Source organism: Anopheles marshallii, chromosome X, assembly GCF_943734725.1.
Source record: "Anopheles marshallii chromosome X, idAnoMarsDA_429_01, whole genome shotgun sequence".
Taxonomy (NCBI): Eukaryota; Metazoa; Arthropoda; class Insecta; order Diptera; family Culicidae; genus Anopheles; species Anopheles marshallii.
In genome coordinates this window covers 14552371-14608738 of record NC_071325.1, presented here as the reverse complement: position 1 = coordinate 14608738, position 56368 = coordinate 14552371, and the positions used below count along the sequence as shown (strand labels likewise).

General features: G+C 45.0%; 7 protein-coding genes across 7 annotated transcripts; 3 read left to right on the top strand and 4 right to left on the bottom strand.

The window, feature by feature from the left end:
• The first annotated feature begins 2917 nt into the window (after window positions 1–2917).
• Window positions 2918–6432, top strand: LOC128710859 (uncharacterized). The gene is made up of 4 exons (XM_053805751.1): window positions 2918–3462; window positions 3632–3875; window positions 3957–4551; window positions 4952–6432. The coding sequence occupies exons 1-4, from the start codon at window positions 2918–2920 to the stop codon at window positions 6430–6432; spliced, it is 2865 nt and encodes a 954-aa protein (XP_053661726.1).
• Window positions 6433–8043: 1611 nt separating this feature from the next.
• On the bottom strand, window positions 8044–8901 carry LOC128708514 (proteasome activator complex subunit 3). Its single transcript, XM_053803496.1, has 2 exons — window positions 8698–8901; window positions 8044–8619 (listed from the first exon to the last, which is right to left on the bottom strand). Exons 1-2 carry the CDS (start codon window positions 8899–8901, stop codon window positions 8044–8046), a joined length of 780 nt encoding a protein of 259 aa, XP_053659471.1.
• A 1840-nt stretch (window positions 8902–10741) lies between these two features.
• LOC128707951 (integrin alpha-PS1) lies at window positions 10742–18865 on the top strand. The gene is made up of 9 exons (XM_053802912.1): window positions 10742–10938; window positions 11208–11335; window positions 12865–12909; window positions 14105–14244; window positions 14333–14922; window positions 16132–16671; window positions 16739–17423; window positions 17528–17905; window positions 17969–18865. Exons 1-9 carry the CDS (start codon window positions 10742–10744, stop codon window positions 18863–18865), a joined length of 3600 nt encoding a protein of 1199 aa, XP_053658887.1.
• A 5944-nt stretch (window positions 18866–24809) lies between these two features.
• On the top strand, window positions 24810–29069 carry LOC128710137 (uncharacterized). Its single transcript, XM_053805182.1, has 3 exons — window positions 24810–25200; window positions 28146–28417; window positions 28494–29069. The coding sequence occupies exons 1-3, from the start codon at window positions 24810–24812 to the stop codon at window positions 29067–29069; spliced, it is 1239 nt and encodes a 412-aa protein (XP_053661157.1).
• A 1994-nt stretch (window positions 29070–31063) lies between these two features.
• Window positions 31064–38385, bottom strand: LOC128710457 (histone H2A.V). Its single transcript, XM_053805515.1, has 4 exons — window positions 38293–38385; window positions 34186–34263; window positions 33791–33904; window positions 31064–31249 (listed from the first exon to the last, which is right to left on the bottom strand). Exons 1-4 carry the CDS (start codon window positions 38383–38385, stop codon window positions 31064–31066), a joined length of 471 nt encoding a protein of 156 aa, XP_053661490.1.
• Window positions 38386–40242: 1857 nt separating this feature from the next.
• LOC128718958 (SPARC) lies at window positions 40243–41229 on the bottom strand. The gene has a single exon (XM_053812579.1). The coding sequence runs from the start codon at window positions 41227–41229 to the stop codon at window positions 40243–40245; it is 987 nt and encodes a 328-aa protein (XP_053668554.1).
• Window positions 41230–48494: 7265 nt separating this feature from the next.
• On the bottom strand, window positions 48495–49430 carry LOC128710447 (protein twisted gastrulation-like). Its single transcript, XM_053805503.1, has 3 exons — window positions 48983–49430; window positions 48761–48893; window positions 48495–48687 (listed from the first exon to the last, which is right to left on the bottom strand). The coding sequence occupies exons 1-3, from the start codon at window positions 49428–49430 to the stop codon at window positions 48495–48497; spliced, it is 774 nt and encodes a 257-aa protein (XP_053661478.1).
• Window positions 49431–56368: the final 6938 nt, after the last annotated feature.

Below are 56368 nucleotides of genomic sequence, written 5' to 3'. Positions count from 1 at the left end.
CCGTTGGTAATTGCTTCTCCGAGGAAGAAAATTTGATTTTACTATACCTTTACATTTGTTTTACTTTTTAAGTTGATTCAGCTTTACTTTCAAGAATGAATCAAAGCATTTTGATCTTCAGTATTATTCACTGAAGATCAATGCTATTTAATGTGTTATGCAATTGGAACTTATTCAAAACTCAGAAAATGTGATTATAGAGGTTAGTAGAGAAATGTATTAAAAAAATACTTTCACAAACACAAAATGCTTTCAACTCACAAATGCAGCATACATGCAAACCATGCATACTTCAAACTAGCGATGCGAGCGAACGAGCGAGCGAGCGCACCCATTATTCCGGTCCATTCCGGAGTAGTGCGAACCCCGATCCGATTTCAAAAGAATGGAATCGCTGGTACAATCCGAAACTGTTGAAATTGTCTGGTTCAGTAAAATTCGTGGGAACAATTGGCATCGTCCTAACCATTTGGAACCATCGGAACAGTTGGAATCTTCGGGGACCATCGGATTCGTCTAGACTGTGTGGCGTCAGGAACAGTTGGATTCGTAGGAGCCGTGGGATTTCTCTAGAACCGTTGGCAATGTCGGTATCTTATGAAACCGTCGAAATCCTCTGGAACCGTTTGAATCGCCTGGAACCGTTGAAATCATTTAGAACAGTTACTATCATCGAAACCGTTAGATTCGTCTGGAAGCGTCGGACACGTCTGGAACAGAAAGAAAGTGAATGAAAATGTTTGATGCCATACCCAGCGACCAGGAGTCCGATGGTTCCGAAAGATACCAAATGTTTCTGAAAATTCCAAACGGTTCTTACGGTTCCGGACAATTCCAACTGGCTCCGAACGAACCTACCTTCGGAACTGGTTCAAAGTGTACTGAGTTATGAGGTCTCGTAATAGCTAATGTTTACGATAACATCTCGGCTTTAACTCTGAGTGTTAGTTATCATTGTCCCTCTTCCACATAGCTGTAAGTGGTTTAGTTAATATGGATAGTTTATAAGGTATACGGCCTGGTCATTTTTTCTCATCTTGTATTGTGCCCAACTCTACTTCATACGCTTTTGAAGCTTAAACTCACCATTATAAACTTATTATGTGGGGCGGAGGGGGAGTGTGTTTTTTTATTGTATTCTTCACCCTCTGCTGAATGAACTGACTTACTAAAAAAAAGAAAAACAAAATCGAAACACAATTACATGGCTCTTCGTCTTCGGTGCAACAAATCGCAACACCCCGTACTCTCGCCTATGTGTAGTGTGTATCGCGACATAAGTTTAGGCACCCAGCATCCTCCCTGCCACACTGCCAGGACACAGTAGACACAAGGGGGTGTGGTACGGCAGAAACGTTGCATTTGTGGGGAGGGGGGTTTTTCCACAAAAGTTGACCCATATTTTTCTTCGATAGGCCGTACGTGTGAAGCGTACGAAATCGCCGACACCGAATCATATGCTGGATTGCCGGATCGTTTAGCTTCCTAAGAAGCTTGCGTCCCATTTTGGTCAAAGCGGGTTCGTCGCTTTTCTATGCGTTAAAGTCTTTTGTATTTTTGGGTGTTGTATGTGTGTGTGTGTGTCATAAATACAGCAAACAGCCTCCCGTCAACATAACTGGCAGATACGTGCTTTCCCAGCTTTTATGCAACCCTCCTTCCTTTCGATATACCGTGTTCATTGTTGCCTGCTTCTTGTGCTTCTCTTTCTCGCACACACACCTTCGGGCTTGAGCACAGGTGTGTAACCGTACTGTGAATTGTGCATCAGCATCACACGCCTGCCTGAACACCCACCCGGACTGTGCGAAGAACGAGAGCGCACGAGAAAGAGAGGGAGGACGGGATCGAACGGAATATACCGTTCGGTGTGTGTTGTTGCTGTTGTGGGCCACCCTTCCCCGTGTTAGTTTGGTCATGCCACTAACAATCCGGCCCGCTGTGCGTTAAGTGAAAGCTCTCCCGTGCGCCGTTGACTAAACATCTTTCACCTGCAACGGGCAACAGTCGAACAGTGTGAATGTCCTTCGCGGTTGTGAATGGTGTGAATCGCTCTCGATCGCCCATAAAACGGGGGGTTGTTGTTTGTGCCGAATCGGTCGCGTATGAACGGGGTGTGTGAGCACGGTGTGTTTTGGAGTTCGACGTAACGGTATACACGGTAGCAACCGAGCGACCGAGCGACGCATGCATTTTTCGTGGAACGTGCTGTGATTTATTTTCCCCTCGACACTCTAAACGGTAGTTCCCCTGTCGACGTCGACCATCAGCCGTCCATTTGTTTTTTTTTTCATCCCTTGCGAGACCATTGCAACCCAAACGGTAAACGATCGGGCGAGAAAAAATATCGAACGAAACGGAACCGTAAATAATGGATTTCCAGCAGAGAAAAGAAGCTGGAACGGCGCAGTAAGTTTGATTGAGTTTGCAAGTGCACCGCGGGATAATTACGAATCGTGTCACGCTGGTTGAGAACCAAAACAAAGGAAGAAAAAGGGAACCAAAAACTGTGCCGTAGAAGTTGCTCGAAACGGTAGGAAAAATCAAACGGGAGATTCCCATCCAACGTTGAGGTTTGTAGTTGTTTTCGTTGTGTTTGTTGCTGCTTTTCGCGATTAAGTTGATCGTTGTATATGTTAGACACGATTAGTGGATAAACGGTCCACTATTGGGCAGCGAAAATAGTTATCATTAGTCAACCGCATGAAGCATCACAAATTGGTCTTCTGATGCTATCTGGCCCCCCATTAATCTGGCTGTACATTCGCGGACACTCGGCTGGACTTGCCCGGAGTAAAGCGTGATCAGTGCGAATGAAACTGTACGCAAAGCTATCGTCGCTCAGAGTGCACCAATCCAACACAGCTAGGCAAAGGAACGCAATCACACCGGACGGTACAGTGTGTGTTAGTGCAATATGTTGACAGTTCTATCACCCCGGATCGTGCTGCCGTGTGCCATTTTGCTGGCATGGTGTACCGCCAGTGCGCGTGCCACCGATCAACCGCAGCCCGTGAAAACCTCGCTGGATAAGGCCCGCCCGCAACACCAGTGGTCCGTACGGGACGCGCTCGAGCTAGCGCAGGAACGCGAACAGGTACTGGCGGCTCAGCAATCAATCGCCTCCTGGCGGCAAAGTTTGCATCAGCACGCCCGAACAAGGGGTGAGGTGCTGGAGGAGGAACCGAGTCGCGAGGAGGTGGATCTGCAGCATCCTCAGCGGCGGCGTAAGAAGCGTGCCGACCGGAACGATCTGTACGCGAAGGAACTGTCGAAGGAGGGCGCTAAGAACGAAACGGTCCCGATCGATTTGGACCCGGACGATGGTGACGATACGGATGCATCCGTCGTGTGTTACGGACCGCTCGGATGCTTTCACGAGACGGATCATCTGCCGGAGATGCTGCCTTCCTCACCGGCGGAAGTGAACACACGGTTCCTGGTGTACACCACCACGCATCGGTAAGCGACCACGGATTGTGTGGCCAAAAAACTTCACTGTTGACTGCTGCAAAATTAAGTATTGTTTCTCATACATGGTTCAGTGACTCTTAAAGTATCTAGCGAGTGTTGCGTGAATCTGATTCAGAATGAAGAATCTGAAAGAATCTTTCTGTATTTTTTTTTGTAGGAGTGAGAAACCACTGATAGAATTTTCGTACGAGGAGCTAGTGGTAGCCGGTTTCGGGGCGGCGTACTGGGCAAACGGTACGAACGATACCGTATCGATTCCGGTATCGACCGGGATGTCTTCCTCGCTGCTGAAAACATTCGGAGATCTCAGCAACCGTACCGTGCGCGTTATTGTGCACGGTTTTGGCGCTAACTGCGGTCTGGTCTGGATATACGAGATGCGCACCGCCCTCATGGCTGTGGTGGGTATTTTGCACCGTTATTTAGTCCCCGTTTCCTCGTTTGTTTGAACCAACTGTAATGAGCCTTTGCCCTTTTTCCAGGAAAACTGTACGGTAATCTGCGTGGACTGGGAGAATGGTGCGAAGCTACCGAATTACGTGCGTGCCGCAGCCAACACACGCCTGGTCGGTCGGCAATTAGCGCTGCTGTTGCGCTTACTGCGCACGCACAACGATTTGCGACTGTCGCGCGTGCACCTGATCGGTTTCAGCCTTGGCTCACACGTCGCTGGCTTTGCCGGGGCAGAGTTTGCAAGTTCTGGTACACCACCGCCAGTTGAACCACCCCCAGACGGTGCGAACGATCTGCTGGTGCGTAGTGCGATCGACGACACGGGCACGGAGTCGACGACCGCCCAACAGCCGACGGAGCGACCGGCCAATACGGCCGGTTTGTGGCGTATAACGGGCCTGGATCCGGCCGGACCACTGTTCGAAGCACAGCCGCCCGAGGTGCGACTGGACGCTGGAGATGCACGGTACGTCGATGTGATCCACTCGAACGGAGAAAACCTCATTCTCGGCGGGCTCGGTTCCTGGCAGCCAATGGGTACGGTCGACTACTACCCAAACGGGGGCCGGGTCCAGCACGGCTGCACCAATCTGTTCGTTGGCGCCGTCACAGACATCATCTGGGGTAAGGTTAAACGACGAAAGTGTCGATACGATCACTAACACACGTACAGCAACTAATTGCACGCGCAGAGTTGATTACCTTGCTTAACATCAAGGCTATCGACATGCGCGATCAGATCAGAGAATGACGATCTTACCTCTAAGTAATGGTTGTAATGGATAATCCACAAGTAGACTAATTGCCATAATCTTCGATGAAGGTTAAAAACTATTAAACGGGACATTGCCTTCAATTGCCGTAACGCACCTTAATATGAAAATATTCTTCAACTTCCTTTTTGTCCCAATATTCCACACCAATCTAACCTCTCAACGCTGGTGACCCTTGGTTGTTGTAATCAAAAATTAAAGTTGTCATGTTATTTAATGTCCCCAATTTGCTCTTTCTCCCACACCAACAGCACCACCGACCACGGTTGAAGGTCGTTCGCTATGCAATCATCGGCGGGCGTACAAGTTCTTCATCGACTCCGTTGCACCACGCTGCCACTTTCCGGCATTCCCGTGCGAAAGCTACGATCAGTTTGCGGCGGGTGAATGTTTCGATTGCGGCGCCAATGGGACAAGTTCCGCCTGCGGCCATATGGGCTATTATGCGACGAGCCGGGACGTCGGTGGATACGGCCAGCTGTACCTGCGCACACGGGACGAGGAACCGTACTGTGCGAACCAGTTCCGTTTGCGGTTGCGTAATGCACCGGACGAGCTACCGTTGCGCACGGTGGGACGCTTCGAGCTAACGCTCGAGGGCGGCGACACGGGCAACGGGATCGAGGACGGTCCGAGCGGTGGTGCACCGTTGCTCACCTTCAACGAAACATTCCATTTGGATGAGGCCCGCGAGGACCGTGAATTCCATGCAGGTCAGTGGCTGACTACGATTCTCGTACCCCATCCGGCACTCGGCCATCGACCACGTGCGCTCACCATCACCTACCGTCCGTACCGTGGCGGCTGGTGGCAACGTTCGAGCGTCGGTAAACAGTTGTGGCGCATCGGTCCCATTCTGCTGACGGCGGACGATCAGCGTACTTACGGTTCCTGCGCCACTCTCACACTGCAAGCAGATGTCCCGGTGCGCATTGAGCTGCAGCCAATACTGCTGCACGCAAACGACGAACCTGGCGACGAGGATGGAACGGAATGTCGGGCTGCGGAAGAGCTATATCAACCTCCCGGTACGGTGCAACCGTCGCCACCGAAGAGCTCGATCGATGAGCTGCTGGTCAGTGCGAAACATCCCCCCGGCCATGATCACTTTTCCTGGACGCCGGTTGCGATCAGCATCCCGCGTCACTCATCCCAACCTTTGCACGTGAATGAAAAGCGTTCCTTCGCTGATACGGTCCCGGTGGGCGAACCAGCCATGGCAGAACCACCTCATCTACCACCCACTGCCCAAACCGTGCAATTGTTTCCGTCGCGGCTTGTATCTTTCTTCGAACGGGCAGAACGGTACGCACGGCGCACGTGGGACGCACTGTTTAGTGGGAATGTGACGGATACTACCGGATCGAAGATGGCACCGGGACCAGATGGAGATGAGACAACGATCACGACGGTTGTCGATCTGTTACTGGCACCTGCTGGAGGGAACGTATCGCCAGCTGGCCCTACTTCCACGTCCACCACCAACAGCAACAATCCAACCACCACACCGTCCTCTTCCCCAAGTACATCCGCCCCAACCGAGCCCAGCACGACGGAGATACGGATCGCACTACCAACCTTCCGGCCGCTGACGAGACAGGCGGACAGTTCTGTCGGTAGTGGGCGGCAACACTACACTCGCTTCATCCCGCTCGTGTACGAGGAAAGCAAACCGGCTGAAGGGGTCAGCCCGGCGGTTGGCGTCCGTAAGGTAGCCGCCCGTACCAGGTAGGAGACGCCGCCGCCCCCCACCCCCAACTCCCACGATACGCGTGCGGAACTACGATGTGATAGCATTTTCCTTTATATTTGTGCGTTTGTGTATTTTTTTTTTTTTTGTTTTATGTTTTCACTCATACGCTCATCTACGCCACCAAACTTGATACACACACTGCCGCTCACCGCATACTTTTGAATGATATTGTTTTTTTTATTATTACAATCTACAAGTTAGGATTATACCAGGAGAGACAAGCAAGTAGTGGGCTGCACGGTGGGAAGTATTTTTCCCCCTCCGGCTCTTGCGTCTTAGTTGTTATGCATTATGCTTTATTTGAACTGTAAAACGTGCATGAAGCGAATAAAAAAATTTCATATATCAGGATTATGCGAAAGAGTTTTGCTGTTGGTTTTTTTGTACGATCAGTAACTTCGGGCAACAAAATCCGAAGGTGCCTTGTTAGAATCTGGCTTACTATGCTCCCCAAACTCTTACGATCCGGCAGACCCCATCAAAAAAAGAAATGCAGCATATATCTCACTCTGATACTTCTGATAATCCTATATGACCACGAATTGAAGACGATACAAACGGAAGACGTCAGGACTGGAATTTTTTTTTTACATTTTTATTCACACGCTAGCTTACCAGGTTCAGTTTTGCCCATACTGCATACCGGCTAACAGTGCCCTGGTGCTAACCTGCATCTCATACAGAAGGCTCTTTTATATGTTTTATCATCACAACACTCTAACTGGGTGAGATACCGAAAGTCGTGCGTTTCGAATTAAACAAATCTTTTCAAGATTTCGCTTCGTCTTGACTGGCGTATTTATTTGTTAGTTTCCAGGTAATATTAAATACCTTAGATCAGTGCTCCCCAACCATATTAGTACCGCGGACCACTTTGGTTCAACATATGTTCATCGCGCCCCCCTTGCGCAGGCTATGAGCAGAGGCTGCCTATACAAAAAATGGCAGAAGATTGGTGAAAGTATCAGATTTCTTTAAGATCATTTGCTCATCCTTCATCATCCATCACCCAGATCATCCTTTGTACCACAAGTGGTCCGCGGACCATAGGTTGGAGACCACTGCCTTAGGGAGTTTGATAAGAGTACAATATATGTGAGAAAGATAGAACGAAATAATAATCAATTAATAATCTGATACGTAACGTGGACCCGTTTTGGGTTTGTTTTTAAATAATCTATTGCTATTTTGCCGGAATCTATTACACTTGTGCGGAAGTTGTGAATCAGAAACGGGAACGGGGGACGGGATCTTTCGTGTTGTCATAGCATACAAGACTTATTCTCGCTACCAGAGGCCTCATGTTTCGATGCTATGCAACCAGTTGAATGTAATCGATGAAGTTTATGTACTGAGTAGGTTGAAAGTGTTTTTCAGCAGGTTTGGTTGGCAAAATGTGTAATAAAATTAAACGGCAAACAAGAAAGGGCAAATTAAGGGTCACAGCTGCATACCTGTGGGTAACGCAACAGTAAAGAAATGACCCACGCTCTGCATACAGCTAACACAAATAGGATGATATTAGATACTGGGGAGAGGAAATGAGGCAAATGCGGAAGTGTACGCATGTTCCGCACGAACTACATCTTTTTAGTACAAGCTGTCCGCATTCGAGGAGCGCGGCTTTTTCAGTTTCTCCATGTTCTTGATAACGATGTCGTGCAGCGAGCAGTATCGATTTCGTATCTCGCTCAACACCAGCCACAGGCTGAGGAATTCCTTCTCGTCAAGCTCGGCAACAGCACGTCTATAGTCATCGATGTGAGGGTATTTGGCCACCTTCGACACCACCTTGGCACGCGACACAAAGTATCGAGATATTTGGTCGAAGAATGCGGCCGCCTCCGTTTCGACCGATTGGATCTCCGCCAGCGTGTCCTCTTGAATCGATACACCGAAGTTGTTACCGTCTTCGATTTTCGGTATCATGAAGGAAATCCACATCTTCAGCAGATTGGAGTCCTCCACCAAGGAACGGATTATTGGCTTCACGATGCAAACGAGCTCGCTGATCGGTCTGTTACAGTCAACCCGACCGGACGGTAGCGCGTGAACCTTCGTACCGTTTCCATCGGCCGGTGAGGGAGCGTTTGAGTTGAGGCGGGGACGCTTCGCGTGACCCTCTCCGTCCAATACTATTGGTTCCGGGACTGGAATGTTCAGTTCCTGGACATAGAAAAAGAAACGACAGAATATTACATGAGTGTTCCGTCCAAATTAGCAAAACATCGTTTTCTCCCATACCTGATATACATCCGTGAAGCACCGTTCGGAGAACTGCGGTGTTTCGAGCAGGGCATTCAGGCGAACGATGCGCTCGGGGAACTCTTTTACGATTAGTATTTCGGCGCGATTGATGAGGTTATCTTTGTATTGTTGTACCTTACGAGCGTTATCCTCGGCGCTGCTCGAAGCCGATGTCGTTGCGGTCGATGTGCTTTCGCTCATGGTGTTGCGATTCTGGAATATTTGATTGAGATTGGTGGTTGTTGCTGCTGTCCGTTCTGCTGCAGTTCGTTTAGCTGCAATGTATTCTGCTGTTGATAAGAGGGTGAGACAGATATAAACTTACATGAGGTATTAACACTGCTGTATAAGTCATGATTTTACACCCAAAATTTTACTTCAAGTTTTACGACCTTCTAAGGTTATGGTTTGTCTTACATTGGCCGGTATGTTAGTTTAATGATAGTTTTGTACCGGGTTGTAACAATCGGTTCCCAATGCGATCCGAGGACGCAGCATTGGGCTACCGAATGTTTAGCGTCGGCCGCAATGGAACCGCTCCCAGGCACATGGAATCGCTACGCACAATATTGTTGGGGCTTGCTACGATTATCTTCTAATTACCTTTTGCACAGGGCCGGGAAGAAGGAAAGCAAACTGGTTTAACAAAGGGCACGACCGGTGGAAGTTCTTCTGTTGCTCTTTGGCAATGAAACTATACCGGAACTATATCTAGTCAAGGAAAAACGTGCGCGTCGTGAAAATGCGTTTGCACCGCTGGCTGCTATGATCTCTGATGTCGGCGTTCGGAGTACATACACACTTCACACAATTTTGACAGTTGATACGTTCAAAGCGGTACCCTCGTGCGATTGTTGTTTTGGGTGAAGTTGCGATAATTCTCTATTATGTGTTTCCGCATAATACAAAACTACACCACCAGCTTACAACAAACACAAAATAGTATGGAATACAATGTTAGAAAACAATAAAAATGGAACAGTAACAAAAATTTCAAAGTATCGAAAGTTCGATCGCGAAGTAAACTACGTATCGTAAACGAAGCAAACCACATGTTGACAGATGCTAAATGCACGAGGGCTCACAGCGGGAGGGTATCCTCACAATCGTGAATAAAAATTGTAATGCACAAATTTTAAATTTTCTAAAAAGTAGTATTTTTTTGGCCATATTTTCGTTGTTTTCAACTAATTTACGAGTATTGAGAATAACAAGAGATAAACTAAAAGGAGAATATCTTTAATAATAGCTGATAATATCTGAAGACCTTGACCGATAATTGGAAATTTTTTTTTTGATTTTTTATCGTGTTAAAAAAGTACACTTTTTGTGGTTTTATATAGTAAACGTGGAATACCTAATTAAACATATTTCTTTTATTTATTTGAGATGAAGTAAAACATTCACAAAATGAATGCGTTGCTCGCCTACACACTGTGCGAACGAACGAGAAGGCAAAGAGGAACGAACAAACACATATGAAAGAGGGAGAAGAACAAATGCAAAACAAATTTAACTTTCATTGAGAGCCGTCAGGGCGGGCGAGAATCTCCCAATCTTCTTCAGTTACGTTCGTATACGCACACACAGCGCTGGCTGCGCCATACTACAGCGCCACCAACCGTGTGCTTCTTCTGCAGGGCTTTTAGTTGTTGTTTCCCTTATTTTGTTAAAGATTCCCATCACCGTTGCTAGTGTTGCTTATTGTTTCTTCAGTTTCTTGCGACTGGTTGTTTTGTGTTTGTGAATGAAAGTGATGTCTTTTTAGTAGCTGAATTTTGTGTGTTACCTTTTATCCCTTTCCCTGTCCCTCTCCCAGCTCCCGTCCCATCCCATCGTCCACGTCCCGTGTGCCGTCTTCTAGAGTAAGGTGTTGCTTTTTTTTCTACAATTAAGAAAAGGGCACAGGGCGATTGGCCCTAAAAGGTGGGTGGGTCACGCTGGTTACAGCGGCTGAAGTGGCAGAAGCAGCCCGCACAGCCCATCGAGTTGCCATTTTGCTGTCACAATTTCGTTCGAGGCGGAATTTTATCAGCGATAAATGACACACCTGGGCGTACGGTGCGTGGTGGCGTCGGTTGCGTCGATCGTGCTGATGCTGGTCGGTAGCGGAACCACCTTCAACCTCGAAACGCGCCATTTGTTGGACAAACGGGGACTGCCGGGTTCGTACTTTGGTTACTCAGTCGCCGGTCACAGCCAGCGCGGTGGTATAGCGGCCGGAAATGTAACCAACTGGTAAGTAAGTGGTGAAGGTGTCCCGTCTGGTGCATTTTGCCGTTAGCTGTGACTGCAAATAACGCAGCGAGAAACGGTGCGGATGAATAATACGCACACACAAAATGCGTGTGTGTGAAGGAGACGGTGCACACCAGAGTCATGCACCGGAGAATGCATGCATAATGCGAGCAACGGAAGACACACTAACCCGTAACTCGTTTCTTCTCTTCCTTCTTGCAAAAAAAAAAATCCCAAAACTTGTTTCAAACACCACCGTGCCACCGTAGGATGCTGGTGGGCGCACCGCTCGGCCAGAATCTGCAGCCCGGTACGAACCAATCGGGTGCACTGTACCGGTGCCCGATAACGCTTGCCTCGAACGACTGCACGCAGGTCATCACCGATGGTCACCGGAGTAAGTAGAAGCCCCACATCGCAATAGCCAATTTTTCCATTTTCCCAACAGTACCGGTGTCGGAATTATTGCCGGCATTTTTAAAGCGTGGGTCGATCATAGAGGCGTACTGTGGATTCGTTTGGGTACGTTTTTAGTGGCTGGTTAGGGGAAGTTCGTAGTGCTTGTTGGTTGAGTGGTGGATGGAAACACAGTAGCACATTATCGCCCCAAATCGGTTGTGGACGAGAAACACAGAAATATTAGCTCCGCTGGCTTTTCTTAGCTGTCATGTACGTAGTTTTGCTGGAATGACTCAGTGATGCTTCCTGTTTTGCTAAAATGTGTAGCCCTCTCAGCACATAGACGCACAGCTTCGGTTACACGCGACAAGACGGCGCCTCCAGTATCGAGAACTCCGGAAATTAATGTCCGCAAACGCCGGAGGCTTCCGCAACATTCAAAACTCCAATCAAAACATCTCGAATAAGCGAGATAATGGCTCAAAGTCACGAGTGAATGCACGTCTAGATATGTTGGAGGAACAGCACGTACAACACTCCACGAAAACTCTCACTCCCAACGTCGTGCTCACATTTTGGAACAATCAAGTAAAAGAGGATACGCAGCATCTGAGTAACCGTTTTGCTATTATTGGTAGCATATCCACTTGAGCGAAGCCGGGATGAGATCATCGTTAAACTAGTGAAACATCAACAACAGCAGCAGCAGCAGCTCATCTTCATCATGGATATCGGTCCAATTATTTCCAGATGTCTTCGGAAACATTCATCCCTATAATCCCTCCACAGCGCACCGCACAATGAGGGTATGTGTGGTTTCGTCTGGTGTTGATATTGTTTTTGATATAGTTATATTTATATCAAAACTCTTCAAAAACCTCCTGAACATTAAAATTCTGTCTGTGGTTACCGCATCCGGTGCATCCGAGTACATCCCCCCTCCCCCTCCCTCCATCCCCCACCTATTTAGTCACTAGGCATGTGTACTGGCTTGGCGAATTGTTGCCGCGAAAACGCTAGAGAAAGAGAGGTTCCTTTTGTTTATGTTACGTAGATTTCCGTTAAAACCCTCCCCTCCTTTTTTAATGACAAACACTACTGTGCAAGCATCTTTGCTCCCGGGCGCCACATGTTGTGGAGGGGAAGGTAGATGAAGCGCAATGTGCAGGAGGGACGGTTTTATGTTTCGCGCTACATGATGCCAAAGATCATCGCACCTTCTCAGACCGCACCGCCATGCCTATGCTCCCTCTGTCCGCAAAGGAATGCCAGCTTGGGACCGTTCTCCGGTGCTCGTATACGCGAATGAGATCTACACGATACATACAACATACGGCTGTACGGAAGCTTATGCTACGTAAAAGAAGAAAGAAATAGAACCACCCAGAAGTGTTTTTGGTGCAATGTGCTAAAGATGGGGAGGATTTTTGTTTGTGCCTTTCTAATGCTTTCTCACCGCAGCTAATTGGAATTTTATTGCACCACTACATTATCTATCTTGCCCTTTTCCCTATTTTTACACCCAAGCTCCCACCGGAAAGTACGTTCCCTTTCGCGATGCGTACAGTAAGCGTAAGTTTAAGGTTCCTTTTTTTTCATTCTCGTTTGCTACCCCCTTTTTTGTATTATCATCGTTTCTATTAGTTTGGATGATTAATTTTATCTGTTTGTTATTTCTTTTTTTCCTCCATACATACATACAAATCACACATACATACACATACATTAAAGTTTCATAAACTTTACACACTGTTATATGAAACCGGGGGGAAAAAATATTTACACAAAACCCATACATTTCGTTGTTTCGTTGGCGAAACGACGCTTTATTAATGTTTCTCTTTCTCTTTATTTCGCAATCCAAATAGTGCAAATCGGTATATTGTTAACTGTTTTGTTCGCCGCATGGCTGCTGCTCGCTCGTACTTAAATTCGCCTCCCATTTATATAGTGCACACATTGTACACATTTCATGTTATTCTATTATGCAAAAAGCAAAACAAACCATTCCGAAGCAAATTGTTTGCCGATAGTAGTCCGATAGTAGGGTGTATAGGGCCGTATTGCGAGGCACGCCACGTGCGAAACGAGCGTGAGTAGGCGGTAAAGATTAGTTTTACCTTCTAGTGCGTTTTTGCTTCCAAATCTTACTTCATTTGCCATATGCCCTGTGCATGCACCCGCTCCCCCGTTTATGTTAATATAAAAAAAACCTTATCAATCACCAGCTATGGAATGGACTTTTTTTAAGTGGCTTCTTTCTTAAGAGGATTGCTTTTATTACTTACACATTACACAAGAATGCCTCACAAACTAGAGTGTTGTAAAATAGTTTAGTATAGAGTTTGTTTAAATTGCTCGCATTGCTGCATAGATGTTGTGCATTTTACTAGATGTTGTTTTATTTTTTTTAAATTTTCCCTACCTCATTATAGTAATCTAGGTTCTACAGCATTTTGCTTGGTCGCATCCGTTTCTTTTTGTGTGTGTGTGTATTTGACTGTCGACAATGCGAATGTTGGTTGGACAGAACCAAAAAACTTTGTTCGTTGTGCTATGTTACGTATTTTGTGTATTTTACGAATGTTAAATATTTATATTATTAGTTCGTATGTTGGTTTTACCATTTAGTTTTACGTTTGCATTGTGCGTTTTGATTGTATTTTATTTATTTTTCCTGATTTGTTTTGATTGCAACTAACGCACTGAATGCTCTGATCGCCACAAGTGAACTATGCTGGTAGTAATATGTGTGTTCCCTCCGTAGCGGACGATATTGACGATGATGATGGTGCGGGTGACTCAGATAACCTTCACGAGCAGCGCCTAGAACCGCCCGGGAAAGACGAAATCAAGAACAACCAGTGGTTGGGTGTGACGGTCGAAACGGGTGGTCAAGAGAACAAGGTAAGCGCTCAAAGCGAACGCCTCTGATTTACTGCTGCGCGGGTCAAATGCATATGTGTACTAATACGTTACCTTCTTCTGTTTCTAGATCTTCGTCTGTGCGCATCGGTACATTAAGATCAACAATCCGCTCGCGTACGCAGCGTCCGGCCCGAACGCAACTGGCCTCTATCTCGGCCAGGGCGTTTGCTACGTGCTGAATGAGGACTTTTCGTTCGGGTTCGCGGTCGAGGTGTGCCGCGGTCGGTCGATCGAGAGAGAGCATATACAGTATGCATTCTGCCAGTCCGGCACGTCCGGCGCGGTACTACCGGACGGTACCGCCCTGATCGGGACCCCGGGAGCAATGACGTGGAAGGGCACACTGTTTAACGTTGCGATCGAGGGTGGGTTTTTGTCGCGTGACAAGTACCAATACTTTGCACCGCACGACAATTTGCATTCGCCCGTACCTAACTACAGCTATCTTGGCATGTCCGTAACCGGGGGCCGATTTTTCGGCGAGTATATGGCGTACGCGGGCGGTGCACCGCGTGCCGCCCAGGGCAACGGTGAGGTGGTCATCTTTACGAACCGGAACAAGCCGAACCCATTCGAACATGTCGTGTCGTTGCGCGGCGAACAGTTTGGATCCGGGTACGGCAGTACGCTCGCATCGGCGGATATCAACGGCGATGGGTAAGAGGCAAATTCGGGCTCAAACCGCAAGGGATTATAGATTTTTATCTGATTCATGTTATGTTAATTTCCTTCCCTCATTCCCTCTTCCCCCCTCTCCAATGATTGCTTTGCATCTAGCAGATAAGCGGGGCATATGATAACAAAACCTTGGAAAAATTACTAGTTTTACGCTTGAAATTCATGAATCACGTACCATACCGTGTGATCATTCGCGGGATCATGATTTTTTGTTTACTTTTAAACAAATGTGATCTTTTTCAATGTACACTAGGATTACGTCACCTCTAGAAAGATCAGCTCGGTAAAGGCATGTTGTAACTTTTTCGTTAAGATCTTACGAACACATAGCATCGATCCATGTTGTAAACAGAAGTGTTTCCAAACATACCTCGACAGCAATTTCTTTTTTATCAGTTTTACTGATAAGCGAGTACATACAGCATATCGCACCAGTTATAATTACTCTGGCAATATGACGGTGTGTGAGAGCGCTCGGTTCAATATTTGTTCAAAAGACTCAATGTTTGGCAATAATCCCCACTGCAGTGTACTGTTACGATGTAAAGTCGTGGTAAAAAGGGACCATTTCAAGGCGCAAGTTTTATGAAGGTTTTGCACATCGGATTGGCATAATAATGCAGGGTGTGGCAGAAGTAAATGGATAAACTTGAATTTCCGACCAGCGGGATGAAGTTTGGCTTGGTGGTATCGAAATTGTCTAATGTTTCCAGTAAGGCTGATGTTAAAATCAATAGCCTGATGAATTATTCTCAGGGAGAAGGAAAACTTGTCGGATAATCTATATAGAATATCGAATAACCGATATCGGAGGCTTATGTTCGAAATATGCCTCCAGCGTCGCCTTGTGAATGTTGTTGATAAAGATTGGAATGACAACAATTGAATTTGTTTGACATGCCCTAGTGCGTAACATAACTATATGGATAACCTTTTTTCAATTTACACAACATTCTTAAGATATATATAAAAAGAATGTTTGAATAACTTATTAATTTCGAATATTTCCTAATTCATGCTGCTTTTCCAACAATAAATGTAATTGTAAACAATTCTGATACGAAAGGAGTAGGGAGGGAAGTTTATCGAAAAGTAAATATCATTAGTGTGCTGTGTACGCTATAAAATGAAAAGGTTGTTTTCAATAATCATCGTATTAATTCTTCTTTGCTTCGTTTTTTTTTGTAGACGGCTTGACCTACTGGTAGGAGCCCCTAACTATTTCAACCGTACAGATGGTGGCGCCGTATACGTATATCTGAACCGTGGCAGTAGCTTTGTGCAGCAGTACGACCAACGGTTGACCGGCCGGCTCGAGTCACGTTTCGGTACGGCTATCGCCAACTGTGGCGATATGAACCATGACGGGTTGGACGATGTGGCGATCGGTGCACCGTACGAATCATCCGGCACTGGCCGGGTGTACATACACTTTGGCACGAAGGATGGCGCACTGTCGCCCGAACCGGTGCAAACGATCGATCCGGCCGATCTGTTCACGGGCAGGTGGCAAACGTTTGGAAGCTCCCTTGCGGGTGGCCATGATCTGGACGGTAACTCATACCCGGATCTGATCGTGGGTTCATACGCTAGCGATCGTGTCATTGCACTGTTTGCGCGTCCGATCATTAACATTCGCACGTACGAGGAGCAGCAATCGACCGAACCGACCTCCATAGATCCTACGCGAACCGGTTGCACGAGCGATCCGACTGCAAACGTTACATGGTAAACCCCAAGCGGATTTTTAAATAAATTGTGCGATATTTTCTAATACGATTCCTTTGCATTTTAGCTTCACGTTCCGTGCGTGCAGTGCCGTTGATGATGCGTCACTTAACGACGGTGACGTGATGGCCGATTCTACGCTTCAGCTGCGTTGCACCATACAGGCAGAAACGTTCCATAACGAGCGCAAATTTTCGCGCGTATACTTTGGCACGGATGTGGTGCCGTTGGGCAGTAACGACACGGGAACCGGTGCAACCGTTCTGCGCACTAACGTACTTCGACGACGGTTCCGGCTGGCGGTGAACGGGAAACCAGTGTGTCACGAGGTGACCGCCTATCTAAAGGAGGGTACGCGAGACATCCAGAACCCGATACAGTTCCGCATCAGCTACACGCTGGACGAGGAGCGTGAGAATGGTCGGGGTCGGGCCCGCAGTCGAATGGAACGTGACCTGCCACGGTTGGAACCGATACTGAACCAGACTGCCGCCGAACGGACGTACATCATGCCATTCCAGAAGGATTGCGGTGTGGATGGTTACTGTCGATCCGCTCTGGCCATCCAAAGTGCGACACTGGTTGGTTTGGCCCGGGGTCACGGCCATGATGCCGGGGACGACTATCAGCTCGTGGTTGGACTTGATCGTACACTTACGGTTGCTCTCACCATCCAGAACAAGGCCGATTCGGCGTACGAAACACACCTTTATTTGGTGCATGACTCGTCGCTTACGTACGCCGGTTCCAAGGTAGGTTCCTAATCGAGGTTAATGGGAAAAGCACACAAAAAACCCTCAATCTAACCTCTTAACGGTGTGCTCTCTCGCACTCCATGTCGTTTTCAATCCGTAAGGGTTCGTCGGTTTGCGGTGCACACAATGCAACGGTGGTCGACTGCAGTATCGGTAACCCGTTGAAGCGTGACAGTGAGGTGCAGCTGTCGCTTCGCTTCGATGCCCGCTCGTTGGAGGAGTACGGTTACAGCAATGGACCGAACGGTATCTCGCATACCGTCCGGATGGCAGTTTTTGTCAACACAACTTCACGGGATACGGGGTCGAAGACACGCACCGCCCTTAACCTACACATCCAGCGTGTGGCCAAAGTTAGCATCAGTGGCAAAGCGCTGCCGGAACAGGTTTTCTACGGTGGTGGCGATGCGCAAGTGATGGGTGAGAGTGCGATCCATTCGTTAGATGAAATTGGCATGCCAGTGGAGCACAAATATCAGGCAAGTTACCACAACCACCTTCCGGCACACATACTAATGATACACACGCTTTCGTTCAACTAGATATACAACGACGGTCCTTGGCGAGCACCAAACGTACGGTTGGAGATTGATTGGCCGCTGCAGGTAGCGAACAATAAGCCACAGGGCAAATGGTTGCTTTATCTCGATGCGCTACCAATGTTGGAAATGTCCGGCGTTATGGGTGAAGGTGGTAGTCCGTGTGAGGTGCTGCCTAAAACTGAACCGGACGGTGCGGTGGTGCCGGGCAATGCGGTCTCGCTGGTAAACCCACTCGGTCTCCCGGATCGGTCCAGCCCCACTGCCAGGACGTCGAAGCGTGCCAACTACACGCAAATGTCGCGAGCGCCCCGTATGCGTCGTGATCGAGCGATGGTGTTGCGACCCCAGACGAGTGACGGTGCGGTTCAGATGGACTGTGCCAGCCAGACGGCCAAATGTGTACGCATTGTGTGCAAAATTCACGATCTTGGCCCGAAAGCGCACGCACTCGTTACGATCACGGCACGGTTGTGGAATGCCACGCTGGTGGGTGACTATGCGCGCGTCGACATGGTGCGTATCGGTTCGAGTGCTCGGTTTACGGTGGACGGTTTGGATGAACTGATGGATCAATCACTGCACCCGACAAGCCTTACGGTGCGCACCGAAGCCTTCCCCGAGATGGGACCGCCGATCGTGGCGATGAATGTGCCTTGGTGGATCATACTGCTAGCAGCGATTGCCGGCGTGCTCGTACTCATCGCTGTCACGTACATACTGTACCGGTGCGGTTTCTTCCGCCGGAATCGTCATACCGGCGAGGATCCGACGCTCAGTGGTAATCTCGAGCGGCGTCGCGATCCGTCCGGGGGCGGCGCATACGACGAGTTGAACGACACGAACGGCAGCGGTGGTGGTACGGCTGAACGGAAACCGTTCCTCAGCCGTCGCTCTTGAAACAATCGTCGGTTACCGGTATTGGAGCAACCACCAGACTGCAGAGCATTCTATTGTGCCATTTTCTTACCCCTCCCCCAATAGCCCCCATCCCATATACACCCCACAGTGATATCGGGGAGGGAGGAATCGTACATTTGTTACTTAACGCGGTAAGCAAGGTTCGTGTTGCGTTTGCTTCACGCAGCGTTTGCGGGTTTTATCACAGACAGCGATATCCGCAACGATATCTCCAGCGAAACACGTGAGCGCTGAATGGGCTAGAAATGTAACTATAATAATTATTATATTTTTTTATATAAAGATGACTTCTGGTTAAAAAGAAACACAAACCCGTAGACGAGAGATAGATAGCTGAAGACGATTTACCATACGCGTCACTTAACAATATTAGAATAGGTCGGTAAAGGGCGAAAACGTAATGGGGAGGGAATACGGAACAAGGGTATACTACTGTAGGTATTTGAAGGTGTGTCTGTACCTTGCCAAACGATTCGAATATAGTATGCTTAAAATATGAAACGCTTCACCATTGGATCTTGGTGCTGTATAGGGTTAAGAGTATTAGCAGCTATTAAATTTAATATTTTTTTTTGCATTTTGTACAATAACACGCAGTGAATGTAGTCTCCGCGTGTGTTTTCAACTGACAATATGCAACCATTGCCATAGTGTCGTACTTTCGTAAATCGCGATTTAGACGTCGGATTGGTTGTCAGTATTAGAACTAGAAAGCAACAGGGGTAGTACAGAATCCAAGCAAAATGATAAGTGCCTTCTTATAATAATTTGACTATGTATTACTATCGTTTGAAAGTGAGAAGAGTTAGTTTATGTTAAAGTTGTACGCCACCGTCAACGTTACCGGTGGATAGTGAACGCAACTGGCAGGTAGTCTCATTGTGCAAGCATCATAATGTATGAAGGTTTTGAATGTTGAATACGTAATTAGTGGAATTTAGTTGAAATTGTTCAAGATTTTATTCGCTTGTTTCTGCAACGACGCTTCCACTCTGTTCCACACGGATACGGAGGCAATAAGAGATCACTTGCTTAACACACACGGTTAAACAAAAGATGCACAGAAAAGAAAGCTTTCCTAACTTGCATCCTGTCTCAGGCGCGTCCTAATAGACTTACCACTGCTAGATTATACGTGACAGTGGTTTTCGGTCCCTTCTTCAAACTTTCTGTTATAAACAATAAGTGCTCACCACCAATATTTTTTCAATCAAAGTGTCCTTTATTTTACGCCTAATGCGGCTTATTCATGCGGCAGCATTGAATATACAGTGTTCGTTCTTATTCCATCCATTAATAAAAACAAACATATTTACTTTTTAGACAGCTGTACATTAATCGCTTTCAAAATATTCATCTTCCGAAAGAAATAAGTTATTATGTGATATAGGTTGAAGTTAATAATTAGAAAGTTTACCAATAGTGATAAGCAAGCAGTTAAGTTAGGATGTTGAACACGCTATTGGAAACGTTTGAATCTCACCTAAGACAGAGGTTACGCGCTTCTTCTCGCTCGTTTCTTCAATTTCTTGGCTGACCGTGATAGAACTCACCAGAGATGACCACAGTATTAGTTGACGGTCACGATCTCGAAGCGGTTGAAGAAGTCAGCTTTTTGAATGTAATCGTTTTTCTGATAACAACGTAAGTAGCATGATTCGGGACAAAATTTAACTCCACACACTCATACGTTCCAGGAAACTTCAACAAGATACGAACAGTCCAACCTACAAAATATATATGGTTGGGCGATTCATGTTGGACAGTTTTATGAATCTGAATCAATCTTTGAACTGAATCTCTGTTTCAAAGATTCATGTATCACCAAAGATTTATGACCTCCAGCTATAAGCTCACGTGCGTCATGCATCCCCCCAACAACCCTGTCATCGGTTGCCAAAAATAGGGACACAACTACCTTTTCGCTTAAGGACTCATTATTATTATTTAGGGGCATTATCCTACACTGCTGTGAGGATTAATGAGTCTTCAGAGAGTCAATTCCTGATTTAAATGACTGCTCATTAAAGATTCATATGAATGATTTTTTTCAAATGATTTATTAAGCGCAACACTAAAGATATCGGAAGTAGATGTGGGTGGATGAGTCATTGAATATCCTGAAAACGGATTTACTACATGCGTAACCAAGAGCAGACAAAACAGGAGAAAGACTCATTTAAAGTCTTCTGAAACATACACTCTGTTCTAAAACTTCTTGGCTGCGTTTGAAATTAAAACACATTGAAACTTGGACCCCGTATACGTGGAAGAACAATGGAGGAATCACCACAATTCTTCGAACAGATCGTTGCCAAATGCAAATCTTGGAAAAAATGGGGCCATCCCTTCAATGACTTCAAACCTGCATACGCTAGCATAGCCAGGGTAAAACTGTACGACGCAATGAGCTCTTGTAGAATCCCGGTTAAAAACCAAGTTGATGGTGGCACCAGAAGCGTATAAATACAGATACATGACCGCTCCTTTTGTTACGTCCTGGTGGGGGGAATAGTTTCGGATTGTTCGTTCATCCGGACGCACACAAGACATAAACGCTTGAACATCAAAACTTAACACATTACTTTATTAAAACAACAACCTACACGTTTAAAAGCCGAATCCCGTATGGGAGCGTCACCGGTATTATTTCGAGGCGATGACCTCTGCACCTTCGGTAGCATTCGTTGGCAGTGTACGTCGCCGCCAACACGACCACATCCACAGGCTGCCGCATGAAGCGACAGCGATGTGTCGAAGCCGTGCGAAGCAGCCAGCGTTCGGAACACCTTTGAACTCGTTTCAAATGTTATCTTGGGTCAACGGTCAGCACCTACAATAACTGGTAAGTTTAGATACGCACTAGAGCGCTGACTATCTAAAAGTCTTTCTACAGTCTGAGGAAACTTCTCTACTAAAAACACCTGTCGCGACGAACGAAGCTGGGACGTATATAGTTCCAGTACTCACATACGCCACTGAGACATGGACTTTGTCCAAAACTGATGAAATCCTCTTATCTGCGGTGTAGAGGAAAATACTCAGAAAGATTTGTGGCCCTGTATGTGTGAAAGGACAATTTAGGAACCGCTACAATGACGAGCTCTACAAGCTGTACGGTGAGCTAACTGTCGTACAGTGGATTATACTCGCCAGGCTCCGGTGGCGACATGACGTCATGAGAATGACACCGGACGACCCAGCTCGTAAAATCCTTTTAGGCCGTCCACACGGACAGAGGAGGCATGGTAGCCCCAATTTGAGTTGAAGTGATGGCGTTGATGCGTCCGCCAGAAAGGCTTATTGACTGGCCGAAGATGGCGCACCTTTTCGGAGGACTCCTGCAGCAGGCCAAGAACACGAAGTGCGTGACAAGTATGTAATCAGGCTCTCATGGACTGCCTTACGCCAAGTAAATGATACCGTACCACCTGGCACGTAAAGTTTTATTGTGCCATCGACATGCATAGAAGCGGAGAGTTAAGTTGGACCCAGATCGAGATGAAGCGATAGCGTGGCCGGACCAGAATGGTCTGACGGTTTGCCTGATCATCCTCATCATCATCTGATCATTGAATCACCCTGATGCTTTGTCAGACGACGGTACTGGATCCGTGACTAGTTCAGCGGAGTCCTCGGACAAGTAAGTACGTATATCGTTGCAAATTAGAAGCAAATACACTCCTTCCCCAGACAACCTGCTAATGATATCTTTATGGGAGGCAAACAAAAAAAAACATCGCCAGTTATCATGCCAACCGGTCCAAAAATATGTGTTAATGGGCGAAGAAACTACGCCCGCGATTTTGGGTTGGTTTCGCGTGCTATTCGTTTGGTTTGTGTGTTTCCTTCGCACAACGTCATCAAACTAATTGATGGCGCATTTGGCACGTGCGCTAATGACGAATATTAGCTGCAATTGTGCCCTTTAACCCAATTTAGCACGTAACACGCCGTGCAGCCCGGGCATTGATAAGGAATGTGCAATTATTTTTACACTCGACTGATTCCTGTTTTATTATTGTTTCCACCTGGCTCTCCGCAGATATTGGCCATAATTAGTGACTGCTTTGCTGTGTTGCAGTGTGCTGCGAGCGCCCGGTTCGGGTGTCGATGGCAACGGTGGGATGTGTGCTGACTCTACCGGACAAGGATGAGAATGGGAAATGTTTGAGTGTTTGCACTCTTTTTGTCGCTCAATACCATAAGCTTATACTAAATAAAAGATCATTGAAGCAGACAAGAAGAGAAATGTTTATTAATGTCATCTTAACTTGCTGTTTAAAAACGTTGTGACCCAGAATACATTTCAGAAGATTAACATCATATTTAGTGTCAGACCTTGTCAGAATAAAGGAAGAAATTATAGAAAACCTCAACATCTTAGCAGAATCGATCGTTTCTGTTGTTCGGCGAAGCCTAAATAAGAAGGCGGCAATAAGACGTGGGGAGGTTTATCAAACTTCTGATTAGCTGGCTGCAGTGATCCGTGTTTTCCCGCGCCTCTCCGCGTCGTTTTCCTCTTCGCTTGCACCATTTTCACACTAATTAGATCGAGAAGAAGCGTAGGATGTTGGATAGCCACCATGGCTACTGAGTGAAACGCTTCGCCCGCCCCAGCTAGGCCCCACACCGACGGCCAACTCCACTACAGGGAACAATAGCGACACATAAAACAAAGCCAAAAACAGAATCCCCCCCCCTCCCTCCCCTCTCTCCCCTCACATCCACATGCTTGTTGGCAAGCAGCAAAGAGCAAGTACGCGACAAAACATGTGTTAAATAAACGGAATCCGCATAGAATCCAGAGTAAGTCGCTGCGGCACCTCTCTCTATATACGTGTTCGGGTTGTTCGCTTCGCACGTATCTTTCCCACCCAGCCAAGGGGGGAAGGGGGGGGGGGGGGGGGGGGGGGGGTGGTAGAGGGTGCCGCAATGTTTTCGCGCCTTGTTTGTCAGCGTGCCTTGACCATTACCGTGCCTTCCCGTGGGAGGTTTGTGGGTAGGAGTGGCGGAATGAGAGGGGGGGGGGAAGGAAGGGGTTGGAGGGGAGCGAGAAGTGTAGGTGAAGTTCATCCTCACGCACCTGCCGGCGAGGATGCATGTGCTGCAACGGGAGAGATCGTGGTGGAGCAAACTCCAATGTACACGCAGGGAAATGCAGCGGCGGTAGGCGGGTGGGGCGCGGGAGTGCGGCAAGGGGGGAGGTGATTGGAACGGCGGGGTTAAAAGAAATGCCGAAGCACACCGGCCGCCCGGGTGGAGTATTTTATGCGATCGACAGCGGACGAAACTTACTTAGTTATGATTTGTATCTGACACCGATGACATCGCAGCTTCGATATCCGGCCTTGTAAGAGAGCGTGCTTTTCGGGGCCAGTTGCCGTGCGAGTGTGTGTTGATTAGGCGTGTAAAGGGGTAAGTGCCTGCAGGGAGAGTGCCGGGGAAGTTGTGATCGCGTGGAACACGGCCGATAGCCGGCCAGGATAGGAACATTTAGGTGCAAAATGGCGCCAAATTATTGCTTTTCAATATTAGCGCAAGGTCTTTGTGAATATTGCGAGATATCTATATCTTTCTTAGAGAATACCTTTATTGACATTACGAAAAAGGTTAAAAATTACGTTCAAATTAGTAAAATGTCTGAGATTAATTTAAATTCAGTTAAGGTTTTTTTTTCGATTGTTGTAACAAAAATGTTGCGTGTGTGTATGTGTATGTGTGTAGTGCAATTGCCGCGCAAAAGTGGAAATAAATTCGTGCCCGGTGAGGTTCACCATTAATAATTCGCGATCGATCAATCCGTCTGATTAAAGGCATACCAGCGAAAGCCGTAGCGAAGAAAGGATAGAGCACACATCCGCCCAAACAACCTGCTGCCAACCATCCAACACCATCCAACCTGCCGACAGCATGGGTCAGCATGTCGGTCGCACCGAGCACACCGCACGCAGCACGTCGCAGATCTGAGGAAGCGATCGACGGGCCGGAAGGGGTCGGACGTACGGTGCGACCGTCCGCTAGTCCGACCGGAAGTGGATCGAACCAACCCGCACAGCAGCCTCCCAGCCGGCACGGCCCAGCCGACGAAATGCGGCAGTTCGAATTTTGCAACAGGCCCGCGACCGGTGCCACCAACACCAACTCCACCACCGCACCGGATGTTGTTACGAATCCAGTACGATTGGTGGTCGTACGCGTACGTCATCCAGACGACAATATAAATGTACATTTGCATACATACCGGAACGGTGGTGGTAAATGTGTACCGCTGCGTAAGGATTGGTGCAGAATGCTCTGCCCCGGCATGATATGTAAGTACCGATCGAACCACGTGCGCGTGTGGGCGGAGGCGAATGGTAGTGCCCCCCCGGGGGGGGGGGGGGGGGGGGGGGGGGGGGGAAGAACGCGCACACAAAACATGATTGAATACGAGCACGATGCTTTGGTGTTTGCATGGCTGTCCAAGCAACGAGGACGAAGAAGGTTTCGGGAAATAGGTTAGGAGTGCGTGACTCTTACTTGATGACGAGTACCGAGTCTAGTGCTGGGTGAATCTGATTCACCTTTACGAATCAGAATGAATCTTTCAACTGCATTATTGAGTATGAATCTCTATTGCAAAGATTCATGATTCCCTAAAGATTCATGAATCACCAAAGATTCATAATTCATCCAAGATTCATGAATCACCAAAGATTTATAATTCATCCAAGATTCATGAATCACCAAAGATTCATGTCCCCAACCCTTGTCATTGCACTTAAAGTCTGCTCTGAAGATTCATGAATCTTTTGATAGTCGATTCCTAATTTGAAAGACTCCCCACTAAAGTTTCACATGAATGAGTCTTCTCAAAAGATTCATTGGACATAACACTTCTTGCGAGTTGATTATTTTTGGGGATTTATGTTAGCTTTTAGACTGTTGCAATCCGTACTACAAAAAGCGTTACTGAGAGTCTTCGAAAATAGCGTTCAAGTCTCTTCAAACGAAAGTCTCCCCAACTGCTCCAAGCGACCACGTGGTTGACGGTCTGTTTCGCACATGCTTCCCTATCTGTATGGGACGACTGGGACATTGAGAGAAATTACATTCTTTCAATAGCCCCCCCCCCCCCCCCCCTCCCTCTCCACCTCCCATCCCTTGACAAAGAAAAGGTCATCCACCAAGGAGTGCGGTGAGGATTATGCTTACACTCATTATTCCGCCGCGACTACACGAACCTACAGCATACCTGCGATTAATTAGCGCTCGACGCAATCACCGTCAGCAATCTTGTCGCGGCGATTATCGTGCACTTACGACGCCCCAGCAGCATCGTTTGAAGGTGTGCAATTTGCACCATTAGCTATTAACAGCGCATCGCGCGCGGTAAGCGCACATTTCTCGAATAAACGCATGATGATACGCATTCCTTCGCTATCATTATACGGTTCTGGTATCCAAATTGTTTGGATCTGAAGCTGCTTCGTGGCGTCCTTTAGACGCCAACACCTAGTAGCGACCTGGATAGCTAGTTGACGTACGTTCTAGCTCGGTAAAGACAGGTTACTAAGCTGTAAAAAGGAGAACAATGCTTTATACTAGCTTCGAAATAAGTTGGTTCGAAGTATCTGGTACAGAAAACTCCAATTCTTCAATTCTTCTATTTCTCAATTCTAATACAAATATACCAAAAGAGACATAAAGCTATAGTTTTACTGCATGTTTGACAAGATCCAAGCTGATGGAAGATATTTTTATTGTCGGATCTTTTCTTCCCTTGTTGAGGTCGAGGTAATCGGCCAAACAGTGAAGAAGAACCTGCAGAAGCTGATAGGTCTCCCAGAAGGTTCTGGTTTCAAGGTCAAAATTCCTCCCAATGGTGATCGGATGCAAAGGACATTTTTCACAACCGCTTTTCCAATAACACTGAGGGAATAGTCCAGCATCTTTCTCTATCTTCCTTATGAACTGTGTGTAAATTTTCCGAACTTTGTGGGTCAATTCTGTTAGCTATAGCCTTACTAAAAAGATGACTTTTCTTATGAAATCATAAGCAATTCAGCATTATGTGGCAGTCAATTGGCAAAAAGTAGGATATTCAAGATGGTGGGTCAAAAGACTGAAATCATTTGTGTTTTAATGATTTTTAGAAGATCAAACTTATTTACATAGAACGTCAATAAAAGATAACTAACGCACAGTTGCTGTTCAGATACGTGACCACACCTGTGAAGTCGTTCAAAAATTAACCTATCTTGGACCAATGGTCAGCTCCGTCAATAATAAGATGCGTGCTAGCTCCGAACCGGTCTTTCTACAGTCTGAGGAAACTTTTCTACTCAAAGCACCTGAACGAATCTGGGAAACGCCTTTATAGAACTTATATAGGTCTAGTACTCAGATACGCCTATGAGGCATGGACTTTCTCCAGAACTGACGAAACCCTTCTAGCCTTTTGAGAAGAAAATGTTCAGAAGGATTTTTGGCGCTGTATGTGTGGAAGGACAATGAAGGAAGCTCTACAATGACGAACTCTATGAGCTGCCCAGCGAACTCACTGTCACAGGCTGGTCACGTCATAAGAATGACACTGAACGACACAGTCCGTAAAGACCTCCACTTCGTAGGTCTTCCACATAGAAAGATTGCGTCCGTCAGAAAGGCCGGGATAATGGATTGCCTGACGAAAGTGCTCATCTGTGCACTTGCACTTGGTTTAGAGGACTCCTGAAGTAGTCCTAGGCCGTGAAAGGGTTTTATCGTTTGGTTAGTAAATAAGTAATACTTAACATAGTAGTCCCGATCATGAAGGATCCAGGTTTTAGAGATAAAGGTCCTTTAGGAAATAAATCTCCTATTTGATTTGATTAAAGCTTAAGGAAAGGGAAATTCTAGAAAAAACCGTAGAATAGAGTTGATCATTTTTTTTATTTTAAACTTATTTATATATTCTGAACTATACAGACTTTGGCCTCTATAAAAATTTAATTCGGCTCTACCTTTGCTCTACTCTCTCTTTCCGTCGATGATATCTCGGCATCGACATTCACGAAACGGGTTATTGTTGGAAGATTAAACTTCACCCGACAGAGATATCAGTAATTGAAGAGCTTAGAGGAATTATTCCAGGTTCATTCGATGTTCTAATTATTGATTGCTCTCCTGAGCTCGACATGCACAATCTCTTGTATTAACAAACAAAATAGTTTTAAATCGTGGTAGGACTCCTCTTCTAAAAAAGACCTAGCCCATCTTCGATTCTTCCACACAGTGGTGCACGAGGTTCTTTTGGCGGTGTTTCTCAGCATGGCGGTACTCTCGGTGGATTCGAAATCGATAGACACGAAACAGCAACAGCAGCAGCACCATCACCATCATCAACAGCATGGCCAAACACCGGAACAACGCATGTGGTTGAATCCCTGTGGGTATCCCTCGCCGTACGAGATTAAAATCAGCACACCAATCAATGTTGACCTCGCCAAAATGCGCGATCAAGTCAACACATCGCTCGGCACGATGGAGGTGTCGATCAGAAATTACGTAAGTATTACTTCACCACGGGGCTGGTCCCTACCGTCGAGGCTGAACACCTTTCCCTCTCATCCTCTCTAACTAGACAAAAACCATTTTCGGCGTACCGATTGATCGGCACCACACAACATGGGAGGGTCGAGATGAACCGTGGATCTACAACGATGGGTTACGCATACCGAAGAAGTTTCGCAACGACATTGTGGACACGATCTACATGCGCATCTCGTACATGTCGATCCAGGAAGCGACGCGTGACTTTTACCGGCTGCTCAAGGACTCGTACCGCCGCTACATTCGGCTCGCGAAAGGGATCGAGAAGATGAAGGAGGACCTGGAGAACGTGCACAACAAGGCAAAGTACAAGCGGTACGAGATCGAGCTGCTGAACCAGGTGCGGGAGGAGGTGCGCCAGAGCCTGCAGCAGGTGTTGTGCGAGATCTTCGAAGTACTGGTGGTGATCGACAAGAAGTTCCTGTTCCAGACGCTGCGGGAGGATCACGCGATCGACATCAATGATTCGTACCTGGACGAAAGTGAACGGAAGCTGCGCGACTGGACGATCTACCGAGAGCTGATCAATCAGCTCGAGTACATCATCCAGTACATGAAGGCGCTCGAGCAGCGGCGCACACTGAACGGCAACCAAAGCACTGAATAGGCTGGACATGTACGGGGTAGAGAAGCGATGGGGGGTTCAACACTGTGGTACTGATGGAAACGGGAAGCTGAGAGAGTAGTCGGTTGGCGCTTTAACTCTTCATCATCATCATTATCATCATTGTCGAGATTGCGAACTTAACTGTACTGTATTCATAGGCGCACTATTAGAAGACTATCCTTTAATTTATATAACACATATAATACATGCAACAAATATACCTAAGCCATTTGTGTGTTCTCCGTTAAAGAAAAACACAGCACCGAATTATTTGTATTTCAGGAGCTATTGGAGTAGTACTTCACATTCAGCTTCACCACAACATGTCTGAGCTACCTAAACAATTCAAATACCAAGCAGTAGATTCGACTACTTCAAGCTGTCTCGCTACATCACAAACAAGATGCGAATAAGACCCAACAACAACATAAGAGAACAACTATGTACAACGCGGTACAACGCATCTCTAACTACGACCCGGATAACGTAGAGGCAACTTCCCATGATACGATACGTTTATGTATGAATAATTAACGCCCCCTATCGAATATATGGTCACACCAGCAAAACACGAACAACGATTTATTATTACTATTACAGTATTTATTTTCAGTATAAAGAAATGTGTGCTCAATTACGGTGCCAGTTCCATCAATGCACTGACTGCTGCGTTCGAACACGAATATATAATAGTTAGCACACCAAAGTCAACGCTCAGCTGTCCATACGATTATCGATTTCTTTATTTGTACGCTAAAAAGCTTACAAAAGTTAACTGACAATGAATGTGTAAACCATTGAATCTGTACTGTTGTTAAGTGAAGTATTCCGGTGCTTTCCTGTTGCGGGAGACGAGACTTCGTGTTGGGAATCCTGGAATTCTCTGACGAACATACTCCCTTCTATCCTCTCCCTCACTCTCATCTGAAAAATGAGATCTCTCGCAGGCACGACCAACGGACTACTCTCCATTTCGTAAAATTGGCTTATTAACTGATTCTAGATGTACGCACGCACGTACTTCTGCACCGTCGCATTGTTTTCAAAACGTATTTTTTTTTTAGTATTTCGATTGATATATAACTGATACCCTAGGGCTGTCTATTACAAACTTCGAGGACCTCATACATTGGAGTTGTTGGTCGCACGCTTTTGCATCACGGTGGAGATTTATGTTTTGTCCAGCCGTCCGTAGGCTTGTTTATATGTGGTTTGTTCCAAAGTTACACGATAGTAGCGAACAGTATCGTTCATTGATAATATAGTATTATAAGGGATATACTTGTATGACAATCTTTGTTTAATTTACAAGATTAGTTTTCTGTTAGTCCTCCTGTTCAGAGCGTAACGAGTGATTTGTGTCTCAGGAAGTCTAATAATAGCTTATTTTCCCGTTGTTGTTTTTTCTATATTTTGCTTTTCGTCTAATTGTTTTGTACAGTCCAAAATGTGCGACTCGAGAAATCTGTGCCTAGGTGTTCAACCGCAATTGTGTTCTAGTTCTATTTGCATTAATGTATGTTTATATGTTTGCTTTTGTCTTGGAATTGATTGCAAACCTATCGTCTAAGTTAGGATGCTCATGAGAAAGCAAAATCTAGGAGAAAATGCATTTATTTCGACGAAAAGAGGTAGGGTGATGCATAAAAAAAACAAAACGATGGAGGAATCCTACTATACAAAAACTAATTTCTGAAGCACAAAAAATACGTAGAATACAGTGCCAGAACATCTTTAACACGATCGTTTAAACATCACTAGTTATAAATATGTGCTAAGATGATTGAGCGGTCCACCACGTTTTCGCTCGATCGTTACATACATGCAAACTAACAACGGCGTTTTGCGTGATTTCTGTGCCCATGCTTTAGGACAGTAAAAAAAATAATAAAAAAATGCTCTCTTCGCCGCTTATCAGTACTTGGTTAAAAAAAAATACGCTCAGTATACAGTATAATAGTGAGCATCCAGCGCACCACCATACTGGATCCTCCTTATTCGGGTCCACCCTTCTTGCCAATCAGGGATTTGTGGATGTGAGGAATGACACCACCACCGGCAATCGTTGCCTTAATCAAGCTATCCAATTCTTCGTCACCACGAATTGCCAGCTGCAGATGCCGTGGTGTGATTCGCTTCACTTTGAGATCCTTCGAGGCGTTGCCAGCCAATTCCAAAACCTGGAAAATAAAGTATAAACATTACAGGTAAATTACATCAGATGGTATGTATGCGCAAGTAAATTTTCGTTGCTATCTATTTATTTCAGTTTTTTTTTTGCAAGATCTCGAATACCTTGTCGAGATTTGATCTATCTATTGAGGCAAAAAACGGATTAGGCTATTTTTTTATCTTATCGATCTCCTGACACTGCTGATCAACCAGATCATGCCATCGATGCCATCGATTAGTATAGATAGTTGTTTGATAGTGTGTTATCTGGAATGTGTAGCAATTGGACTTACATCTTCTAGCGTTGAAAAGAGTTTGGTTTATAAACCGGTCGTTTGTCGCCTCGTGATTGGCTCAATCTAATTCACCGTACTTTAGGGTATATTAAACTCCGTTTTTCGTTGAAAAACAATCAAATTCAAATAAAGGGGATTATTATACATGGGAAGAACTACCCTACTTGAAGTAGAGTGAAGTGTACTCTGTGATTATTGAAGAAGTGTTTACATATCTAAATTAGCTTTGCGTTGAATATTGCTATGCACTATGTTAACCATAGGGCCAATTATCTATGACAAACAAAATTGTTTGACAAAAAGTTATACAAAACAAACGGAAAACAGTTTGCCAATATGAAAACATTTTTGAATCGGGAGGTTTTTGGCTTCGTTGATTTGAGACAAAACTACAAGAGCTTTATATTTAAAAGCGGAGAAAAGCTTTATTTTCAAATTAAGACCTTTGCACCCTTTGTATACTGCACATAATGTCATTCAATTAATAATATTTGTATGATTTAGAAAGGTTTTTGGTGTTTTTTCAATGCATAACAGCAAGTTTTTAAACCTTGGAACATTCCCAGAGAGAAAATAGAAAAGGCACCGCATAGAATGGGTTCTGTGGTTGCACTGATTCTGGTCGTGGTTTTGTTCCACATATGATTCTTGCGGTATTATTTCAAATACTGCGACCTAAACGAATTAAATCTTAATTTTGAATTTGAAAAAATATATCAAGTAAACGAAAAGGTCCGACAGAGATAGTAAGTTGTATCAGATGAAGGTGGTGCAATGACATTTAGTCAAAGTATCCACCGGTAAGAGCAAAAGCGCTTACATCTAAGGAACTGTTGGAATAAGACTTTGCTAAATGGATTCTGCTGCTGTTGCTGTTGTTCGCATAACGGATGCGCTTGGCAGTGCATCAGCTTATCTTACTATTGCCATTCACAGCGGTCACAGTATCCACCACATTAGATTTGCAACATCGACAAAAGTACCACCCGCTACAGCTGAATCAACTGCAACAGTTCACACCAGCAACTAGCACACTCATGTATATGTATATCTATAAATACACATTCAGATTCGCAAAGTAAAATAACTCAACAACAAGCGAGTTTGGAGATTTTCCATTGCAATTAGCTGACGGAAAACAGTTTGACAAATATGGGTATCCGTTTGTGTTAGAGAATACAAATTCTAGACAGTGTGTTTGAAAGCTTTCCTTTCGTTAAAGCTCATTTTTCAAACAGACAACACAAACAGTAATTATTGGCTTAATTAGCTACCAGATTAACGGAAAGCTGTCAAAACTTGTAAAGCATTGTAAAGCACATAATACGATTTCGGGTAGTAGAACCAGGCGCTAACCATTTTTATAATCTGTATTCTAAAATTTTTGATCAGCAGCAAAAGGCCTGATAGAAAAAATCTGGTGTCTTCGCAAAATGAAAATTACTAGACTTCATTTTACCATGTAGCATGACTGCTAGTGAATGAAATATTCTAAATACATTGTATTGCAACGCATGAATTACATCCGATGACTTTCCTTTTCGATTCTTCGAGGGCTTGGAGGGCTTTGGTGCCAAATTTTTGAAAACAGGTAAACGTTATTTTATTCTGCCCAGAATCTTAAATTAAATTGTATTATTTCTCTATGCTTTTTCAATAATACACTACAACTTAAAGAAGTCTTCCATTGTGGGCTTTCCGTGACTATTGATACGTAACGTTCTCATGATCGACCTGATTCATTATGTTTCTTCTGATAATCGCAACGACCCAATAGGTTAAGTCTTCCATGTATAATAAACTAGACTTAATTGTACAGCGAAAATTGAGTTTATTATTTTTAAATTTATCATAGAATCAATAAGGTATGAATACCAGTTAACATATCAGGGTATACTTCTATAAACTTCAGATATAAAGCTGACTAGAATAAAGTGCTATGGGATCATGCTATTCTTTTTTGTATCATATCAATGTTAACATATGTCTAGCCGAAGCTAGAATGTATTCCTTGCGTAGCAGGAATGAAAAGTATATTGTAACTTTTCTAGATTTTGATCCAGAATTTCACAATCTTTTTTTTTGGTGTTAGTATTTTTGAAGGTTCGACGGTTTTAGTCTCTATAGTAAGTGAGGTACAGTGGAGCGACCGACAAATTTCCTTGAGAACTGTTATTTCCGAGAGGCACACATTATTAGGCACCCCAAAATGGCACCAGGATAATCGGTACTCCACTGCAATTTTGTACTCACCTCAGCAGTGAGGTATTCTAGGATGGCAGCCGAATATACGGCAGCGGTAGCACCAACGCGTCCATGGCTTGTCGTTCGGTTTTTCAAATGGCGATGTATACGCCCAACAGGGAACTGCAATTACATAAAAAAATTAATAAAAATGCAAAAGATTGTTTTCCATTCGTTCTAAAGGAAAAAAAATGGGTCAACATCGTTCGGAAGTACGTGAACATATTATCTTTGTAATGACAGCGCGCGCGTTTCAGACAACACACACTCACACACAAACACACGCACACGCTATACAATACAAGGCAACGTATGCACACAAGAGAACCATTTTGGAATTGGTCCGTCGCGTTTGTCACAGTACGCGTGAAAAAAATGGGGTATCTCCCGCCAAAAATACTAACCTGCAATCCAGCTCGCGCAGAACGCGACACTGCCTTGGCTTTTGCTTTTCCAGAATCCTTGCCTGCTTTGCCGCCAGCCTGTAGAGAAAAAAAAAACAATTAGAATCACAAAAAGACAATAAAATCCTAGCCATTAGAGAAAATGTACAACAAATGGACAGATAAGCAAAATGTACGCGCGCGTCCCGCGCTGCGTAAGTTGAGGTTATGTGGTCGCATAATCGCGGGACACACACAAGCGAACTAGTCAACTCGCTTTAATAAACGCGTATTTCTTTCGAGCGGCCACAAAACAGTTGGGAGCACATCCCAGTATCGATTTTACGTTTTTGCTGCACATCGAATGCTAGGAAGGCTCAACCGGGGGTATAATATTGTGGTTTTCTGCGCCTTTGTCGGGAAACACCGCATACAACACAACTTTCCCGGAGCGCGGGATTTGGATGTTGATATGACGAACAGCACATACGCACTCCATATAGATTTGGCTTGAGGAGGTTGTGGATTGAGACGTTTGATCGACGATATTCCGTACAATGGGTGGCAACTAAAACGTAGCGCGTAGGAAAAAAAAACACTTACCATTGCTTTAGTTTAGCTGTTACAGAAGTTTTTCACCGTAATAATCGAAGGCTACCAAGAACACGCGCTGAATTGCAGAAGCAAAGAAAAAAGAGAGGGGAAAGAAAAAGGAAAGAGATACCATTAGAGTTCGGTATGATGGCGTCGCTTCGGTTGCACGATATGTGCGAAGGAAAATGGTGCGATGAAGCACATAAGTTCGTGTAACATAGCGTTCCTCTTATTTAGAACATTTTTTGCATTTACCACAAGCATTAACTGAACCAGGAAAACACAACGTTTGTTTTCATATAAAACTATTTATTGAATCGCGCCGTTTTGTCAGAATGACATACGATTCTTCCAAGTCGTAAGGTCAGGCCGTGCGACAATACATTGACACCTCTAGAGCGCAGTAAGAAAAAAAAGTTGGAAACAGAAGCAAAGTCGTGTTTTTTTGGCATATAAAAATGCAGTAAAAACACAAATATTATGCTTTTAGCGTGGTTTAATGGAAACACTTTTCTTCACCTTTTTCTTGTTTTAGAGCAGCACTAACACTGAGCAATTTCGCTTTCGTCCTGTTTGGGTACGACTTAATGAAGAAACTGAAGAAACTGAACTGATGCTTCCGAGCAAAATTCGTGGTTTGCTTTCCTGGCTTCCCGGAAGGATGGTTCCACCAATACAGCCACAGGTCTCGCGTATTGCAATGCTCTCTCCCTTTCGCACTAGCATCGCCGCTAGTGATGGGAAAACAGCTCCGAACCTACGGCTCCGAACCCACAGCTCCGAACCCATAGCTCCGAACCCACAGCTCCGAACCCACGGTTCCGGAACCGGTTCTGAATCCCCGAAGATGCGGGTGATGATGATGAAGAGGAGGAGAGAGATGATGGTGATAGGGGATGATTGGAATGGGGATGAGGGAAGGTGGAGAAGCGAAGATGAATGAGGGTGGACGAGAAGAGAGAAGGAGGATGGTGGTGGTAAAGGAAGAAGGGAGGAGGGAAGGTGAATAATTTTCTAAAACACTCAGCGAGGGAAACTGGGGGCCTTATTGTTTGCCAGAGACATTTGAACAGTTGGTTCGGAGCCGTGGGTTCGGAACCGGCTCTGGAGCTGTCTGTTCGGAGCAGTTGGTGCGCTCCGGAGCGCACATCACTAATCGCTGCACCATCGATCGCACATATATTCTGTGTCAGCACTTTATGCTGTGTCAGGCGTAGCAAATGCTCGTTTGTGTGAGTAAGTGAGTTGTGTTACGTGTTACGCGGTGTTCACGCACACCAAACATACCAAGGGTAGCAATCGAGCGTTTGGCAGATATGCAAGGCAGCTGTTCATCAGGCAACCCTGGTTTAAAATTCAACATAAACTCGTAACGGTCGGCAGGCTTGGTGCGCTGCAGGTAAAGCGCAAAGACAGGGTTTTCGAACGGAGAATTTGCCAACAATTTATCCTTACGAAATGTGGATGATGGATAGGGGTTTTTTTTGTACGATGTGAAAAAAGAATGTTATTTATTTATTTATTTCTTACATGATGACGGCGTTTGCCGTATTATCAACAAAGTGTTGAGTTTATATAATTTTTTTCAAATTTTACAAGGCATTTCCTCCTTGCGAAATGCCTTATCCCGGGCATACTCGGTTGGATTGGTTGTAGGTGTATGGTGGATGTTGGTTTTGTGTCGTTTTGGGTTTTGTACTATTGTGGTTGTTCGTTTTGTTTGTCCTATTGTTTTGTGTGATGGTCTAGGTCCGGTGATGTTATTGTAGTTATTGTTGTGGTTGTGGAGCTATTGCTTGTGGTGTGGCTCATGTGCTATGGCGTCGGTCTTTTCGGGAACAACCTCCTGTGTTCGACATTTTTCGACGGGACGGGACATTATTCGACGGGCCATGACGTGACTGAAACAAAACAAACAAATGTACACAGACTGGACGATACAAAACACCCTGTCTAGTCTGCCTCCCTTTTGCTTTGCCTTTTTTGGCTTTGGTGTTGTCCTCAAAGGCGACTGTTTCCTCAACGGTTTAAAAATGGCACTGCAAAAAACATCAATTCACAAGGACAACGACAACGAATAACAAAGGATGGGGAGCGAAAGGATACACGGGGAAATAAGGATGGGATTTATAGGATAAGACCGTTGTCCCTGGCGAAGCGAAAGATCAGCCTCATGTATTTCATGTCCCTGCCAGCCAAAACATCTCGAATCGGTGTATCCGGGATTCTACCGCTGGATTCGACTGCTCCTATCAAGGAGGGTCTGGCGGTTTCGAATTCCACGCAGTACCATAAAAGATGGTCCAAATCATGGAATCCGACCCCACGAATGGAAAAAAGAATGTTATTATGTATCTTTTTGTTAATTCAACTTACTTAAAATAGGGAACAGAGGCAGGGGTGGTGCGACAACACCTCCTTCGGTGATTTGCTCGTACGATCTGATACCTAACACGAGTTGTCACCGGCAAGTCCTGTCTCAAGTCTTCCCGTGGCGCTGCTAAATACGAATACACTGGATCTCACTAACTCAGTGTTTCTTAACTAATTGAGAAGGCTGCAGGACGCGAGATGTCTAGGAACCTGGTGGTGTTCACCCCTACCACCGAAGGTCAAGCCTAAAATCCGTTGTGTCTGCAAAGGGACCGCGAGATGCATAGGAGATGGATGTAGTTCTGGCCAAACCTAAAATCCGTGTGTCCCATACGAGAGGGGCCAAAAACATAAAGGTTCAGTTGGGCAGTTCCTTTATGTCGGCCATATCATGGCTCCAGCCGGGAGCAGGAACATGGATGTCTTGTGTCTTGTTGTTCGAACGCCTGTGACTTAGCACCACCTCCTCAGTCACTAGAGGCCGATGCAACATTGGGGATAAGCGCGGCCTGTTTGTGTGCCAATGCGCCGTATCTCCAGCATACGTGCCAGCGAGTACTCCATATGGACTAGTTATCCGGAGTCTCGCGCAAGCAGCAATGACCTTGATTTCCATGAGGCGAACGCGTGAAAACTACTGCTGTGAAACCTTCGAAAGTTGTCATCGGTGTCAGTGACCAAAGCTAACAACGGTGAGACGAATGGCCTAAACGCTGTAGGGAGTGACGGGTCCAGTGATGGTGAGGCTGGCCCGATCCTCCGGATCCACGTACAGTTGTTGACCGCCTAAAGTCTTCACAGTTAGCCACACGCAGTAGTTGGATGGCAAAGGACGTGGTCACAGATACACCCCCGGCAGTCGAACGCTGACGTGGTCACATCCCGGATGGACACGTCTAGAAGTCAACAAGTGCTAGTTGGCTGCTGTATTCTGTGGCAAACGTACTATCGGTGTCTAAGTTGAATACTTTAGGCTGTTTTCAGCCCCTTGTGGGCAGTTCTCGGCTCATAGGCACCGTAGTATGCGCCCGCTGTAGGGGAACGCCATGTGGGCAATCCCGCCACTGCAGCATAGACTAGTGTTGTAGGTATGATGAAGCGTGACTTTGAGGCATTGGGGGCTTAACAACCTCCAACCTCTAGTCTATACGTGGATCTTACCTTGCCAAACACGAGGGGAGTAGACTGATGCACTGATAGTTGCCATGCGTAGCTGTCCTTGCTGATTTCGTGATCATCTCGAACGCCTGACATCTAACCAATGTCATCGCGCGGCGCCGTGGGGGTTTTGTTAACTTCGTGCAAGTATACAAATGTACCCAAGCAGGCCTATCGCTGACGTATTGTCTTAACGGACCATCCGACATAGGTTCTGAGGCCTGAGGAGTTTTTAGTCCGTAGGCGCTCCGGCGAATCGGGCAGTTCCCTGGGTGTGGTGCCTCCTGCATACGAGCAGGCGTCCTTTAGGACGTGGGTTCTCTATGAAGATTCTCTCCTCCGACAAACCAAAAGAAAGACAATAGGGAACAGAGGAGAAACAATATTTTACTTTGGATTTTTAGGGTTTCCAACCGGAGTTGGAACCTATTTTTATTTAACCTTCCTAATGCTGGGAATTGGGTCCCAGACAACGTTTTACTTCCCTACTACACGATTACTGGCTACTTCATAGCACGCGGAAGAACTTCCTCGTCGGAGATCGAAGCGAAAGAATTGATTTCCATCATCGGTTCTGGAATAGAATCCAGCTCTACTTAGCTCCGCCAAATTTTCTGCGCCGGCCAGAAACCTGACTCTTAGCGAAATAAATGGGGTAGTTATCGTACTAGTTTTAGACAATTTTATTCGTTAAATATGGTATGCACCGCCTTCAACCGAACATACAAGAGTTTTGAATTTGGTATGTCTCATTTCGTGAGTGTCTTCGTATACGACATAGCCAAAGTCGTCTCGATAGTTTGCAAATTCAGAAGTAGATTGGATTAGTTGAAGTTACAAGATCGAAATCAAGTCAGTTGAAAAGTTTTAAATAGACAGCAATCAGCAATAATCAATTCCTCACAGCCCGGTGTATTGTCAGTGGCGCTGGCCGTCACATGACAGGACCGTTCCAAAATCCTATTTGGACCAATCCCCCGTAGCAAGGACTGACTATCCAGCTACGTGGTAACATTAAGTCTAGCTAGCCAGAAATGGCTTATTAGAATAGTTGTTTACGCCAAGAAGAGAGAATTTTCCACAGATTAATGGCCAGCCTTGATCAGTAAGATTTCTTACCCATTTCTAATAACAATTAATATATCTACTCTAGTAACCTAAAATCTGCTGAAATGCCTTTAATACAAAAACGTCACATCTCATGTGTACAACAGCTGCAGAATACATGTAGAAGATTTTCTACCAGTAGTTGAGTTCTCAGTTTTCACGGACTTGCTAGAATTTGTACCCAGAACAACAATGCATCTTCTCCAAAGTAATTAACGACAAGGACTTCGATTCGCTTCGATGAATTCCTTAAAATGTAGGATCGCTTTTCGGACATATTTATTGAAGCAGCACCATTAGTCGTTAGGTCATTAATGCATCAGGATGTTTGAAGGTGAGAGCGCAATACGAGGTCCGTTTTTTTTTTATTCAAACAGGGACACGGGGAACGGCAATTTTCCAGGCACACGCTCCATGTGATCGAAAGACAGGCAGCTTCTAAATGAATTCGCAGTAGAACCCTACAATTTCCCTGCGGGACAGGTTAGTGTAGGGTTGTTGGAGAAATTGGAGTTGCAGGTAGTGTGCGCTTCTTATCAGAAGACTCGTCCCACCTTCAATAATCACACGCCTTCGGAACGGATATTAGGATTGGATTAGTTTTACTAAAGGGAAATCGGTGTCAAGAAGCACGAACGGCTCTTAGCCTGTGAGGAAGATTGCTATATATACTGGCGTACGGTTGGTTGCAGCAGCAGAGGGCTGGCTGTCCGAGGATCACGCATCGTTGGATAGACTTCCAGTATTCTTGCGGATCTGGTCATAACATCAGCCCGTACGCCGTGGGACTGGAATTAGACGGAGGATAGGAAGCAAACAGGTGGAATTGGGGAGGATATCTTCGTACTAAACGAATGCATCGTGGGGGTCGGACGAGTTTTGGTCCTCCTCCTTGGAAATTTCCGCACAACGCGCCGTCAAATCTTCCTCCTCCAGCTCCAAACATTTGCCCCACTCCTGCAGGGAGATGCGGTGGTCCCGGTTCGGGTCACAGCTTTCCAGGAACGGTGCAATGCAGTGTTCGAGTGCGAACAGCGGTGCCCGGATCGGGAACAGCTCGTGCCGGGAGACGGTATTGTCGTGCGGGTGCCCATCCAGCTCGCACCACTTCCAGATCGCAGCGTTCGTCCAGCGCTTGGTCATGTTTGTTTCGGCCTCGTGCTCCAGCTCCATGTAGGCCTCCGGCAGCTCGTTGCGCACCGCCAGGTCGTGCATCACGTTGAACAGCCAGTCACGCATACGGCGCGGGAAGTCGGACAGATCGTTCTCGCTACACTCGGGCATCTCGCGACAGGTGCCGTAGTAGTCGATGTGTACATGGCTTAGCTCTATGTGCCGGCAGGCTGGATCGGCCGTGTTACACAGGCAGCGCTGACGGTGCACTTCGCACGCCGAGTCCCAGGTTTCGTTCCGGTTGGTGCACACCTTGCGGCGCGGATCCGTCTCGGCGGGACATTCGGGGATGCAGACGCACTCACCACGTTGCTCCTCAATGTTCGCCTTGCAGACACGGCCGGCACCACACCGGACGCCCTTGCACGGGTCGATCAGGCGCGGTGCTTGGCCATCAAGCATAGCACCCTCTTCCTCCTGTCCCTCATGCCCGTAGTGTTCGGCAGCAATGCGGGCAGCGAGTTCCCGGGCCATCTGGTCTTCCTGTTCGTAATCGCGGCTTACGTGCTTGGCCTCAATGTGCCGCAGCAGCGCCTCGTCTTCGTCGTCGAAATCGTTCAGCAACTCATCCATCAGCTCGTCCGCGTGTACCGGTGGTGCCAAGGCCAGACATGCCAGCACAGCTACTAGCGTTAGTCGCACCAGCTGCTTCATCGCCATCCCGTCGTACGCTATAGACTTATAGCCAGACAAACCCTCCCTGATCGAGAAGCGAAAAATTGAGAAAACAAAACTAGTAATATGTTTAGCGAAACTTTGAAGAATAGACATTTAATTGATGGGTTCAGTAAGTAATCATTTGAAGCATAAAGAGGCTTTTCACAGTTCTATGGAACTTCTGCTTCTCTAGCGGCAACACAACTTCAAGCGGATTGGTTTTACCATTTTTCGACTTTATTTTCCCATAGCTGGAAAGTTAGAGTTGGGAATTGGGCCAGATTAGTGTTGGGTGAAGCTGATTAAGATTTGGGAATCTGAATGAATCTTGGCACTGTATGAATGAATCTGAATCTCATCATCCTAAATTTGTAGGCTTCTCCTATGAGGTTGTACATCATCAGTTCATCTTCAATTCCACTTTAGGCCTCCAAGAACATGATTTGACATTACTCTGAGGGTTCATGAATCTTTTGATGGTCGATTCCATGACTTGAATGACTCTTCACCACAGATTCCTCTGAATGGCTCTTCTTGAAAGATTGATTAAGCACAACACTGGGCCTGTTGGATAATGCAACGATGTTAGAAGTAGTAAAACGTAGTTCATAAACAGGTCACGGTCTAAGTGTCAGTTAACAGCGGAAACGACCAGAGCAATTCTCTTCTGCTGAAACGCCTCGTAACGACAACACGTGTATTGGGAACCTATAATAAAACCGTTCACACTTTAACAGGTCCGAGTGGGATCACGCACCGGAAATCAGCCACGGCATTTCCGCACTATAAGATTACTAAATCTTTGAAAAGAAATGTGAAGATTACTGTAACTCTAATAGCTTACGCTTCTCCAAAAAATCTCTTACTTCTACAGTAACTAAAAGTTCAAAATGCGTGAAAAGTCAAAAGTCTTTGAAGATAATTTAATATTTAGTGATTCATGATGTTTCAGAGGTCCATTAGAGTATTCATGGATCTTTGGAGATAAAAAGATTCAAGAATCTGAAAAATCCATAGTTGGTTTAAAGACTAATTTCGCTGCATGATTTTAGATCTGTTTCACCCAACGCTAAAAAAAATAAAACCAGGAAGATGTCCGCTACATTCAAAAAGGGTATTCGAACAATTAAAAAAGAAAAACTTCAAGCGTCCTCCAACTCTACAAGTTGTTTTGTACTTTACTTGCTTCAACAATACAAATCTTTCGCTAACAAGAATTAGTCTCCAGAAGAACTCGCTCGTGCGGGGACGTACACTACGATAAAAACCACCACAACAACGCGAACTGTCTTGTGTCTGGTGTCTAGCAACAAGGCAACACAAAGGAGTTTGTGTATCGTAGTTTATGCTGGACACAGAAATGGTCCGTTTGCTATTTGCCACATGCATAAGAAATCTGCCAGCAGCATACGCTTCGTCCCGGTAATTAAGATCGGTTAAGATCGTAAAACTATCCGTGCCGGTCAGAGCCGTGCACAAGCAGCGAAATGATGCAATCTCCGCTGGCAATAAACCGTGCCTGCGTCGACACCAGCAAGGCAGATACAATGTAGTGTGGGTCGGTCAGTTTCAGATTTAGTTTTGAGGCTTGTTTGCAAAAAAAAAAAAACCTTCATCGGATGATCTTCAGAGGTGGTAAACTTAAAGTCAAACGAGGAAGCATTTCCACCATGATACAAAACAGGCACGCAGACGCATGCAACGTGTGTCCGAGTGAAGCACATGTTATTCGAGTGAAATAATTTGGTGCGAAACGGGATGAAAAGCATGAAGCGTATGCTTTACAACCACTGGCCCAGCGCACTGAGATCATCGAGTATGATGAGGATGATGGAGTCGCACTTGCCAGCTGCATTCGCAAGCAACAATCTTTTCTCCGCCGTTTATTCACGCCCGCCACGGCTCATTGCACACGTGTAATAGCAATACGCTTTAACTGTGTCAAAGGGTTCTTTCCAGGGCGGAAGTGTGCTTGGCGCTAGAACGGCCAATGCGCTGAATGCGTGGCGGTTGATAAAAATGAGTGTAATGCGTATGAAATAAGGAAGGCAGGAAGCAGCACGTAACGGACCTCTAGCTGTCTGCTGATGTCATACGAGTTCGGCAGCTCTCGTTTCTTGTGATGCCGTGATTGGTTGAGAATTTGACAAGAGCAGGTCCAAGCGGAGGCACGGTTTTAATCTGTGTATGCAGATTATAGAGTGGCAACTTACCACGAAGCACATTTCCTTCTGTTTTATTTTTGCTTAGTGCGCGTTAAGGGAGACGTAAAACAAGATGGGTTTTAGTTTAATGAATACTTTTTCTTTTTTTCTCCCATTTTTGTTTTGTCTCCCTAGCATTGGCCTAATGTCTGGTGGATAACAGAATTATCCATAGTGAAATGGACTGTCGGGCAATTGAAGTTTCCTCATCGCTCCTAACTTTACGGCGAAATTATTTTAAAAATAGATTCGTTTGGATAAGCGCTTGCAAACTAAACAATTTGTTCTCAAAGCACGGAGAGAAACAAATAAATCAAAACATGCTGCGCTTACAATCGCGCTGCACTTCGGCGTAAGTATTGGAAAAGTGCTGCAGGCATAAAACCGTAAGGAACCCCTTCAACACACCCCGGTTACTTGCCTTTCGCATCGAAATGCAATCATCATATGCACTGGATTCATATCCGCTTACATCCACCCCCTCCCGGCATCAGTTTTCCTCCACGGTACTGGAGAGGTTTTAAAAATGGTGGGTTATTTATAACGACGAACGTCGAGCACCTCGGTTACGGTGCTGTAAACAATCCGTACCAGCTTGCCAGCTTTTTTTCGGTTTACTTCCCTGCTCAATATCCTGCCCACCGTCATTATTTTGTGCCGTCCCGTCACTTTTCTCTTTGTCTCCCTCTCTCTCTCTCTCTCTCTCTCTCTCTCTCTCTCTCTCTCTCTCTCTCTTTACGGTAAGATCTTTCAAGGAATTGATGAAATATCCAATGCTGCCGATGGGATCTCTGTTGTACCGTTTTGCTACCGGGGCTGTAAAGGGGGTAAAGGTTTTGTAGTTTGCAGCAGGAAAAAAACATCCTGCGTAGTGCGGTCGAAAATTTTGAATGTAGAACCTCGTTGGGCGATAAAGTGTTGCGTATGTATGAGTGTGCACGCATCCTCCGGAAATGGCGTAACTTCCAACCGGTCAGCCAATGTCCAATGTACTCGTGCGTGCAGTACTCGACGGCGGGGTTATCAGTTTGATTGAAGGTTACCCGGGAATGGTAACTTAAGCAAGCCTCGGTTTGGTTCGCCATTCGCGATAATACGGTGCTAGAATTCTAGCTTTTCAGTTTTGATGTTTTTGATCTTAAGCTGTATATTCTGCATTGACCAACTACTAGAGGGAAACTTGTGTCTTTCTTTCATGTCACTAACAAAACACAACTTGTACTCAGTGTACTTGCAAAGGAACGTGTAAATCGAAGGAATGGCAGCGAGAATGAACATCAAGAAGCGTGCCACGCCACTAATTTCACGCATCATTCACTAAAAAGTAACTTACGGTGGAGATCTTAGGGTGTAGAATTATTCTGAGGATCCCTCAAGCAAAGCTACTAAATGTCCACTAACCAACAACACGAAATCACATACACACGCACTCTAATCGAAGCACCAGCGCCAGTCACACAGCAGAAATTGCGTCCGATCTGCTCGATCGTTACCGCCAGACTGACTCGGAACGCGAACTTCTAACGACAATCTTCCCGAGGTGAGGCAAGCGCCACGATCGTGGGCGTACAACGCTTTCCGCTTGAAATGAGCGAGAGATGGGAACAGTCGCAGAAGCAAGCGGGCCAAACAAGGCAAGCGCGTACAATGTGCTTGAGGCATCTTGTAGACGAACCCACAGGCCGGCGTGATTAGTTGAGGTTGAGATTGTGTGATTATGCGCGCCAATCTGGTCACCAGACGGCAGCAAAAAAAAAAATGGTTTCAGTATTAGAGCAGTAGAAGGCTCAGCCAATTATTACGTAACGCAAAAAATGACCATTTGACCCCTGTCCACCACTCTTTATTAAAAAAAACATTAGTTTTTTTGTTAATCATTAAAGTAATCCACGAAGTAGCATCGTAATTGAACAAATGTAAACAAATGTGAAACGAAATATAAAGTCCTGCAAACGGGAGTTTGGTTTTGGTGTGGGGGGATTTTGTCTCAGTCCTGTGGTCAAGACTAGCGGCGCTATCAATAAACCACCGAGCTGCCTCTATAGCCACCATTACATTACTTTACATTTCCCCCAGAGCCACCTGCTGGTGCCATTGATGGTATCCGAAGTTTTCACCTCCGAGTCGCGGATGGCCCTCTCCAGCTATAGGTTTGTTTTCAACTATTCCATATCTTTTATCAATATATCTATCATAACATTCCTGGATTAGGTTAACTAAACCGTGGCAAGGTTCTTGATAAAGGAGTCAATTTCTGGAAGAAACTTCGATCACAGATCCGAAACGAATTAACAATTCCCATTCGCCGATCAGAACGAGCTCGGTAGCGTACAGCTTCATAGTACTCATGCAAATCGTTGCCTTTCATTAGTAACAAGACAAGTACAGTAACAAGTGAACGAATTTATTTATCAGCACTATCTCCCATTCATTTGGGTGATTGTCTGCAGTTCAAAATTTACGGATTTCATATGACAATGTCCTTTTTGTACGAATAGTTTTTCATCGTCTCGTCGTTTACACCGATCTTCCGATTAAACGATGAAGTAATTTTGCGCTTGGTATGTACCATTTTTTGATCAACCCTTTTTTCGGATAAAACACAGATTCAAAAGCTCAAAAATATGATGATAGCATAACTACATTTGTTGCTATAGTTATTATAGTCACTTCATTTATGCTAATTCATCTTGAATTGAAACCCAAGATATTTCGAGAGTCGATTTCTGATTTGAAATTCACATGAATGACTCTTTTTGAAAGTTTTATTAAGCACATTACTGTTGAAAAAAAAAATGTCTATACCTCTTGGATGTATCAAAAGGCAATGTATTTTTTTCTCAATTTTAACAATAATTTGGATATGTACCAGCGGATGTTTAATGGATGTCGCATTTGTTCAAACGCTCGAGGTTTTTGAGACTGTTTCGAGCTCCTCAAGCGCAATATTTCTCTTATTAGTCGACATGTAACGATATACACCTGAATCCAAATAAACAACATCTCAGTGGATGTCACAAGGTAACAAGACCGATAAACTTGAAGTTTGAATACCAACAAGTAGATAGATTACAATGAATTTGTAAGAGAATCTTGCAAAGAAGTTAATTCTTGATAAATACAAATATAAAAATAAATACAAATAGTTTCCTAACAAAATGTTGAACACCTCCTCAAACTCCTCCTTCCTTGTATATAACAAATTGTAACGGTAGTACAAACCGTTGACCGTTGACCCTCTGCTCCTCAAACAGCGTTACGTAATAAATGGTTGTTCCCAGGGACTGACGGAATGCAATCCTCATTCTTGCGAGGTCTGCGCAATGTGGTGAAGTAATTAAGGGCATTTGCGCGATACGCAAAATGCTGTTAATGTCGTTAATGTCGAATGTCACTAGCAAGTGAGATGATTTTAACACCGTATGCCCAATTATTCAATTAAAACGTATCGCAATGGAACTTTAAAGAAATTATCCCAATAGTGTGTACAAAAGGGAAAGATACTTCCGACGATACTGCATTGCATGCAACATTACAATTTCAAACAGCACGTGCTACATATGGATAGCAACACGTGTTTTTTTTCCTTTCTAGAGTAAATGTGTTTCTAAGAGCATGAAGGCGTTCGCAAACGCGTTTGCTTTCGTTAGCGAATTCCTTTCGGGCTAGCAAAAACAATATGGCTCAACGTTGGCGCGACGTTTTTTATAATTTTTCGGAAAAGACTCGTTATTGGAAGGAACATAAACATAAGCAACGATCGTGAACCGCGGCTGAGAAGATGAATGTAATAACTAGAAAAGAAAAAAAAAACAAACACTTCCGTTCTTGGGTCGCACCGCGGTTGTACGATAGTGCCGTCACATGGTTGGGTCTTTTGCCCCGTATCGTATTGCCGGACGGAACAGTGGAAACCGGCAACAGACTGCGCTATTGCTTCCAATTCTAGCAGCTGTTATTTCAGTTACGCATGCTGCGAGGTTATCCATGCTTATCGACATCTTGCGTTTTGATTTAGTGTTAGAACGACGGGCACAAGTAAGACCACCATTTCCGTTTGTGTTTCCAAACCCCATAATGGGTTGTGTCAGACCCCCCCCCCCCCCCCTTAACATAACAAAAAATCTTATAGATAGAGTAGAAAAGAATGTATTTATTAACAGATAGTCATTGCCTTCGATACATTGGAAGATTGTTACATGTGTATTTCCATAAATAGATGAAATGGGTAAAAGAGTATGCTTCGTTTTTTTTGTACACCAATTTCTTAAATCGTCAATTATAATGGAAGTAATAAGTAAGCATTCTTACTGCGTAAAATACTTGCCAGCAGGCGAGCGTATTGCCTGCCGCATCTCGCAGACGCAACGTGCCACTTCGTACCGAATCCCATCCCGCACATACATAATAGCTGCGCTTAAATTCTACGATAAACATTTACGATACTAAATAAGACCGCATTTGGACATCTGCGGTGCGCAAAACGACCCATGCACAGTTGTCGGCAAACGTACAAATGTGAGACTGCTAACAGTGTGATGTTGCCAGATTGCTTAAAGCTACCAGTATTAAAATTGACCACAATTCGCCACGACAACGGTGGTCGTGGCAATTGGGCAAGCGTAAGTTGCGAAAGTTTGCTGAAGGTTGATTTTGTTTATACAATGCAATACAACCATTTCGTTACTACTAGTGTGCTACCCTTCTAAGTTTTACAAGTACGATTAACTCGTTTTTTTTTTTAAATATAAAAACGCTGCAGCTTTCGCGTTATGCTACGTCCGCAACTAGGACGTATCGCGTTATAGATGCCTTACCGTGAGTACATTATCATTCTACATTTCGCATGTACAGCAGCTCTCGATTTGCTTCTTCGGACTTCCCGCTTCTGCGGACAGAGTGTTTAGAGTTCTTATCTGTGTATGTTAAACAATACAAACAAACAAAAAATAGTTTGCATGGACTTAACCTACATGAAATGCAAGGTCCGCTTCAGTGGCGGAATATGATGTGTTCGGTAATATAGCGATGGACGAGGCAGAGCAACGGTAGTCCAAGCCCGATTCATATGTTGGTCGATTCTATGGCTGCATTATCGAGCGGTCCCATACCGTCCCCATAGTCCAGTTCGTCTTCGGGAGCAAAATCGTCCAGATCGTGCTCCTTGTTCTCGGGACAGTCGCGACAGCGCGACTCATTGATGCCGTAGTTCAGACAATACTGACCGATGCATTCGCAGCAACCATCATGGAACCAGCTGGTATCGATAAGGAAGATGAAGATCAAGTTATACCGGGGGCAAATTGAAATTCTCACTTCACCATACATACCGATAGCTGCTGGCCCCCATTGTACGGCAACTTTCTTTGCACTTGTTCCACGACATACATTGTGCCTGGTAGGCGACGGTACAGTTGACCGTGATTTTATTCGGATCCTCATACTTCTGCTTCAAATCCATATCTGTTGAGTCTGGTTGTAGTAAGGAAATAAAAACGGGATTTACTTTTAATCGTCAACACGCTGGACCGGGTGGATGGCATCTAACTTACGAACAACGTATTTGGTGGCACCATCTCCCTTCGGACCGTACAGTGCCGCATCGATATCGATCGGGAACGAGATCACCTTCCAGCGGCCCTGCGCATCCTGCTCGGACGTGATCACGTCGTACAGGTTCGGGAATCCCTCCAGATCTTCGATATGTGATTGCTTCGATAGCTCGTTGGACGTTTCGTTCGGTTTCGGACACATCTCCAGGCAGCTGCAGCATTCCGTGTACAGATAGCTAAGACACTCGGCACACTCCTTGCAGCATGTGCAGCTCTTCATGTCGCATTTGCAGCTTTGCGTCAGCATGCACTTGGACACGATGCTAGCGCACACCATCTCGTTGCAGCTAGCCGCTAGCTGGACGCATGCCAGCAGCACCAGTACGGAACCAACCAGCAGGGTAAACCTTCTGTGCACTGGATCTCCTTTCTGCCTTTCGCGCTCCATTCTGTCGTTGAGTGGACGGCAATTTCCGTCCTTTGTTTTACCTTGGGGGGGTACGTGAAACCTAAAACGAGATAGTTTTGTAAAAAAAAACAGTTCGTACCTTTTTACTGAATAGACCGTGTTTAAATGCGACGCAATGCTCAGCGGTTGTAAAGGAAGTGCAATTTTATACTGGCATAAAAACACTGCCTCTCGACTGTTAAATTTCCAGAAATAGAAACGCTTCCCCATTGGTAGTTTCGACTAGGAAAAAAACGCATCAGGTACTTCCAGATGTTTTGCTTTCTGCAACACACCTTCGGTGTGGCGTTTCGCAGCGCTTCAATAATCTAAAACGCAATTCCTGTTGCGAATAACCGAAATTGTGGATTTCACTGCGATCAACTATTGTGGTGCTGGGGAGAGTTTAGCTTTTTCAGTGCAACTAACGCTGTTACGAGTAGTACCACTATTCCAGGAACAGCTTATCGATCGCGGTGTAGAAGGTCACAAGATGTTATCGTTGCGAATAAACCGAACGATCTGCGATGATCAGCGAAAGATCGACCGCCTATACATACCGGCCCGGTTGTAGGTTATGTGTCATCTTGCCCACTTCGCTTACTTCAAAGTTAATTAATATGTAAACAAAATTCACTCCACTGCTATTCGCAGGCGGAGGTTGATCGAAGCGTTTGTTGATTGTGTGGTAGGGGACCCCCTGTCCCTGCATGGTCCTAAGTTGCTTGTGAGTGAGGTTATGATTGTAGAGGTCGTTGTGTGTACAGCATGTATACGCGACGGCTGGGAAAGGAACCAGCGAACCTGTTTCGCATATTTGAATGTTTTCTTTCGTTTCTACCGCTACAGTCAAAGCTTCAAGGCTAGTTGCTATCGCACGAAGGAAAGATATTTCTAGGCACTCGAGACTCTACTCCGCTCGTAAACGGTACGAAACATTCCACAAGAACGGACGCCTGTAATCATTCCTGTGCGCGCGTGTAAGAGTGTGCGTTTGAAAGGGATCTGGCTTATGTCTGAATGATGTTTCGATCGATTCCTCCAAGATGCTTGACTGCCTTCCTCTTCCCTTTTCTCACACCACAATACCCCGCAGCAAACCACCGTAAGAGCTTGTTTTACACACCTAAAAACTTGCCCACCCTGAGAGAAAGGTTTATGTTGCAGGCTTACCAGTTGGCTTGATCACGATCGCACTGCACTGCAGGTGTACGAAAATGCACGACGACAGACAGGAGTCGCACGCACGCGTCTCCTTTGGCACTGGAAGAATACTGCGCAGCTTTCTTTATTTTCTTCACCAACCAACACCGAGCACAACAGCATCGGTCAATAACGCAGTGTGCGCGCGCCTAACACCAATCCGAACTAAGCGATCGCTGCTGCAACGACACAGCATCCGACAGTGATCGTGCCAACGTACGCACACATATGCAAACCCGTGGGGGCAGTATGCACAACTACTGTCAGGCAGGAAAGTTCTCATTCGCCTCTTCTCACCCATTACAACTTTCTCACTGAAAATGATTCAAATTTAAAAACTTTAAAGACCAAGAATGTTTTGTTGTGATTTCGATTTTCAAACAAGAGACATGTAATTTTGAAGAAAATGTAAATTACCGTTTTATTTATACTATTTAAAATCTTAAAAGGTCTCGTACGCGACAAAAGAGCCATTTGGCAATACGAGTGATTGTGGAAAATCATGGTAAAGCCGTCTCTATATTGAGCTGCAGTATAATTTAATGTCCATAAACTCGAGTTTAACACCCAATGTGTGGAAAATTTCGTTTCCTGTATTTTTGCTAGCTTGCTTGAAAGAATTCTGTATAGATAAAACTAAATCTTAACGAAGGTTCTCACTTTTTGACACAGGAGCTCAAAAACTCATCGAGCACTCAGTTTCTCACTGAGAAATAGCCCAAGGGAACAAAATCCGGAGTTTGGGAACTATTTTCAACCGAGTTTGGTCCTCATAAATGTGGTCCCGAATAGTTACGCTTTGCATTTTCGACACCTCTTCCGTACTGTTTTGTCTTGTAGGAGAAAATAGAGTGCATTGCTCTATTCTGCATGTGTGAATGGTTGGATGGTTTTGCGCTCGGAAGTGGAAGTACGTGCAGTGTTAAGAAGAGTGTGACAGATATTTTTGCATTCGTATGATTGCACGGATCAGCGGTTGAAAGAACGAGAAAATCCGGAGTTTGGGAACTATTCTCAACCGAGTTTGGTCCTCATAAATGTGGTCCCGAATAGTTACGCTTTGCATTTTCGACACCTCTTTTGTACTGTTTTGTCTTGTAGGAGAAGATAGAGTGCATTGCTCTATTCTGCATGTGTGAATGGTTGGATGGTTTTGCGCTCGGAAGTGGAAGTACGTGCAGTGTTAAGAGGAGTGTAACAGATATTTTTGCATTCGAATGATTACACGGATCAGCGGTTGAAAGAACGACAACAGAACTTTTGTATTATACCATTTGATACCAATTTACCTCGACGGCGAATCGATGCGGCCACGGAGTCCCAATCTGAGAGTAAGGTCATTCGATATGCACCAAACGAACCATACCATCCTTATTGGGTTCAAAATGCAAAGGAAAAATACTTAGTCCGATGACTATTATGGCAGGTGCTGTTGTATGCATTCATGTAGCAACTAACATTAACGCACAGCTGATTGGAGCATGTATAAGATCACAGTTTGTGAGTAAAAGTAGTAAGCCAATTGACTTGCATCAGGTGATGCAAATACCCTGTACGGGTTTGACTCGCCGTCGAAGCTGTTAACTTACAAATGAGTATATGATTGAAAAATGCCAGTTATTTTGTCTTGTTATTGTTAAAATGTTGTATAAAAAGTCATCTTCTTGTCGAAGATAAGATTCATTATTGGATGCACAATTATATTGTCATGATGCAATTAGTTGCTGCATTTGCATTATGGTGCAAACAAGTAATATATTGATGATGAATGGGGATTGCTTCTAAAACATAATGCATAAAAAAGAGGCTTGGGTAATTTTAGCGCATTCTTCCATTTTTGCTCCAAGTGATAGTCGACGACCGATCAGGTTGAGAATATCATGTTTATTCAATGAAATATCACAAAAATAAAAAAAAACACTCGTAACAATTTTCGTGCCTATTAGTCGCTATACATAAAACGTAGATCGTAGAGTATGTCTGCATGCAATGTATGAACATATACACGCATACACGCGAAGATAACGGGACCGCATACGCTCACGATACAATGTGTCTTCTTCCTTTCGGATTTGGATATGATTCGAACATTCGATCTGTTTTGAATAGAACAAAATTCAGAACTAACTAGTGAACTAACTAGTGAAATTCATAGTCACAAAACGCTCAGCTGGACGACTCGCCTATGTGTGACGGAGAAGAGAGACATGTGCAAGGAAGACACATTCATTAAACCCACCTATACATACAAGACCGATGTGCGCTACGTGTGCAAGTGTGCGAGAATGACAGAGGAGAAGTGAAAAGCATGAGCGAATTCTCTCAAAACGGTCGATGTATGAACGTTACCGTGCGGGTGCAAGCAGGAGAGAAATAGCGGTTAGAGCGAGCACTTCTGAGTTCTGTAGGTCTAAATGTTTCGCTTGGGTTGTTGCGCAGAGCAATGTAGCACTTTGGAACATTCTGTGGTAAAGAAAATATGTCAAAAAGTAGAACATTTTTATAAAAGAAACATTTTCGGAAAACCACTTTTGAAAAACCAACTGATCTAATCTAAAAAAAAAAAAATATAATGAAAATGTTAACACTGTGGAACACATTTGGAAAACATCATCATCTTTCACGTCTCCAATGGCATAGTACATGCAGTCATGCAGACATGCATCGGCAGTTGAAACGAACAGACGTATCGCGCGCTCGTGGAAAAACTGTCCGTTAGTTGTGTACCGATCGCGGAACGAGTAGCACCATCGTTTGCCGGTACGCTCCTGTGTGGGCATGTGTTCAGCTGTGAGGAGAAACCGAGTAGTGTTTTGTGTTTCTTGGCGTACTGCATACCGGGTCATGTGTGCGTGAAGAAAGGTTTTGAAGGAAAACTTTGGCACCGTACCACGTTCGGTTTGTTTGGAGTGTGTATCAGGCGGCAGCATCACGCCAAGAGTGTTTTCTTTCAAAAAATACCGGTGCGCTGACGACGAACCTGGCGAAACAGGGCGGTGTATTGAATAGTGTGTGGACCTGGCCGTTTGTGCATGAGGGGCATATTTTTGAAAACGGATCGTGTGTGATCTTGATCGTGCGTAACGAGAAAACGCAAGAGAGCAGAAGAAAATATAAAACTAGGGAAAATAAAGACCTTCGCTTGGGAAAGGTCCGAAAAGAAACAGGAGGGGTGTGTACGTTGATGAATCGAAATACCTTCGCGCTCAACCCCAACGTGCTCAACCGTGCAAGCAGAAGTCAGCTGTAACCGTCGGATCAGCGGCCCCTGAACGTTCCTGCACTCAAACCAGAACAATTCGCAAGGACGTTTAACCGCAACAGGCGAAGTGATACGCGCGAAGCAAGGAAAACAGTCCCCAAAATGCTAGAGGTAAGTCTTTTGTGATGCATTTTTTGTGTGTGTTTGTACATGTGTGTATTTTGTTTTATGTGTGAGTTTTTTTCATCTGTGGCTGCAGTGTTTTTAAACTACATTTTTTCAACTTTTATTTAAATTAAGCGTTTATGTTTTTAGGGATTTTGAGATGTTATTTAGGGTTCGTCGCTTAGTGTTTATCAGACAAATTAATTTTTAAATAAGTTTTCCTTTGTTCAACACTGATGTTTATTTTTATCTGCAGATAATAGGAATAAAGTCTTAGACACATTTTTGGGAATTTTTTTCACGATTGTCTGCACACATTGATGTGATTCTATTAATGCGTCGCAGTTGAAGTCTTTTGTTCCATCTGATTCTCTTTTTAAAATATTTTGTAGTCTGGAATTTTTGGAATCAATCAATCAATTTTCGAATTCGTGTAATCAATTGAAGGTTCATTGCTTAGTGAATCAACGACACAATGATATTCAAAAATGGATTGTTTTAACGAGTACTGATGTTTATTTTTCTCTGTAAATGTTGACAACAATCTTTTAGAAACTTGTTTGAGACATTTTATGACGAGTGCACACATTGCCGTAATTGTATCAATGCGTCACAGTTGCAGTCTTTTGTTTTAGCAATCTCTTCTTTTAAGTAATAAAAAAATCTTTTACCAAACATTTCACCAGGCATTAATGGATTTTGAATGCTTTTCCAAATAGCTTGAAAAAGAAACCATGACCTTAGCAATCAGCGAATCTTATGAATCAGCGTGTCCAGCAGGACTCAACGCAGACGAACTGCCGGCCTTCCCCTCCGAAACTCCCGATTGGCGCGGACGGATGGCCAAAACGCTCGCCGAACCGCTCGGGTGTGGCCAATTAGCGAATCGTTTGCTGGCTGCCCCGGTGCGAAAAGTAGGTCACAAGGCACACCCGGCGTGCGCAGTGGCCACTTGGGCGCTTGGGCGCTAATTATTTCATTTTCATTCGCCTTCCGCCCCACGTTCGGCACACCGCTCGGCGGGTTGCTTATCTGCTGTGCAAAAGTCGGGCTGGCCACCGGAAAGCAGTACGAACAAATTGTGTCAAAAAACCTGCACCGTGCTGTACTGAGAGAGGCTTATTGCTGGTGGAATTGTGGCTTGCACCGTGATCAAATCTGTGCGGCCTGGCACGGGCACGGGATCCGTTTCGGGGGGTTTGGAGGGTACACTGGCTCAATTCTGGCACCAAAACATTGCCATAGCTATTGGATGATTGGGTAAGGAATCGTATCGTGAAGGGGCTTGAAAAGATTAGCGAGTCTAAAAAGAAAATGCATATTAATTATATTTTGACTACTCTAATCCTAGGCATACTTTCTTACGGTAGAAAGACGAAACTCTTAACACATATAAAAAAATACTCAACACTATAATACACCTTTTCTCACATCCTGATGTGCTTCCGCGAAGGATAGTCCTTTTCTGGGGGCTTCATCGGGATTTCTAATGTCTAACCCCTTTTTTTAGGGTTAATTTTCACCCTGATGGAGTGGAACGACGGAGCAACTATAGTAATCTTCCTGCCTCACTCTATGTGATGTCTCTCATCTGTATATTTCCATCAATGCGATATTTAGATAATTGTTAGCAAAGAAAATATGTATCACAAATTTTAATTAATTCAGAAGACGTGTATAAAATGAAGTATAAATCATTAACAAACGATAAAAAAATGAACACACGTAACAGCAGATAAAATTTCTCATTAGGAGAAAAGTGAAACCAGCCGCAATGAGGAGAAGCGTTTATAACCGGTGCGTAGGTGGGGTTGCGAGACAAGATACACGATTTTATCATATATAATATATATAAAAAAGCAAAACAACATACGCACGTGCCTCACCTTCTCCACGCGCCACCCTCCACTGCGCTGCTCGTCGAAGGGGAGGAGTTTCGTGGAGATCGTCGTGCTTTTCTCTTTACGAAAGACGTTGCCAACCGCGGAGCTTTCTTTTGTGATTTCCACATGCCTGTACGCACGCAGCGTACGACACGGCGTGTGCTGGTGTGATTGAACTGCTTTTCGATTCCCCCGAAAAAAGGTGATGCAGCAATCGCAAGCAAACAAAACAAAACGGAACTAAAGATACAAAGCGGCATGAGGATCAGACTCTCGGGAAGGTCAATGACATGATGCATGCAGCATAAAGTCCGTTTCGCCAGCATAAAGATGTTGGCAGTTGTTTTTTTGGGAGGGCTTTTTTGTTTCGTTGATGGTGTCACAAAAAAAAAACCACTACAAAAAAGTTGCAATCAAGTTGTAGATTTTTATGTTTCTCTGTCGAAATTAGTACCTCGCTTGCACAAAGGTCGTTAAAACGCTCA

Bases quoted from the DNA above. Each gene is read 5' to 3' on its own strand.
- LOC128708514 (XM_053803496.1), bottom strand. From the start codon at position 8,901: ATGAGCGAAAGCACATCGACCGCAACGACATCGGCTTCGAGCAGCGCC. The intron at 8,620-8,697 runs GTATGGGAGAAA...TTCTATGTCCAG, and splicing joins GCTTCACGGATGTATATCAG to GAACTGAACATTCCAGTCCC.
- LOC128710447 (XM_053805503.1), bottom strand. From the start codon at position 49,430: ATGGAGCGCGAAAGGCAGAAAGGAGATCCAGTGCACAGAAGGTTTACC. The intron at 48,894-48,982 runs GTAAGTTAGATG...CAGACTCAACAG, and splicing joins TGCCACCAAATACGTTGTTC to ATATGGATTTGAAGCAGAAG. The intron at 48,688-48,760 runs GTATGTATGGTG...TATCGATACCAG, and splicing joins ATGGGGGCCAGCAGCTATCG to CTGGTTCCATGATGGTTGCT.
- LOC128707951 (XM_053802912.1), top strand. From the start codon at position 10,742: ATGACACACCTGGGCGTACGGTGCGTGGTGGCGTCGGTTGCGTCGATC. The intron at 11,336-12,864 runs GTAAGTAGAAGC...TTTACACCCAAG, and splicing joins CATCACCGATGGTCACCGGA to CTCCCACCGGAAAGTACGTT. The intron at 14,923-16,131 runs GTAAGAGGCAAA...TTTTTTTTGTAG, and splicing joins GCGGATATCAACGGCGATGG to ACGGCTTGACCTACTGGTAG.
- LOC128710859 (XM_053805751.1), top strand. From the start codon at position 2,918: ATGTTGACAGTTCTATCACCCCGGATCGTGCTGCCGTGTGCCATTTTG. The intron at 3,463-3,631 runs GTAAGCGACCAC...TTTTTTTTGTAG, and splicing joins GTGTACACCACCACGCATCG to GAGTGAGAAACCACTGATAG. The intron at 4,552-4,951 runs GTAAGGTTAAAC...CCACACCAACAG, and splicing joins CGTCACAGACATCATCTGGG to CACCACCGACCACGGTTGAA.
- LOC128710137 (XM_053805182.1), top strand. From the start codon at position 24,810: ATGTCGGTCGCACCGAGCACACCGCACGCAGCACGTCGCAGATCTGAG. The intron at 25,201-28,145 runs GTAAGTACCGAT...TCTTCCACACAG, and splicing joins GCTCTGCCCCGGCATGATAT to TGGTGCACGAGGTTCTTTTG. The intron at 28,418-28,493 runs GTAAGTATTACT...CTCTCTAACTAG, and splicing joins AGGTGTCGATCAGAAATTAC to ACAAAAACCATTTTCGGCGT.
- LOC128710457 (XM_053805515.1), bottom strand. From the start codon at position 38,385: ATGTCAGGCGTTCGAGATGATCACGAAATCAGCAAGGACAGCTACGCA. The intron at 33,905-34,185 runs GTTAGTATTTTT...ATGTAATTGCAG, and splicing joins CTGCGCGAGCTGGATTGCAG to TTCCCTGTTGGGCGTATACA. The intron at 31,250-33,790 runs GTGAGTACAAAA...TTTATTTTCCAG, and splicing joins TAGAATACCTCACTGCTGAG to GTTTTGGAATTGGCTGGCAA.
- LOC128718958 (XM_053812579.1), bottom strand. From the start codon at position 41,229: ATGGCGATGAAGCAGCTGGTGCGACTAACGCTAGTAGCTGTGCTGGCA.